The sequence below is a fragment of the Phalacrocorax carbo genome, unplaced genomic scaffold, assembly GCF_963921805.1.
Source record: "Phalacrocorax carbo unplaced genomic scaffold, bPhaCar2.1 SCAFFOLD_122, whole genome shotgun sequence".
NCBI lineage: Eukaryota > Metazoa > Chordata > Aves > Suliformes > Phalacrocoracidae > Phalacrocorax > Phalacrocorax carbo.
In genome coordinates this window covers 120,988-182,000 of record NW_026990424.1, presented here as the reverse complement: position 1 = coordinate 182,000, position 61,013 = coordinate 120,988, and the positions used below count along the sequence as shown (strand labels likewise).

Genomic DNA, 61,013 nt, shown 5'->3' with positions numbered 1-61,013 from the left:
GCACGCAGCGGCCCCCCCACCCAGCCCCCGCTCACCTCCTCCCTCGCTACACTCGCAGCCCGCTGACGCTCGGCCACAGCTCCGCTCCGCTCCGCCCTCGGCTCACACTGGCCCCCCGGAGCAGGGCACCACCCCTTTTCCAGGGAGGAGCCGGCACCGCCAGCCCCACTGCCCGCACCTGGGGCTCCTCCAGCCAGACCCCGCCCACAGCTGAGGCGCAGCAGCAACGGGGGGCCCCCTCCCCTCACCCCCACAGTGCACCACCTCCTCCCCCGGGCTCCATTCACAGCCCCCTTGCCCCACGCCAAGGGAGCGCAAACGCAGCCCTCAGGCCAAAGGAGAGGGCAGCTGTTGGTGCAGGCGCGCACGTAACAAGTCCCAGGAGCGATTCGTGGCTCAGGGTCCCCAACGCTCCCCCTGCCCCAAGGCCACCTCGGCCGCCGTTGCCGCAGCCGCACGGAGCTGGTGGTGGCTGGGATAGTGCTCATTTTCTCCACAGTAGCTAGGAAGGGATACGTTTTGGATTTATGCTCAAAACCCCGTTAATAATGTAGAGATGTTTTGGTTCTTGCTGAGCACTGCTTCCACAGTCAGGGCCTCTTCTGGTTCTCTCAGTGCCCCACCAGCAAGTAGGCTGGGACAGCTGGGAAAGCTTTCCCAGCTAACTGACCAAAGGGATATTCCATACCATTTGACATCATGCTCAGCACACGCAGCTGGGGGGAAGAAGGGGGAGTCCTTGGGGGGGGGGGGGGGCTACGGCATTTCTCTCCCTAAGTAACCATGACACATGACAGAGCCCTGCTTTCCCAGAGGTGGCTCAACACCTGCCCGCCGAAAAGGAGGAGTGAATTAATTCCTTGCTTTGCTTCCACGCACAGCTTTTGCTTTACCTATTAAACAGTCTTGATCTCAGCCCATGATTTTTCTCACTTTTACCCTTCCAGCTCTCTCCCCCAGCCCACTGAGGGTGGAGCGAGCAAGCAGCTCCCTGGTGCAGAGTTGCCAGCTGGGGCTAAACCACGGCACGCGCTTGTCCGCGTTTGGCAGGGAAGGGACCGTCCGTCGCCTGGCTCCTGGAGCGACGGGCTGCTGGGCAGAGGGGGAGGCCACCAAAGGTGAGGAGCAGGGCACAGGACAGTAGGAAGAGAGAAGAGAAGAGCGGCAGCCGGCTGGACGGGGGCGGGGGGGCGGTGTGTGCGTGTAGTGAGAAGGCACGAGGCAGGGAACAGGACGGCCAGAGAAGGACAGGGAGCCTGACGGAGGTGGAGATACAAGCAGCAGAGAGAGGGGAAGAGAGGCAGCAGAAAGAGGGGGGAAGAGCAGACACAGACCAACAAAGAAGGAAGAGGAGCAGGCTGGAGACGCACAAAGAACCTGGGGCAGGCAGCACGACAGCGAGGGAGGAAAGAAGAATAGGGGCAGGAAGCTGGACCGAGCGCGATGGAGACAGACAAGACAAGCGACAAGAACAGGGCAGAGAGGGAAGAATGAAGCCACGGGGACAGGGAGCCGAGACAGCCAACAACGGAGGGAAGGGGCCGGGGAGGGAACACCACAAAACAAACCATGGGGCTACGTGGTACAGAGCACGAGAAGGCAGAGAATTAAGAATTAGGGACAGGGAGCCAGAGAAACAACAACAAAAAAAAACACCCAAAACAAAGGGAGATGGGGAGCAAAAGGAATCGCAATGCGTACAGAAAGGAGAGAGAAACAATTCTAAAACAGGGTCACGGGGAAGCCAGAGACAGCAAGATGGAGAAAGGACAAAAGCTACAGGCTACAGGGCAGAGAGGGAAGAATTAATGAATAGACACAGAGAGCTGGGCAGAAAGAGATGGAGAAAGGCTGAAGATCACACGGCCAACAGGGAAGAGAGAAGAGAGGGAGGAATTTTCAAAACAGGGCAAGAAGCCAGAGAGAGGGAGAGAGGCGCAACAATAAAATGGGGACAGGCCACAGGGCGGCGAGGAGGGAATCGATGAATAAGAACAGGAGACCAAAGAGAACACAATGTAGAATGGAAAAAAAGGAACAGCGGCCTACAGGGAAGGAGGAATTAAAGATCAGGCACTGGGAGGCAGACAGAGACACATGAAGAAACAAGTAGGAAAAAAAAAAAAAAAAACACACAACGGCAATGGGCTACAAAGACAGACAGAGAGGGAAGAAATAAAACATAGCAGCAAGGAGCTGGACAGAGAGAGATGAGGACAAACAAATAGCACGGGTCTACGTGACAGAGAACGTGGAATTAGAACACAGAGAGGGGGAGCTGGACAGAGAGAGAGGGCCGAGAGAAAAATCTAGACGGGCTACGGCGGGCAGAGGCAGGAATTAAAACCTAGGGACAGGGAGCTGGACAGAGAGAGACAGAGATCACAGGGAACAGCGGCGGGTGCAGGAGAAGAACAGGAATTCAAGAATAGGGAAAGGGAGCTGGACAGAGAAGAACTCAGGCAGGCAAGTAACAGTAGCAGGGTACAGAGCAGAGCAGACGAACTAAAAAGCGCGGCGGAGCGTTGAGGCGAGGCAGACAGAGAGAGATTAAGAAAAAAGTCACGGGCTACGTGGCAAAGCAGGAGGAACTCAGAAACGGGGATGGCAACCAAGGGAGAGTGAGCTGGTGAAGGATAACGGGTATTCAAAGTGAGGGACGGGGAGCTGGGAAAAGCGAGGCAGAGAAAAACAGAATCACAGAGAGAATCACACAAAGCCAAAAAAGAAGAAACTGAACAACAGGAACAGGTGTAACCAAAGCGATGAAATCAACCAACCAGAGACGGTGTTCCATTACGGAACACGGAGCGTACGAATCAGCGCATCTGTCGATCTGCATTTTAGTCCCTAGGCGATCGTTAATGTCAGCAGAACAACAGACAACGTGCTTCTGTCAGAAAAGGATGACAAAACGCGGTTCGTGTAGCGCACTGAGAAAACTAGCCAAGACTGCCAAGATTAAGAGCCAAGAAGGTAAAAGGCAATTCTGGCAGGGGGAGATCGCGACCACCGACTCACGGACCACCACCGAGCCTGCGCAGCGATTTACATACGGAACGAGCCAGTTTGTACCGATCAGTAGACAGGACGATAATGAATATGTATGAATACGTAAAATTTTGATCTACAAATTCTACGGGAAAGGTGTGTGAGGTACGCACGCCAGGAGAAGCGATCCCCCGTGCATCTGGCGCCGTGAATAAAGAACGCCTGCTCTTTAATACTAAATCGGCGTTGAGGAGTTGTTTCCGATTTTACCGCGTTTTTCGGTAACACACGGAGTCAGACCAAGAGGGCCAGAGAAAGACAAATACCGACAGGCTACAGAACAGAGCAGGAGGAATAAAAAAATAAAAACGGAGCCAGAGCCAGGCAGAGAGAGGCGGAGAAAGAAAAAGTAGCCACAGGCTACAGGACAGAGAGAGGGAGGCCTGAAAAAGACGGGGAGGCAGGGAGCCACTCAGAGCGAGATGGAGAAAGAAGGGGCGGGGGGGGCGCCAAAAAAAAAAAAAAAAAAAATTTTGCAGCAGGTAAGGAAAGAGAGGGGGCCAGGGGGGGAGAGACAGGGAGGGCCCAGGACGCACAAGAGAGGCAACGGGGCCCCAGTGGCCCAGGACTCACCGCGACTCTCGCTCTCAGCGCTGCTGGCACAATTTAGCCGTTCAGATGCTTCTTTCCCCTCCTCTCCGCCCTGCCTCTTCTGCAGCTCCAGACTCTAGGCCGTTCTCCACCTAAAGAGGATACATGGGTGTCTTACCGCTCTTACGAGATGAGGCTTCCTAGGCACGTAGCCTAGCTCGCTCGTGCACTACACGCCCGTACCCAACTCCCGGTTACGCGTACAGACCCTGCGGTGCACGTTGGTGGCCTGGCCCGCTGCGGGCTACGAAGGGGGATCCTCCCTCCCTCACCTGCAGGGACAGGCTCTCTCTTGCCTGCGGCAGGAAGGCAGCTGGCAGCCAGAGCGCCTTCAGTTTCTTCTGCTTTACCTTTCGTTGGCGTCTCCAGCTTCAGCCGAGGCAGCTCCTGTCCACAGCCGGGAAGGGCTCTGTGTGTCCCTTTTCGCCCCCGCGCTGCGAGGATGGCAACACCGGGCAGAGAGAAGCCACGCAAGCCTGAGACGGCTGCAGTCAACGGCATCCCCGGGGGAAGGACAGACAACCACGTCCTCAGCACGGTCTCTGGGAGAGGGAAAGAAGAAACAGCGACCGTCATTACCGTCGATCGACCCTGGCCAAAGCCCCTCCTTGCGCAGGGGCTTCTGGACACACCGCCCCTTCCCCGCACTACTGCTAAGGGCCCCTGCGCCGAGGGGGAATCCAGTGCGCTCGAGGGCCGGCTCGCTGCCTTCACGACAGGGCCTGGGGGCGGCCAAGGGCTACGCAGCACGCTTCAGGGGAGGTGCCGGGGCTGGGGGCAGGCGCACGGGGCAAGGGGGGGGCCAGGGGAGGCTGAGCGGGAGCTCCGGTGAGCCGGGGAGGCGGCGGCCATCATCTGCGCCCTGGGCAGGGGGAAAAGGTCCTCCTCCTTTCCCTCTTCCCTTCTGTCAGCTCCCGGGGAACTCACCGCTTCTCGGGGAGCGGCCGCACCTGGAAGCCCCCAGAAATCAACACGAATCCAACCCCAAAAATACACCGCGCCTACCGTACGCGGCACGGCCGCCCGGCACCCGAGCGCCGGAACACCGCGCCTCCCGCCGCGCCCCGGCGAGCCACGTGACAGGGCCGGCAGCCACTGCGCCAGGACTACAGCTCCCGGCATGCTCTGCGCCACAACACGGCCGCCCGGCAGCCCCCCGCCGCAAGGACTACAGCTCCCGGCACGCTCTGCGCCACAACACGGCCGCCCGGCAGCCCCCCGCCGCAAGGACTACAGCTCCCGGCATGCTCTGCGCCACAACACGGCCGCCCGGCAGCCCCCCGCCGCAAGGACTACAGCTCCCGGCACGCTCTGCGCCACAACACGGCCGCCCGGCAGCCCCCCGCCGCAAGGACTACAGCTCCCGCCATGCTCTGCGCCACAACACGGCCGCCCGGCAGCCCCCCGCCGCAAGGACTACAGCTCCCGGCATGCTCTGCGCCACAACACGGCCGCCCGGCAGCCCCCCGCCGCAAGGACTACAGCTCCCGGCACGCTCTGCGCCACAACACGGCCGCCCGGCAGCCCCCCGCCACAAGGACTACAGCTCCCGGCACGCTCTGCGCCACAACATGGCCGCCCGCCCAGCCGCCACACGCACCACCACAGCTCCCGCCACGCCGCGAGCCCGCCCTCCCCGCTCTCTCACCCTGCGGGGCACCGTCCCTCCCGCCGATGCACCCGGAAGCCCCACCGAGCCCTCAGCACAGCCTCGCTCTCCCCACCGCCCGCTCCGACCCGCCGCTGCCCCGCCGCAGCCCTCCTCGGGGCTTGACCCGGCACGCAGCGGCCCCCCACCCAGCCCCCGCTCACCTCCTCCCTCGCTACACTCGCAGCCCGCTGACGCTCGGCCACAGCTCCGCTCCGCTCCGCCCTCGGCTCACACTGGCCCCCCGGAGCAGGGCACCACCCCTTTTCCAGGGAGGAGCCGGCACCGCCAGCCCCACTGCCCGCACCTGGGGCTCCTCCAGCCAGACCCCGCCCACAGCTGAGGCGCAGCAGCAACGGGGGGCCCCCTCCCCTCACCCCCACAGTGCACCACCTCCTCCCCCGGGCTCCATCACAGCCCCTTGCCCCACGCCAAGGGAGCGCAAACGCAGCCCTCAGGCCAAAGGAGAGGGCAGCTGTTGGTGCAGGCGCGCACGTAACAAGTCCCAGGAGCGATTCGTGGCTCAGGGTCCCCAACGCTCCCCCTGCCCCAAGGCCACCTCGGCCGCCGTTGCCGCAGCCGCACGGAGCTGGTGGTGGCTGGGATAGTGCTCATTTTCTCCACAGTAGCTAGGAAGGGATACGTTTTGGATTTATGCTCAAAACACCGTTAATAATGTAGAGATGTTTTGGTTCTTGCTGAGCACTGCTTCCACAGTCAGGGCCTCTTCTGGTTCTCTCAGTGCCCCACCAGCAAGTAGGCTGGGACAGCTGGGAAAGCTTTCCCAGCTAACTGACCAAAGGGATATTCCATACCATTTGACATCATGCTCAGCACACGCAGCTGGGGGAAGAAGGGGGAGTCCTTGGGGGGGGGGGGGGGGGGGGGCTACGGCATTTCTCTCCCTAAGTAACCATGACACATGACAGAGCCCTGCTTTCCCAGAGGTGGCTCAACACCTGCCCGCCGAAAAGGAGGAGTGAATTAATTCCTTGCTTTGCTTCCACGCACAGCTTTTGCTTTACCTATTAAACAGTCTTGATCTCAGCCCATGATTTTTCTCACTTTTACCCTTCCAGCTCTCTCCCCCAGCCCACTGAGGGTGGAGCGAGCAAGCAGCTCCCTGGTGCAGAGTTGCCAGCTGGGGCTAAACCACGGCACGCGCTTGTCCGCGTTTGGCAGGAAAGGGACCGTCCGTCGCCCGGCTCCTGGAGCGACGGGCTGCTGGACAGAGGGGGAGGCCACCAAAGGTGAGGAGCAGGGCACAGGACAGTAGGAAGAGAGAAGAGAAGAGAAGAGCAGCAGCCGGCTGGACGGGGGCGGGGGGGCGTGTGTGCGTGTAGTGAGAAGGCACGAGGCAGGGAACAGGACGGCCAGAGAAGGACAGGGAGCCTGACGGAGGTGGAGATACAAGCAGCAGAGAGAGGGGAAGAGAGGCAGCAGAAAGAGGGAAGAGCAGGACACAGACCAACAAAGAAGGAAGAGGAGCAGGCTGGAGACGCACAAAGAACCTGGGGCAGGCAGCACGACAGCGAGGGAGGAAAGAAGAATAGGGGCAGGAAGCTGGACCGAGCGCGATGGAGACAGACAAGACAAGCGACAAGAACAGGGCAGAAAGGGAAGAATGAAGCCACGGGGACAGGGAGCCGAGACAGCCAACAACGGAGGGAAGGGGCCGGGGAGGGAACACCACAAAACAAACCATGGGGCTACGTGGTACAGAGCACGAGAAGGCAGAGAATTAAGAATTAGGGACAGGGAGCCAGAGAAACAACAACAAAAAAAAACACCCAAAACAAAGGGAGATGGGGAGCAAAAGGAATCGCAATGCGTACAGAAAGGAGAGAGAAACAATTCTAAAACAGGGTCACGGGGAAGCCAGAGACAGCAAGATGGAGAAAGGACAAAAGCTACAGGCTACAGGGCAGAGAGGGAAGAATTAATGAATAGACACAGAGAGCTGGGCAGAAAGAGATGGAGAAAGGCTGAAGATCACACGGCCAACAGGGAAGAGAGAAGAGAGGGAGGAATTTTCAAAACAGGGGCAAGAAGCCAGAGAGAGGGAGAGAGGCGCAACAATAAAATGGGGACAAGCCACAGGGCGGCGAGGAGGGAATCGATGAATAAGAACAGGAGACCAAAGAGAACACAATGTAGAATGGAAAAAAGGAACAGCGGCCTACAGGGAAGGAGGAATTAAAGATCAGGCACTGGGAGGCAGACAGAGACACATGAAGAAACAAGTAGGAAAAAAAAAAAAAAAAAACACACAACGGCAATGGGCTACAAAGACAGACAGAGAGGGAAGAAATAAAACATAGCAGCAAGGAGCTGGACAGAGAGAGATGAGGACAAACAAATAGCACGGGTCTACGTGACAGAGAACGTGGAATTAGAACACAGAGAGGGGGAGCCGGACAGAGAGAGAGGCCGAGAGAAAAATCTAGACGGGCTACGGCGGGCAGAGGCAGGAATTAAAACCTAGGGACAGGGAGCTGGACAGAGAGAGACAGAGATCACAGGGAACAGCGGCGGGTGCAGGAAGAACAGGAATTCAAGAATAGGGAAAGGGAGCTGGACAGAGAAGAACTCAGGCAGGCAAGTAACAGTAGCAGGGTACAGAGCAGAGCAGACGAACTAAAAAGCGCGGCGGGAGCGTTGAGGCAGACAGAGAGAGATTAAGAAAAAAGTCACGGGCTACGTGGCAAAGCAGGAGGAACTCAGAAACGGGGATGGCAACCAAGGGAGAGTGAGCTGGTGAAGGATAACGGGTATTCAAAGTGAGGGACGGGGAGCTGGGAAAAGCGAGGCAGAGAAAAACAGAATCACAGAGAGAATCACACAAAGCCAAAAAAGAAGAAACTGAACAACAGGAACAGGTGTAACCAAAGCGATGAAATCAACCAACCAGAGACGGTGTTCCATTACGGGAACACGGAGCGTACGAATCAGCGCATCTGTCGATCTGCATTTTAGTCCCTAGGCGATCGTTAATGTCAGCAGAACAACAGACAACGTGCTTCTGTCAGAAAAGGATGACAAAACGCGGTTTCGTGTAGCGCACTGAGAAAACTAGCCAAGACTGCCAAGATTAAGAGCCAAGAAGGTAAAAGGCAATTCTGGCAGGGGGAGATCGCGACCACCGACTCACGGACCACCACCGAGCCTGCGCAGTGATTTACATACGGAACGAGCCAGTTTGTACCGATCAGTAGACAGGACGATAATGAATATGTATGAATACGTAAAATTTTGATCTACACATTCTACGGGAAAGGTGTGTGAGGTACGCACGCCAGGAGAAGCGATCCCCCGTGCATCTGGCGCCGTGAATAAAGAACGCCTGCTCTTTAATACTAAATCGGCGTTGAGGAGTTGTTTCCGATTTTACCGCGTTTTTCGGTAACACACGGAGTCAGACCAAGAGGGCCAGAGAAAGACAAAATACCGACAGGCTACAGAACAGAGCAGGAGGAATAAAAAAATAAAAACGGAGCCAGAGCCAGGCAGAGAGAGGCGGAGAAAGAAAAAGTAGCCACAGGCTACAGGACAGAGAGAGGGAGGCCTGAAAAGACGGGGAGGCAGGGAGCCACTCAGAGCGAGATGGAGAAAGAAGGGGCGGGGGGGGCGCCAAAAAAAAAAAAAAAAAAAATTTTGCAGCAGGTAAGGAAAGAGAGGGGGCCAGGGGGGAGAGACAGGGAGGGCCCAGGACGCACAAGAGAGGCAACGGGGCCCCAGTGGCCCAGGACTCACCGCGACTCTCGCTCTCAGCGCTGCTGGCACAATTTAGCCGTTCAGATGCTTCTTTCCCCTCCTCTCCGCCCTGCCTCTTCTGCAGCTCCAGACTCTAGGCCGTTCTCCACCTAAAGAGGATACATGGGTGTCTTACCGCTCTTACGAGATGAGGCTTCCTAGGCACGTAGCCTAGCTCGCTCGTGCACTACACGCCCGTACCCAACTCCCGGTTACGCGTACAGACCCTGCGGTGCACGTTGGTGGCCTGGCCCGCTGCGGGCTACGAAGGGGGATCCTCCCTCCCTCACCTGCAGGGACAGGCTCTCTCTTGCCTGCGGCAGGAAGGCAGCTGGCAGCCAGAGCGCCTTCAGTTTCTTCTGCTTTACCTTTCGTTGGCGTCTCCAGCTTCAGCCGAGGCAGCTCCTGTCCACAGCCGGGAAGGGCTCTGTGTGTCCCTTTTCGCCCCCGCGCTGCGAGGATGGCAACGCCGGGCAGAGAGAAGCCACGCAAGCCTGAGACGGCTGCAGTCAACGGCATCCCCGGGGGAAGGACAGACAACCACGTCCTCAGCACGGTCTCTGGGAGAGGGAAAGAAGAAACAGCGACCGTCATTACCGTCGATCGACCCTGGCCAAAGCCCCTCCTTGCGCAGGGGCTTCTGGACACACCGCCCCTTCCCCGCGCTACTGCTAAGGGCCCCTGCGCCGAGGGGGAATCCAGTGCGCTCGAGGGCCGGCTCGCTGCCTTCACGACAGGGCCTGGGGGCGGCCAAGGGCTACGCAGCACGCTTCAGGGGAGGTGCCGGGGCTGGGGGCAGGCGCACGGGGCAAGGGGGGGGCCAGGGGAGGCTGAGCGGGAGCTCCGGTGAGCCGGGGAGGCGGCGGCCATCGTCTGCGCCCTGGGCAGGGGGAAAAGGTCCTCCTCCTTTCCCTCTTCCCTTCTGTCAGCTCCCGGGGAACTCACCGCTTCTCGGGGAGCGGCCGCACCTGGAAGCCCCCAGAAATCAACACGAATCCAACCCCAAAAATACACCGCGCCTACCGTACGCGGCACGGCCGCCCGGCACCCGAGCGCCGGAACACCGCGCCTCCCGCCGCGCCCCGGCGAGCCACGTGACAGGGCCGGCAGCCACTGCGCCAGGACTACAGCTCCCGGCACGCTCTGCGCCACAACACGGCCGCCCGGCAGCCCCCCGCCGCAAGGACTACAGCTCCCGGCATGCTCTGCGCCACAACACGGCCGCCCGGCAGCCCCCCGCCGCAAGGACTACAGCTCCCGGCATGCTCTGCGCCACAACACGGCCGCCCGGCAGCCCCCCGCCGCAAGGACTACAGCTCCCGCCATGCTCTGCGCCACAACACGGCCGCCCGGCAGCCCCCCGCCGCAAGGACTACAGCTCCCGGCACGCTCTGCGCCACAACACGGCCGCCCGGCAGCCCCCCGCCACAAGGACTACAGCTCCCGGCACGCTCTGCGCCACAACATGGCCGCCCGCCCAGCCGCCACACGCACCACCACAGCTCCCGCCACGCCGCGAGCCCGCCCTCCCCGCTCTCTCACCCTGCGGGGCACCGTCCCTCCCGCCGATGCACCCGGAAGCCCCACCGAGCCCTCAGCACAGCCTCGCTCTCCCCACCGCCCGCTCCGACCCGCCGCTGCCCCGCCGCAGCCCTCCTCGGGGCTTGACCCGGCACGCAGCGGCCCCCCACCCAGCCCCCGCTCACCTCCTCCCTCGCTACACTCGCAGCCCGCTGACGCTCGGCCACAGCTCCGCTCCGCTCCGCCCTCGGCTCACACTGGCCCCCCGGAGCAGGGCACCACCCCTTTTCCAGGGAGGAGCCGGCACCGCCAGCCCCACTGCCCGCACCTGGGGCTCCTCCAGCCAGACCCCGCCCACAGCTGAGGCGCAGCAGCAACGGGGGGCCCCCTCCCCTCACCCCCACAGTGCACCACCTCCTCCCCCGGGCTCCATCACAGCCCCTTGCCCCACGCCAAGGGAGCGCAAACGCAGCCCTCAGGCCAAAGGAGAGGGCAGGTGTTTGTGCAGGCGCGCACGTAACAAGTCCCAGGAGCGATTCGTGGCTCAGGGTCCCCAACGCTCCCCCTGCCCCAAGGCCACCTCGGCCGCCGTTGCCGCAGCCGCACGGAGCTGGTGGTGGCTGGGATAGTGCTCATTTTCTCCACAGTAGCTAGGAAGGGATACGTTTTGGATTTATGCTCAAAACACCGTTAATAATGTAGAGATGTTTTGGTTCTTGCTGAGCACTGCTTCCACAGTCAGGGCCTCTTCTGGTTCTCTCAGTGCCCCACCAGCAAGTAGGCTGGGACAGCTGGGAAAGCTTTCCCAGCTAACTGACCAAAGGGATATTCCATACCATTTGACATCATGCTCAGCACACGCAGCTGGGGGAAGAAGGGGGAGTCCTTGGGGGGGGGGGGGGGGGGGGGGCTACGGCATTTCTCTCCCTAAGTAACCATGACACATGACAGAGCCCTGCTTTCCCAGAGGTGGCTCAACACCTGCCCGCCGAAAAGGAGGAGTGAATTAATTCCTTGCTTTGCTTCCACGCACAGCTTTTGCTTTACCTATTAAACAGTCTTGATCTCAGCCCATGATTTTTCTCACTTTTACCCTTCCAGCTCTCTCCCCCAGCCCACTGAGGGTGGAGCGAGCAAGCAGCTCCCTGGTGCAGAGTTGCCAGCTGGGGCTAAACCACGGCACGCGCTTGTCCGCGTTTGGCAGGAAAGGGACCGTCCGTCGCCCGGCTCCTGGAGCGACGGGCTGCTGGACAGAGGGGGAGGCCACCAAAGGTGAGGAGCAGGGCACAGGACAGTAGGAAGAGAGAAGAGAAGAGAAGAGCAGCAGCCGGCTGGACGGGGGCGGGGGGGCGTGTGTGCGTGTAGTGAGAAGGCACGAGGCAGGGAACAGGACGGCCAGAGAAGGACAGGGAGCCTGACGGAGGTGGAGATACAAGCAGCAGAGAGAGGGGAAGAGAGGCAGCAGAAAGAGGGAAGAGCAGGACACAGACCAACAAAGAAGGAAGAGGAGCAGGCTGGAGACGCACAAAGAACCTGGGGCAGGCAGCACGACAGCGAGGGAGGAAAGAAGAATAGGGGCAGGAAGCTGGACCGAGCGCGATGGAGACAGACAAGACAAGCGACAAGAACAGGGCAGAAAGGGAAGAATGAAGCCACGGGGACAGGGAGCCGAGACAGCCAACAACGGAGGGAAGGGGCCGGGGAGGGAACACCACAAAACAAACCATGGGGCTACGTGGTACAGAGCACGAGAAGGCAGAGAATTAAGAATTAGGGACAGGGAGCCAGAGAAACAACAACAAAAAAAAACACCCAAAACAAAGGGAGATGGGGAGCAAAAGGAATCGCAATGCGTACAGAAAGGAGAGAGAAACAATTCTAAAACAGGGTCACGGGGAAGCCAGAGACAGCAAGATGGAGAAAGGACAAAAGCTACAGGCTACAGGGCAGAGAGGGAAGAATTAATGAATAGACACAGAGAGCTGGGCAGAAAGAGATGGAGAAAGGCTGAAGATCACACGGCCAACAGGGAAGAGAGAAGAGAGGGAGGAATTTTCAAAACAGGGGCAAGAAGCCAGAGAGAGGGAGAGAGGCGCAACAATAAAATGGGGACAAGCCACAGGGCGGCGAGGAGGGAATCGATGAATAAGAACAGGAGACCAAAGAGAACACAATGTAGAATGGAAAAAAGGAACAGCGGCCTACAGGGAAGGAGGAATTAAAGATCAGGCACTGGGAGGCAGACAGAGACACATGAAGAAACAAGTAGGAAAAAAAAAAAAAAAAAACACACAACGGCAATGGGCTACAAAGACAGACAGAGAGGGAAGAAATAAAACATAGCAGCAAGGAGCTGGACAGAGAGAGATGAGGACAAACAAATAGCACGGGTCTACGTGACAGAGAACGTGGAATTAGAACACAGAGAGGGGGAGCCGGACAGAGAGAGAGGCCGAGAGAAAAATCTAGACGGGCTACGGCGGGCAGAGGCAGGAATTAAAACCTAGGGACAGGGAGCTGGACAGAGAGAGACAGAGATCACAGGGAACAGCGGCGGGTGCAGGAAGAACAGGAATTCAAGAATAGGGAAAGGGAGCTGGACAGAGAAGAACTCAGGCAGGCAAGTAACAGTAGCAGGGTACAGAGCAGAGCAGACGAACTAAAAAGCGCGGCGGGAGCGTTGAGGCAGACAGAGAGAGATTAAGAAAAAAGTCACGGGCTACGTGGCAAAGCAGGAGGAACTCAGAAACGGGGATGGCAACCAAGGGAGAGTGAGCTGGTGAAGGATAACGGGTATTCAAAGTGAGGGACGGGGAGCTGGGAAAAGCGAGGCAGAGAAAAACAGAATCACAGAGAGAATCACACAAAGCCAAAAAAGAAGAAACTGAACAACAGGAACAGGTGTAACCAAAGCGATGAAATCAACCAACCAGAGACGGTGTTCCATTACGGGAACACGGAGCGTACGAATCAGCGCATCTGTCGATCTGCATTTTAGTCCCTAGGCGATCGTTAATGTCAGCAGAACAACAGACAACGTGCTTCTGTCAGAAAAGGATGACAAAACGCGGTTTCGTGTAGCGCACTGAGAAAACTAGCCAAGACTGCCAAGATTAAGAGCCAAGAAGGTAAAAGGCAATTCTGGCAGGGGGAGATCGCGACCACCGACTCACGGACCACCACCGAGCCTGCGCAGTGATTTACATACGGAACGAGCCAGTTTGTACCGATCAGTAGACAGGACGATAATGAATATGTATGAATACGTAAAATTTTGATCTACACATTCTACGGGAAAGGTGTGTGAGGTACGCACGCCAGGAGAAGCGATCCCCCGTGCATCTGGCGCCGTGAATAAAGAACGCCTGCTCTTTAATACTAAATCGGCGTTGAGGAGTTGTTTCCGATTTTACCGCGTTTTTCGGTAACACACGGAGTCAGACCAAGAGGGCCAGAGAAAGACAAAATACCGACAGGCTACAGAACAGAGCAGGAGGAATAAAAAAATAAAAACGGAGCCAGAGCCAGGCAGAGAGAGGCGGAGAAAGAAAAAGTAGCCACAGGCTACAGGACAGAGAGAGGGAGGCCTGAAAAGACGGGGAGGCAGGGAGCCACTCAGAGCGAGATGGAGAAAGAAGGGGCGGGGGGGGCGCCAAAAAAAAAAAAAAAAAAAATTTTGCAGCAGGTAAGGAAAGAGAGGGGGCCAGGGGGGAGAGACAGGGAGGGCCCAGGACGCACAAGAGAGGCAACGGGGCCCCAGTGGCCCAGGACTCACCGCGACTCTCGCTCTCAGCGCTGCTGGCACAATTTAGCCGTTCAGATGCTTCTTTCCCCTCCTCTCCGCCCTGCCTCTTCTGCAGCTCCAGACTCTAGGCCGTTCTCCACCTAAAGAGGATACATGGGTGTCTTACCGCTCTTACGAGATGAGGCTTCCTAGGCACGTAGCCTAGCTCGCTCGTGCACTACACGCCCGTACCCAACTCCCGGTTACGCGTACAGACCCTGCGGTGCACGTTGGTGGCCTGGCCCGCTGCGGGCTACGAAGGGGGATCCTCCCTCCCTCACCTGCAGGGACAGGCTCTCTCTTGCCTGCGGCAGGAAGGCAGCTGGCAGCCAGAGCGCCTTCAGTTTCTTCTGCTTTACCTTTCGTTGGCGTCTCCAGCTTCAGCCGAGGCAGCTCCTGTCCACAGCCGGGAAGGGCTCTGTGTGTCCCTTTTCGCCCCCGCGCTGCGAGGATGGCAACGCCGGGCAGAGAGAAGCCACGCAAGCCTGAGACGGCTGCAGTCAACGGCATCCCCGGGGGAAGGACAGACAACCACGTCCTCAGCACGGTCTCTGGGAGAGGGAAAGAAGAAACAGCGACCGTCATTACCGTCGATCGACCCTGGCCAAAGCCCCTCCTTGCGCAGGGGCTTCTGGACACACCGCCCCTTCCCCGCGCTACTGCTAAGGGCCCCTGCGCCGAGGGGGAATCCAGTGCGCTCGAGGGCCGGCTCGCTGCCTTCACGACAGGGCCTGGGGGCGGCCAAGGGCTACGCAGCACGCTTCAGGGGAGGTGCCGGGGCTGGGGGCAGGCGCACGGGGCAAGGGGGGGCCAGGGGAGGCTGAGCGGGAGCTCCGGTGAGCCGGTGAGCCGGCGGCCATCATCTGCGCCCTGGGCAGGGGGAAAAGGTCCTCCTCCTTTCCCTCTTCCCTTCTGTCAGCTCCCGGGGAACTCACCGCTTCTCGGGGAGCGGCCGCACCTGGAAGCCCCCAGAAATCAACACGAATCCAACCCCAAAAATACACCGCGCCTACCGTACGCGGCACGGCCGCCCGGCACCCGAGCGCCGGAACACCGCGCCTCCCGCCGCGCCCCGGCGAGCCACGTGACAGGGCCGGCAGCCACTGCGCCAGGACTACAGCTCCCGGCATGCTCTGCGCCACAACACGGCCGCCCGGCAGCCCCCCGCCGCAAGGACTACAGCTCCCGGCATGCTCTGCGCCACAACACGGCCGCCCGGCAGCCCCCCGCCGCAAGGACTACAGCTCCCGGCACGCTCTGCGCCACAACACGGCCGCCCGGCAGCCCCCCGCCGCAAGGACTACAGCTCCCGGCATGCTCTGCGCCACAACACGGCCGCCCGGCAGCCCCCCGCCGCAAGGACTACAGCTCCCGGCACGCTCTGCGCCACAACACGGCCGCCCGGCAGCCCCCCGCCACAAGGACTACAGCTCCCGGCACGCTCTGCGCCACAACATGGCCGCCCGCCCAGCCGGCAGACGCACCACCACAGCTCCCGCCACGCCGCGAGCCCGCCCTCCCCGCTCTCTCACCCTGCGGGGCACCGTCCCTCCCGCCGATGCACCCGGAAGCCCCACCGAGCCCTCAGCACAGCCTCGCTCTCCCCACCGCCCGCTCCGACCCGCCGCTGCCCCGCCGCAGCCCTCCTCGGGGCTTGACCCGGCACGCAGCGGCCCCCCACCCAGCCCCCGCTCACCTCCTCCCTCGCTACACTCGCAGCCCGCTGACGCTCGGCCACAGCTCCGCTCCGCCCCGCCCTCGGCTCACACTGGCCCCCCGGAGCAGGGCACCACCCCTTTTCCAGGGAGGAGCCGGCACCGCCAGCCCCACTGCCCGCACCTGGGGCTCCTCCAGCCAGACCCCGCCCACAGCTGAGGCGCAGCAGCAACGGGGGGCCCCCTCCCCTCACCCCCACAGTGCACCACCTCCTCCCCCGGGCTCCATCACAGCCCCTTGCCCCACGCCAAGGGAGCGCAAACGCAGCCCTCAGGCCAAAGGAGAGGGCAGCTGTTGGTGCAGGCGCGCACGTAACAAGTCCCAGGAGCGATTCGTGGCTCAGGGTCCCCAACGCTCCCCCTGCCCCAAGGCCACCTCGGCCGCCGTTGCCGCAGCCGCACGGAGCTGGTGGTGGCTGGGATAGTGCTCATTTTCTCCACAGTAGCTAGGAAGGGATACGTTTTGGATTTATGCTCAAAACACCGTTAATAATGTAGAGATGTTTTGGTTCTTGCTGAGCACTGCTTCCACAGTCAGGGCCTCTTCTGGTTCTCTCAGTGCCCCACCAGCAAGTAGGCTGGGACAGCTGGGAAAGCTTTCCCAGCTAACTGACCAAAGGGATATTCCATACCATTTGACATCATGCTCAGCACACGCAGCTGGGGGAAGAAGGGGGAGTCCTTGGGGGGGGGGGGGGGGGCTACGGCATTTCTCTCCCTAAGTAACCATGACACATGACAGAGCCCTGCTTTCCCAGAGGTGGCTCAACACCTGCCCGCCGAAAAGGAGGAGTGAATTCATTCCTTGCTTTGCTTCCACGCACAGCTTTTGCTTTACCTATTAAACAGTCTTGATCTCAGCCCATGATTTTTCTCACTTTTACCCTTCCAGCTCTCTCCCCCAGCCCACTGAGGGTGGAGCGAGCAAGCAGCTCCCTGGTGCAGAGTTGCCAGCTGGGGCTAAACCACGGCACGCGCTTGTCCGCGTTTGGCAGGGAAGGGACCGTCCGTCGCCTGGCTCCTGGAGCGACAGGCTGCTGGGCAGAGGGGGAGGCCACCAAAGGTGAGGAGCAGGGCACAGGACAGTAGGAAGAGAGAAGAGAAGAGCGGCAGCCGGCTGGACGGGGGCGGGGGGGCGTGTGTGCGTGTAGTGAGAAGGCACGAGGCAGGGAACAGGACGGCCAGAGAAGGACAGGGAGCCTGACGGAGGTGGAGATACAAGCAGCAGAGAGAGGGGAAGAGAGGCAGCAGAAAGAGGGGGGAAGAGCAGGACACAGACCAACAAAGAAGGAAGAGGAGCAGGCTGGAGACGCACAAAGAACCTGGGGCAGGCAGCACGACAGCGAGGGAGGAAAGAAGAATAGGGGCAGGAAGCTGGACCGAGCGCGATGGAGACAGACAAGACAAGCGACAAGAACAGGGCAGAAAGGGAAGAATGAAGCCACGGGGACAGGGAGCCGAGACAGCCAACAACGGAGGGAAGGGGCCGGGGAGGGAACACCACAAAACAAACCATGGGGCTACGTGGTACAGAGCACGAGAAGGCAGAGAATTAAGAATTAGGGACAGGGAGCCAGAAAAACAACAAAAAAAACACCCAAAACAAAGGGCGATGGGGAGCAAAAGGAATCGCAATGCGTACAGAAAGGAGAGAGAAACAATTCTAAAACAGGGTCATGGGGAAGCCAGAGACAGCAAGATGGAGAAAGGACAAAAGCTACAGGCTACAGGGCAGAGAGGGAAGAATTAATGAATAGACACAGAGAGCTGGGCAGAAAGAGATGGAGAAAGGCTGAAGATCACACGGCCAACAGGGAAGAGAGAAGAGAGGGAGGAATTTTCAAAACAGGGGCAAGAAGCCAGAGAGAGGGAGAGAGGCGCAACAATAAAATGGGGACAGGCCACAGGGCGGCGAGGAGGGAATCGATGAATAAGAACAGGAGACCAAAGAGAACACAATGTAGAATGGAAAAAAGGAACAGCGGCCTACAGGGAAGGAGGAATTAAAGATCAGGCACTGGGAGGCAGACAGAGACACATGAAGAAACAAGTAGGAAAAAAAAAAAAAAAAAACACACAACGGCAATGGGCTACAAAGACAGACAGAGAGGGAAGAAATAAAACATAGCAGCAAGGAGCTGGACAGAGAGAGATGAGGACAAACAAATAGCACGGGTCTACGTGACAGAGAACGTGGAATTAGAACACAGAGAGGGGGAGCCGGACAGAGAGAGAGGCCGAGAGAAAAATCTAGACGGGCTACGGCGGGCAGAGGCAGGAATTAAAACCTAGGGACAGGGAGCTGGACAGAGAGAGACAGAGATCACAGGGAACAGCGGCGGGTGCAGGAAGAACAGGAATTCAAGAATAGGGAAAGGGAGCTGGACAGAGAAGAACTCAGGCAGGCAAGTAACAGTAGCAGGGTACAGAGCAGAGCAGACGAACTAAAAAGCGCGGCGGGAGCGTTGAGGCAGACAGAGAGAGATTAAGAAAAAAGTCACGGGCTACGTGGCAAAGCAGGAGGAACTCAGAAACGGGGATGGCAACCAAGGGAGAGTGAGCTGGTGAAGGATAACGGGTATTCAAAGTGAGGGACGGGGAGCTGGGAAAAGCGAGGCAGAGAAAAACAGAATCACAGAGAGAATCACACAAAGCCAAAAAAGAAGAAACTGAACAACAGGAACAGGTGTCACCAAAGCGATGAAATCAACCAACCAGAGACGGTGTTCCATTACGGGAACACGGAGCGTACGAATCAGCGCATCTGTCGATCTGCATTTTAGTCCCTAGGCGATCGTTAATGTCAGCAGAACAACAGACAACGTGCTTCTGTCAGAAAAGGATGACAAAACGCGGTTTCGTGTAGCGGACTGAGAAAACTAGCCAAGACTGCCAAGATTAAGAGCCAAGAAGGTAAAAGGCAATTCTGGCAGGGGGAGATCGCGACCACCGACTCACGGACCACCACCGAGCCTGCGCAGTGATTTACATACGGAACGAGCCAGTTTGTACCGATCAGTAGACAGGACGATAATGAATATGTATGAATACGTAAAATTTTGATCTACAAATTCTACGGGAAAGGTGTGTGAGGTACGCACGCCAGGAGGAGCGATCCCCCGTGCATCTGGCGCCGTGAATAAAGAACGCCTGCTCTTTAATACTAAATCGGCGTTGAGGAGTTGTTTCCGATTTTACCGCGTTTTTCGGTAACACACGGAGTCAGACCAAGAGGGCCAGAGAAAGACAAAATACCGACAGGCTACAGAACAGAGCAGGAGGAATAAAAAAATAAAAACGGAGCCAGAGCCAGGCAGAGAGAGGCGGAGAAAGAACAAGTAGCCACAGGCTACAGGACAGAGAGAGGGAGGCCTGAAAAGACGGGGAGGCAGGGAGCCACTCAGAGCGAGATGGAGAAAGAAGGGGCGGGGGGGCGCCAAAAAAAAAAAAAAAAAAAATTTTGCAGCAGGTAAGGAAAGAGAGGGGGCCAGGGGGGAGAGACAGGGAGGGCCCAGGACGCACAAGAGAGGCAACGGGGCCCCAGTGGCCCAGGACTCACCGCGACTCTCGCTCTCAGCGCTGCTGGCACAATTTAGCCGTTCAGATGCTTCTTTCCCCTCCTCTCCGCCCTGCCTCTTCTGCAGCTCCAGACTCTAGGCCGTTCTCCACCTAAAGAGGATACATGGGTGTCTTACCGCTCTTACGAGATGAGGCTTCCTAGGCACGTAGCCTAGCTCGCTCGTGCACTACACGCCCGTACCCAACTCCCGGTTACGCGTACAGACCCTGCGGTGCACGTTGGTGGCCTGGCCCGCTGCGGGCTACGAAGGGGGATCCTCCCTCCCTCACCTGCAGGGACAGGCTCTCTCTTGCCTGCGGCAGGAAGGCAGCTGGCAGCCAGAGCGCCTTCAGTTTCTTCTGCTTTACCTTTCGTTGGCGTCTCCAGCTTCAGCCGAGGCAGCTCCTGTCCACAGCCAGGAAGGGCTCTGTGTGTCCCTTTTCGCCCCCGCGCTGCGAGGATGGCAACACCGGGCAGAGAGAAGCCACGCAAGCCTGAGACGGCTGCAGTCAACGGCATCCCCGGGGGAAGGACAGACAACCACGTCCTCAGCACGGTCTCTGGGAGAGGGAAAGAAGAAACAGCGACCGTCATTACCGTCGATCGACCCTGGCCAAAGCCCCTCCTTGCGCAGGGGCTTCTGGACACACCGCCCCTTCCCCGCGCTACTGCTAAGGGCCCCTGCGCCGAGGGGGAATCCAGTGCGCTCGAGGGCCGGCTCGCTGCCTTCACGACAGGGCCTGGGGGCGGCCAAGGGCTACGCAGCACGCTTCAGGGGAGGTGCCGGGGCTGGGGGCAGGCGCACGGGGCAAGGGGGGGGCCAGGGGAGGCTGAGCGGGAGCTCCGGTGAGCCGGGGAGGCGGCGGCCATCATCTGCGCCCTGGGCAGGGGGAAAAGGTCCTCCTCCTTTCCCTCTTCCCTTCTGTCAGCTCCCGGGGAACTCACCGCTTCTCGGGGAGCGGCCGCACCTGGAAGCCCCCAGAAATCAACACGAATCCAACCCCAAAAATACACCGCGCCTACCGTACGCGGCACGGCCGCCCGGCACCCGAGCGCCGGAACACCGCGCCTCCCGCCGCGCCCCGGCGAGCCACGTGACAGGGCCGGCAGCCACTGCGCCAGGACTACAGCTCCCGGCATGCTCTGCGCCACAACACGGCCGCCCGGCAGCCCCCCGCCGCAAGGACTACAGCTCCCGGCATGCTCTGCGCCACAACACGGCCGCCCGGCAGCCCCCCGCCACAAGGACTACAGCTCCCGGCACGCTCTGCGCCACAACATGGCCGCCCGCCCAGCCGCCACACGCACCACCACAGCTCCCGCCACGCCGCGAGCCCGCCCTCCCCGCTCTCTCACCCTGCGGGGCACCGTCCCTCCCGCCGATGCACCCGGAAGCCCCACCGAGCCCTCAGCACAGCCTCGCTCTCCCCACCGCCCGCTCCGACCCGCCGCTGCCCCGCCGCAGCCCTCCTCGGGGCTTGACCCGGCACGCAGCGGCCCCCCACCCAGCCCCCGCTCACCTCCTCCCTCGCTACACTCGCAGCCCGCTGACGCTCGGCCACAGCTCCGCTCCGCCCCGCCCTCGGCTCACACTGGCCCCCCGGAGCAGGGCACCACCCCTTTTCCAGGGAGGAGCCGGCACCGCCAGCCCCACTGCCCGCACCTGGGGCTCCTCCAGCCAGACCCCGCCCACAGCTGAGGCGCAGCAGCAACGGGGGGCCCCCTCCCCTCACCCCCACAGTGCACCACCTCCTCCCCCGGGCTCCATCACAGCCCCTTGCCCCACGCCAAGGGAGCGCAAACGCAGCCCTCAGGCCAAAGGAGAGGGCAGCTGTTGGTGCAGGCGCGCACGTAACAAGTCCCAGGAGCGATTCGTGGCTCAGGGTCCCCAACGCTCCCCCTGCCCCAAGGCCACCTCGGCCGCCGTTGCCGCAGCCGCACGGAGCTGGTGGTGGCTGGGATAGTGCTCATTTTCTCCACAGTAGCTAGGAAGGGATACGTTTTGGATTTATGCTCAAAACCCCGTTAATAATGTAGAGATGTTTTGGTTCTTGCTGAGCACTGCTTCCACAGTCAGGGCCTCTTCTGGTTCTCTCAGTGCCCCACCAGCAAGTAGGCTGGGACAGCTGGGAAAGCTTTCCCAGCTAACTGACCAAAGGGATATTCCATACCATTTGACATCATGCTCAGCACACGCAGCTGGGGGAAGAAGGGGGAGTCCTTGGGGGGGGGGGGGGGGGGGGGCTACGGCATTTCTCTCCCTAAGTAACCATGACACATGACAGAGCCCTGCTTTCCCAGAGGTGGCTCAACACCTGCCCGCCGAAAAGGAGGAGTGAATTCATTCCTTGCTTTGCTTCCACGCACAGCTTTTGCTTTACCTATTAAACAGTCTTGATCTCAGCCCATGATTTTTCTCACTTTTACCCTTCCAGCTCTCTCCCCCAGCCCACTGAGGGTGGAGCGAGCAAGCAGCTCCCTGGTGCAGAGTTGCCAGCTGGGGCTAAACCACGGCACGCGCTTGTCCGCGTTTGGCAGGGAAGGGACCGTCCGTCGCCTGGCTCCTGGAGCGACAGGCTGCTGGGCAGAGGGGGAGGCCACCAAAGGTGAGGAGCAGGGCACAGGACAGTAGGAAGAGAGAAGAGAAGAGCGGCAGCCGGCTGGACGGGGGCGGGGGGGCGTGTGTGCGTGTAGTGAGAAGGCACGAGGCAGGGAACAGGACGGCCAGAGAAGGACAGGGAGCCTGACGGAGGTGGAGATACAAGCAGCAGAGAGAGGGGAAGAGAGGCAGCAGAAAGAGGGGGGAAGAGCAGGACACAGACCAACAAAGAAGGAAGAGGAGCAGGCTGGAGACGCACAAAGAACCTGGGGCAGGCAGCACGACAGCGAGGGAGGAAAGAAGAATAGGGGCAGGAAGCTGGACCGAGCGCGATGGAGACAGACAAGACAAGCGACAAGAACAGGGCAGAAAGGGAAGAATGAAGCCACGGGGACAGGGAGCCGAGACAGCCAACAACGGAGGGAAGGGGCCGGGGAGGGAACACCACAAAACAAACCATGGGGCTACGTGGTACAGAGCACGAGAAGGCAGAGAATTAAGAATTAGGGACAGGGAGCCAGAAAAACAACAAAAAAAACACCCAAAACAAAGGGCGATGGGGAGCAAAAGGAATCGCAATGCGTACAGAAAGGAGAGAGAAACAATTCTAAAACAGGGTCATGGGGAAGCCAGAGACAGCAAGATGGAGAAAGGACAAAAGCTACAGGCTACAGGGCAGAGAGGGAAGAATTAATGAATAGACACAGAGAGCTGGGCAGAAAGAGATGGAGAAAGGCTGAAGATCACACGGCCAACAGGGAAGAGAGAAGAGAGGGAGGAATTTTCAAAACAGGGGCAAGAAGCCAGAGAGAGGGAGAGAGGCGCAACAATAAAATGGGGACAGGCCACAGGGCGGCGAGGAGGGAATCGATGAATAAGAACAGGAGACCAAAGAGAACACAATGTAGAATGGAAAAAAGGAACAGCGGCCTACAGGGAAGGAGGAATTAAAGATCAGGCACTGGGAGGCAGACAGAGACACATGAAGAAACAAGTAGGAAAAAAAAAAAAAAAAAACACACAACGGCAATGGGCTACAAAGACAGACAGAGAGGGAAGAAATAAAACATAGCAGCAAGGAGCTGGACAGAGAGAGATGAGGACAAACAAATAGCACGGGTCTACGTGACAGAGAACGTGGAATTAGAACACAGAGAGGGGGAGCCGGACAGAGAGAGAGGCCGAGAGAAAAATCTAGACGGGCTACGGCGGGCAGAGGCAGGAATTAAAACCTAGGGACAGGGAGCTGGACAGAGAGAGACAGAGATCACAGGGAACAGCGGCGGGTGCAGGAAGAACAGGAATTCAAGAATAGGGAAAGGGAGCTGGACAGAGAAGAACTCAGGCAGGCAAGTAACAGTAGCAGGGTACAGAGCAGAGCAGACGAACTAAAAAGCGCGGCGGGAGCGTTGAGGCAGACAGAGAGAGATTAAGAAAAAAGTCACGGGCTACGTGGCAAAGCAGGAGGAACTCAGAAACGGGGATGGCAACCAAGGGAGAGTGAGCTGGTGAAGGATAACGGGTATTCAAAGTGAGGGACGGGGAGCTGGGAAAAGCGAGGCAGAGAAAAACAGAATCACAGAGAGAATCACACAAAGCCAAAAAAGAAGAAACTGAACAACAGGAACAGGTGTAACCAAAGCGATGAAGTCAACCAACCAGAGACGGTGTTCCATTACGGGAACACGGAGCGTACGAATCAGCGCATCTGTCGATCTGCATTTTAGTCCCTAGGCGATCGTTAATGTCAGCAGAACAACAGACAACGTGCTTCTGTCAGAAAAGGATGACAAAACGCGGTTTCGTGTAGCGGACTGAGAAAACTAGCCAAGACTGCCAAGATTAAGAGCCAAGAAGGTAAAAGGCAATTCTGGCAGGGGGAGATCGCGACCACCGACTCACGGACCACCACCGAGCCTGCGCAGTGATTTACATACGGAACGAGCCAGTTTGTACCGATCAGTAGACAGGACGATAATGAATATGTATGAATACGTAAAATTTTGATCTACAAATTCTACGGGAAAGGTGTGTGAGGTACGCACGCCAGGAGGAGCGATCCCCCGTGCATCTGGCGCCGTGAATAAAGAACGCCTGCTCTTTAATACTAAATCGGCGTTGAGGAGTTGTTTCCGATTTTACCGCGTTTTTCGGTAACACACGGAGTCAGACCAAGAGGGCCAGAGAAAGACAAAATACCGACAGGCTACAGAACAGAGCAGGAGGAATAAAAAAATAAAAACGGAGCCAGAGCCAGGCAGAGAGAGGCGGAGAAAGAACAAGTAGCCACAGGCTACAGGACAGAGAGAGGGAGGCCTGAAAAGACGGGGAGGCAGGGAGCCACTCAGAGCGAGATGGAGAAAGAAGGGGCGGGGGGGCGCCAAAAAAAAAAAAAAAAAAAATTTTGCAGCAGGTAAGGAAAGAGAGGGGGCCAGGGGGGAGAGACAGGGAGGGCCCAGGACGCACAAGAGAGGCAACGGGGCCCCAGTGGCCCAGGACTCACCGCGACTCTCGCTCTCAGCGCTGCTGGCACAATTTAGCCGTTCAGATGCTTCTTTCCCCTCCTCTCCGCCCTGCCTCTTCTGCAGCTCCAGACTCTAGGCCGTTCTCCACCTAAAGAGGATACATGGGTGTCTTACCGCTCTTACGAGATGAGGCTTCCTAGGCACGTAGCCTAGCTCGCTCGTGCACTACACGCCCGTACCCAACTCCCGGTTACGCGTACAGACCCTGCGGTGCACGTTGGTGGCCTGGCCCGCTGCGGGCTACGAAGGGGGATCCTCCCTCCCTCACCTGCAGGGACAGGCTCTCTCTTGCCTGCGGCAGGAAGGCAGCTGGCAGCCAGAGCGCCTTCAGTTTCTTCTGCTTTACCTTTCGTTGGCGTCTCCAGCTTCAGCCGAGGCAGCTCCTGTCCACAGCCAGGAAGGGCTCTGTGTGTCCCTTTTCGCCCCCGCGCTGCGAGGATGGCAACACCGGGCAGAGAGAAGCCACGCAAGCCTGAGACGGCTGCAGTCAACGGCATCCCCGGGGGAAGGACAGACAACCACGTCCTCAGCACGGTCTCTGGGAGAGGGAAAGAAGAAACAGCGACCGTCATTACCGTCGATCGACCCTGGCCAAAGCCCCTCCTTGCGCAGGGGCTTCTGGACACACCGCCCCTTCCCCGCGCTACTGCTAAGGGCCCCTGCGCCGAGGGGGAATCCAGTGCGCTCGAGGGCCGGCTCGCTGCCTTCACGACAGGGCCTGGGGGCGGCCAAGGGCTACGCAGCACGCTTCAGGGGAGGTGCCGGGGCTGGGGGCAGGCGCACGGGGCAAGGGGGGGGCCAGGGGAGGCTGAGCGGGAGCTCCGGTGAGCCGGGGAGGCGGCGGCCATCATCTGCGCCCTGGGCAGGGGGAAAAGGTCCTCCTCCTTTCCCTCTTCCCTTCTGTCAGCTCCCGGGGAACTCACCGCTTCTCGGGGAGCGGCCGCACCTGGAAGCCCCCAGAAATCAACACGAATCCAACCCCAAAAATACACCGCGCCTACCGTACGCGGCACGGCCGCCCGGCACCCGAGCGCCGGAACACCGCGCCTCCCGCCGCGCCCCGGCGAGCCACGTGACAGGGCCGGCAGCCACTGCGCCAGGACTACAGCTCCCGGCATGCTCTGCGCCACAACACGGCCGCCCGGCAGCCCCCCGCCGCAAGGACTACAGCTCCCGGCATGCTCTGCGCCACAACACGGCCGCCCGGCAGCCCCCCGCCACAAGGACTACAGCTCCCGGCACGCTCTGCGCCACAACATGGCCGCCCGCCCAGCCGCCACACGCACCACCACAGCTCCCGCCACGCCGCGAGCCCGCCCTCCCCGCTCTCTCACCCTGCGGGGCACCGTCCCTCCCGCCGATGCACCCGGAAGCCCCACCGAGCCCTCAGCACAGCCTCGCTCTCCCCACCGCCCGCTCCGACCCGCCGCTGCCCCGCCGCAGCCCTCCTCGGGGCTTGACCCGGCACGCAGCGGCCCCCCACCCAGCCCCCGCTCACCTCCTCCCTCGCTACACTCGCAGCCCGCTGACGCTCGGCCACAGCTCCGCTCCGCTCCGCCCTCGGCTCACACTGGCCCCCCGGAGCAGGGCACCACCCCTTTTCCAGGGAGGAGCCGGCACCGCCAGCCCCACTGCCCGCACCTGGGGCTCCTCCAGCCAGACCCCGCCCACAGCTGAGGCGCAGCAGCAACGGGGGGCCCCCTCCCCTCACCCCCACAGTGCACCACCTCCTCCCCCGGGCTCCATCACAGCCCCTTGCCCCACGCCAAGGGAGCGCAAACGCAGCCCTCAGGCCAAAGGAGAGGGCAGCTGTTGGTGCAGGCGCGCACGTAACAAGTCCCAGGAGCGATTCGTGGCTCAGGGTCCCCAACGCTCCCCCTGCCCCAAGGCCACCTCGGCCGCCGTTGCCGCAGCCGCACGGAGCTGGTGGTGGCTGGGATAGTGCTCATTTTCTCCACAGTAGCTAGGAAGGGATACGTTTTGGATTTATGCTCAAAACCCCGTTAATAATGTAGAGATGTTTTGGTTCTTGCTGAGCACTGCTTCCACAGTCAGGGCCTCTTCTGGTTCTCTCAGTGCCCCACCAGCAAGTAGGCTGGGACAGCTGGGAAAGCTTTCCCAGCTAACTGACCAAAGGGATATTCCATACCATTTGACATCATGCTCAGCACACGCAGCTGGGGGAAGAAGGGGGAGTCCTTGGGGCGGGGGGGGGGGGGGGGGGGGCTACGGCATTTCTCTCCCTAAGTAACCATGACACATGACAGAGCCCTGCTTTCCCAGAGGTGGCTCAACACCTGCCCGCCGAAAAGGAGGAGTGAATTAATTCCTTGCTTTGCTTCCACGCACAGCTTTTGCTTTACCTATTAAACAGTCTTGATCTCAGCCCATGATTTTTCTCACTTTTACCCTTCCAGCTCTCTCCCCCAGCCCACTGAGGGTGGAGCGAGCAAGCAGCTCCCTGGTGCAGAGTTGCCAGCTGGGGCTAAACCACGGCACGCGCTTGTCCGCGTTTGGCAGGAAAGGGACCGTCCGTCGCCTGGCTCCTGGAGCGACAGGCTGCTGGGCAGAGGGGGAGGCCACCAAAGGTGAGGAGCAGGGCACAGGACAGTAGGAAGAGAGAAGAGAAGAGCGGCAGCCAGCTGGACGGGGGCGGGGGGGCGTGTGTGCGTGTAGTGAGAAGGCACGAGGCAGGGAACAGGACGGCCAGAGAAGGACAGGGAGCCTGACGGAGGTGGAGATACAAGCAGCAGAGAGAGGGGAAGAGAGGCAGCAGAAAGAGGGGGGAAGAGCAGGACACAGACCAACAAAGAAGGAAGAGGAGCAGGCTGGAGACGCACAAAGAACCTGGGGCAGGCAGCACGACAGCGAGGGAGGAAAGAAGAATAGGGGCAGGAAGCTGGACCGAGCGCGATGGAGACAGACAAGACAAGCGACAAGAACAGGGCAGAGAGGGAAGAATGAAGCCACGGGGACAGGGAGCCGAGACAGCCAACAACGGAGGGAAGGGGCCGGGGAGGGAACACCACAAAACAAACCATGGGGCTACGTGGTACAGAGCACGAGAAGGCAGAGAATTAAGAATTAGGGACAGGGAGCCAGAGAAACAACAACAAAAAAAAAACACCCAAAACAAAGGGAGATGGGGAGCAAAAGGAATCGCAATGCGTACAGAAAGGAGAGAGAAACAATTCTAAAACAGGGTCACGGGGAAGCCAGAGACAGCAAGATGGAGAAAGGACAAAAGCTACAGGCTACAGGGCAGAGAGGGAAGAATTAATGAATAGACACAGAGAGCTGGGCAGAAAGAGATGGAGAAAGGCTGAAGATCACACGGCCAACAGGGAAGAGAGAAGAGAGGGAGGAATTTTCAAAACAGGGGCAAGAAGCCAGAGAGAGGGAGAGAGGCGCAACAATAAAATGGGGACAAGCCACAGGGCGGCGAGGAGGGAATCGATGAATAAGAACAGGAGACCAAAGAGAACACAATGTAGAATGGAAAAAAGGAACAGCGGCCTACAGGGAAGGAGGAATTAAAGATCAGGCACTGGGAGGCAGACAGAGACACATGAAGAAACAAGTAGGAAAAAAAAAAAAAAAAACACACAACGGCAATGGGCTACAAAGACAGACAGAGAGGGAAGAAATAAAACATAGCAGCAAGGAGCTGGACAGAGAGAGATGAGGACAAACAAACAGCACGGGTCTACGTGACAGAGAACGTGGAATTAGAACACAGAGAGGGGGAGCTGGACAGAGAGAGAGGCCGAGAGAAAAATCTAGACGGGCTACGGCGGGCAGAGGCAGGAATTAAAACCTAGGGACAGGGAGCTGGACAGAGAGAGACAGAGATCACAGGGAACAGCGGCGGGTGCAGGAAGAACAGGAATTCAAGAATAGGGAAAGGGAGCTGGACAGAGAAGAACTCAGGCAGGCAAGTAACAGTAGCAGGGTACAGAGCAGAGCAGACGAACTAAAAAGCGCGGCGGGAGCGTTGAGGCAGACAGAGAGAGATTAAGAAAAAAGTCACGGGCTACGTGGCAAAGCAGGAGGAACTCAGAAACGGGGATGGCAACCAAGGGAGAGTGAGCTGGTGAAGGATAACGGGTATTCAAAGTGAGGGACGGGGAGCTGGGAAAAGCGAGGCAGAGAAAAACAGAATCACAGAGAGAATCACACAAAGCCAAAAAAGAAGAAACTGAACAACAGGAACAGGTGTAACCAAAGCGATGAAATCAACCAACCAGAGACGGTGTTCCATTACGGGAACACGGAGCGTACGAATCAGCGCATCTGTCGATCTGCATTTTAGTCCCTAGGCGATCGTTAATGTCAGCAGAACAACAGACAACGTGCTTCTGTCAGAAAAGGATGACAAAACGCGGTTTCGTGTAGCGCACTGAGAAAACTAGCCAAGACTGCCAAGATTAAGAGCCAAGAAGGTAAAAGGCAATTCTGGCAGGGGGAGATCGCGACCACCGACTCACGGACCACCACCGAGCCTGCGCAGTGATTTACATACGGAACGAGCCAGTTTGTACCGATCAGTAGACAGGACGATAATGAATATGTATGAATACGTAAAATTTTGATCTACAAATTCTACGGGAAAGGTGTGTGAGGTACGCACGCCAGGAGAAGCGATCCCCCGTGCATCTGGCGCCGTGAATAAAGAACGCCTGCTCTTTAATACTAAATCGGCGTTGAGGAGTTGTTTCCGATTTTACCGCGTTTTTCGGTAACACACGGAGTCAGACCAAGAGGGCCAGAGAAAGACAAATACCGACAGGCTACAGAACAGAGCAGGAGGAATAAAAAAATAAAAACGGAGCCAGAGCCAGGCAGAGAGAGGCGGAGAAAGAAAAAGTAGCCACAGGCTACAGGACAGAGAGAGGGAGGCCTGAAAAGACGGGGAGGCAGGGAGCCACTCAGAGCGAGATGGAGAAAGAAGGGGCGGGGGGGGCGCCAAAAAAAAAAAAAAAAAATTTTGCAGCAGGTAAGGAAAGAGAGGGGGCCAGGGGGGAGAGACAGGGAGGGCCCAGGACGCACAAGAGAGGCAACGGGGCCCCAGTGGCCCAGGACTCACCGCGACTCTCGCTCTCAGCGCTGCTGGCACAATTTAGCCGTTCAGATGCTTCTTTCCCCTCCTCTCCGCCCTGCCTCTTCTGCAGCTCCAGACTCTAGGCCGTCCTCCACCTAAAGAGGATACATGGGTGTCTTACCGCTCTTACGAGATGAGGCTTCCTAGGCACGTAGCCTAGCTCGCTCGTGCACTACACGCCCGTACCCAACTCCCGGTTACGCGTACAGACCCTGCGGTGCACGTTGGTGGCCTGGCCCGCTGCGGGCTACGAAGGGGGATCCTCCCTCCCTCACCTGCAGGGACAGGCTCTCTCTTGCCTGCGGCAGGAAGGCAGCTGGCAGCCAGAGCGCCTTCAGTTTCTTCTGCTTTACCTTTCGTTGGCGTCTCCAGCTTCAGCCGAGGCAGCTCCTGTCCACAGCCGGGAAGGGCTCTGTGTGTCCCTTTTCGCCCCCGCGCTGCGAGGATGGCAACACCGGGCAGAGAGAAGCCACGCAAGCCTGAGACGGCTGCAGTCAACGGCATCCCCGGGGGAAGGACAGACAACCACGTCCTCAGCACGGTCTCTGGGAGAGGGAAAGAAGAAACAGCGACCGTCATTACCGTCGATCGACCCTGGCCAAAGCCCCTCCTTGCGCAGGGGCTTCTGGACACACCGCCCCTTCCCCGCGCTACTGCTAAGGGCCCCTGCGCCGAGGGGGAATCCAGTGCGCTCGAGGGCCGGCTCGCTGCCTTCACGACAGGGCCTGGGGGCGGCCAAGGGCTACGCAGCACGCTTCAGGGGAGGTGCCGGGGCTGGGGGCAGGCGCACGGGGCAAGGGGGGGGCCAGGGGAGGCTGAGCGGGAGCTCCGGTGAGCCGGGGAGGCGGCGGCCATCATCTGCGCCCTGGGCAGGGGGAAAAGGTCCTCCTCCTTTCCCTCTTCCCTTCTGTCAGCTCCCGGGGAACTCACCGCTTCTCGGGGAGCGGCCGCACCTGGAAGCCCCCAGAAATCAACACGAATCCAACCCCAAAAATACACCGCGCCTACCGTACGCGGCACGGCCGCCCGGCACCCGAGCGCCGGAACACCGCGCCTCCCGCCGCGCCCCGGCGAGCCACGTGACAGGGCCGGCAGCCACTGCGCCAGGACTACAGCTCCCGGCATGCTCTGCGCCACAACACGGCCGCCCGGCAGCCCCCCGCCGCAAGGACTACAGGCCACAACACGGCCGCCCGGCAGCCCCCCGCCGCAAGGACTACAGCTCCCGCCATGCTCTGCGCCACAACACGGCCGCCCCGGCAGCCCCCCGCCGCAAGGACTACAGCTCCCGGCATGCTCTGCGCCACAACACGGCCGCCCGGCAGCCCCCCGCCGCAAGGACTACAGCTCCCGGCACGCTCTGCGCCACAACACGGACCCGCCCGGCAGCCCCCCGCCACAAGGACTACAGCTCCCGGCACGCTCTGCGCCACAACATGGCCGCCCGCCCAGCCGGCAGACGCACCACCACAGCTCCCGCCACGCCGCGAGCCCGCCCTCCCCGCTCTCTCACCCTGCGGGGCACCGTCCCTCCCGCCGATGCACCCGGAAGCCACCACCGAGCCCTCAGCACAGCCTCGCTCTCCCCACCGCCCGCTCCGACCCGCCGCTTGCCCCGCCGCAGCCCTCCTCGGGGCTTGACCCGGCACGCAGCGGCCCCCCCACCCAGCCCCCGCTCCACCTCCTCCCTCGCTACACTCGCAGCCCGCTGACGCTCGGCCACAGCTCCGCTCCGCTCCGCCCTCGGCTCACACTGGCCCCCCGGAGCAGGGCACCACCCCTTTTCCAGGGAGGAGCCGGCACCGCCAGCCCCACTGCCCGCACCTGGGGCTCCTCCAGCCAGACCCCGCCCACAGCTGAGGCGCAGCAGCAACGGGGGGCCCCCTCCCCTCACCCCCACAGTGCACCACCTCCCTCCCCCGGGCTCCATCACAGCCCCTTGCCCCACGCCAAGGGAGCGCAAACGCAGCCCTCAGGCCAAAGGACGAGGGCAGCTGTTGGTGCAGGCGCGCACGTAACAAGTCCCAGGAGCGATTCGTGGCTCAGGGTCCCCAACGCTCCCCTGCCCCAAGGCCACCTCGGCCGCCGTTGCCGCAGCCGCACGGAGCTGGTGGTGGCTGGGATAGTGCTCATTTTCTCCACAGTAGCTAGGAAGGGATACGTTTTGGATTTATGCTCAAAACCCCGTTAATAATGTAGAGATGTTTTGGTTCTTGCTGAGCACTGCTTCCACAGTCAGGGGCCTCTTCTGGTTCTCTCAGTGCCCCACCAGCAAGTAGGCTGGGACAGCTGGGAAAGCTTTCCCAGCTAACTGACCAAAGGGATATTCCATACCATTTGACATCATGCTCAGCACACGCAGCTGGGGGAAGAAGGGGGAGTCCTTGGGGGGGGGGGGGGGGGGGGGGGGGGGGCTACGGCATTTCTCTCCCTAAGTAACCATGACACATGACAGAGCCCTGCTTTCCCAGAGGTGGCTCAACACCTGCCCGCCGAAAAGGAGGAGTGAATTAATTCCTTGCTTTGCTTCCACGCACAGCTTTTGCTTTACCTATTAAACAGTCTTGATCTCAGCCCATGATTTTTCTCACTTTTACCCTTCCAGCTCTCTCCCCCCAGCCCACTGAGGGTGGTGGAGCGAGCAAGCAGCTCCCTGGTGCAGAGTTGCCAGCTGGGGCTAAACCACGGCACGCGCTTGTCCGCGTTTGGCAGGAAAGGGACCGTCCGTCGCCTGGCTCCTGGAGCGACGGGCTGCTGGGCAGAGGGGGAGGCCACCAAAGGTGAGGAGCAGGGCACAGGACAGTAGGAAGAGAGAAGAGAAGAGAAGAGCGGCAGCCAGCTGGACGGGGGCGGGGGGGCGTGGTGTGCGTGTAGTGAGAAGGCACGAGGCAGGGAACAGGACGGCCAGAGAAGGACAGGGAGCCTGACGGAGGTGGAGATACAAGCAGCAGAGAGAGGGGAAGAGAGGCAGCAGAAAGAGGGAAGAGCAGGACACAGACCAACAAAGAAGGAAGAGGAGCAGGCTGGAGACGCACAAAGAACCTGGGGCAGGCAGCACGACAGCGAGGGAGGAAAGAAGAATAGGGGCAGGAAGCTGGACCGAGCGCGATGGAGACAGACAAGACAAGCGACAAGAACAGGGCAGAAAGGGAAGAATGAAGCCACGGGGACAGGGAGCCGAGACAGCCAACAACGGAGGGAAGGGGCCGGGGAGGGAACACCACAAAACAAACCATGGGGCTACGTGGTACAGAGCACGAGAAGGCAGAGAATTAAGAATTAGGGACAGGGAGCCAGAGAAACAACAACAAAAAAAAACACCCAAAACAAAGGGAGATGGGGAGCAAAAGGAATCGCAATGCGTACAGAAAGGAGAGAGAAACAATTCTAAAACAGGGTCACGGGGAAGCCAGAGACAGCAAGATGGAGAAAGGACAAAAGCTACAGGCTACAGGGCAGAGAGGGAAGAATTAATGAATAGACACAGAGAGCTGGGCAGAAAGAGATGGAGAAAGGCTGAAGATCACACGGCCAACAGGGAAGAGAGAAGAGAGGGAGGAATTTTCAAAACAGGGGCAAGAAGCCAGAGAGAGGGAGAGAGGCGCAACAATAAAATGGGGACAAGCCACAGGGCGGCGAGGAGGGAATCGATGAATAAGAACAGGAGACCAAAGAGAACACAATGTAGAATGGAAAAAAGGAACAGCGGCCTACAGGGAAGGAGGAATTAAAGATCAGGCACTGGGAGGCAGACAGAGACACATGAAGAAACAAGTAGGAAAAAAAAAAAAAAAAAACACACAACGGCAATGGGCTACAAAGACAGACAGAGAGGGAAGAAATAAAACATAGCAGCAAGGAGCTGGACAGAGAGAGATGAGGACAAACAAATAGCACGGGTCTACGTGACAGAGAACGTGGAATTAGAACACAGAGAGGGGGAGCCGGACAGAGAGAGAGGCCGAGAGAAAAATCTAGACGGGCTACGGCGGGCAGAGGCAGGAATTAAAACCTAGGGACAGGGAGCTGGACAGAGAGAGACAGAGATCACAGGGAACAGCGGCGGGTGCAGGAAGAACAGGAATTCAAGAATAGGGAAAGGGAGCTGGACAGAGAAGAACTCAGGCAGGCAAGTAACAGTAGCAGGGTACAGAGCAGAGCAGACGAACTAAAAAGCGCGGCGGGAGCGTTGAGGCAGACAGAGAGAGATTAAGAAAAAAGTCACGGGCTACGTGGCAAAGCAGGAGGAACTCAGAAACGGGGATGGCAACCAAGGGAGAGTGAGCTGGTGAAGGATAACGGGTATTCAAAGTGAGGGACGGGGAGCTGGGAAAAGCGAGGCAGAGAAAAACAGAATCACAGAGAGAATCACACAAAGCCAAAAAAGAAGAAACTGAACAACAGGAACAGGTGTAACCAAAGCGATGAAGTCAACCAACCAGAGACGGTGTTCCATTACGGGAACACGGAGCGTACGAATCAGCGCATCTGTCGATCTGCATTTTAGTCCCTAGGCGATCGTTAATGTCAGCAGAACAACAGACAACGTGCTTCTGTCAGAAAAGGATGACAAAACGCGGTTTCGTGTAGCGGACTGAGAAAACTAGCCAAGACTGCCAAGATTAAGAGCCAAGAAGGTAAAAGGCAATTCTGGCAGGGGGAGATCGCGACCACCGACTCACGGACCACCACCGAGCCTGCGCAGTGATTTACATACGGAACGAGCCAGTTTGTACCGATCAGTAGACAGGACGATAATGAATATGTATGAATACGTAAAATTTTGATCTACAAATTCTACGGGAAAGGTGTGTGAGGTACGCACGCCAGGAGGAGCGATCCCCCGTGCATCTGGCGCCGTGAATAAAGAACGCCTGCTCTTTAATACTAAATCGGCGTTGAGGAGTTGTTTCCGATTTTACCGCGTTTTTCGGTAACACACGGAGTCAGACCAAGAGGGCCAGAGAAAGACAAAATACCGACAGGCTACAGAACAGAGCAGGAGGAATAAAAAAATAAAAACGGAGCCAGAGCCAGGCAGAGAGAGGCGGAGAAAGAACAAGTAGCCACAGGCTACAGGACAGAGAGAGGGAGGCCTGAAAAGACGGGGAGGCAGGGAGCCACTCAGAGCGAGATGGAGAAAGAAGGGGCGGGGGGGCGCCAAAAAAAAAAAAAAAAAAATTTTGCAGCAGGTAAGGAAAGAGAGGGGGCCAGGGGGGAGAGACAGGGAGGGCCCAGGACGCACAAGAGAGGCAACGGGGCCCCAGTGGCCCAGGACTCACCGCGACTCTCGCTCTCAGCGCTGCTGGCACAATTTAGCCGTTCAGATGCTTCTTTCCCCTCCTCTCCGCCCTGCCTCTTCTGCAGCTCCAGACTCTAGGCCGTTCTCCACCTAAAGAGGATACATGGGTGTCTTACCGCTCTTACGAGATGAGGCTTCCTAGGCACGTAGCCTAGCTCGCTCGTGCACTACACGCCCGTACCCAACTCCCGGTTACGCGTACAGACCCTGCGGTGCACGTTGGTGGCCTGGCCCGCTGCGGGCTACGAAGGGGGATCCTCCCTCCCTCACCTGCAGGGACAGGCTCTCTCTTGCCTGCGGCAGGAAGGCAGCTGGCAGCCAGAGCGCCTTCAGTTTCTTCTGCTTTACCTTTCGTTGGCGTCTCCAGCTTCAGCCGAGGCAGCTCCTGTCCACAGCCGGGAAGGGCTCTGTGTGTCCCTTTTCGCCCCCGCGCTGCGAGGATGGCAACGCCGGGCAGAGAGAAGCCACGCAAGCCTGAGACGGCTGCAGTCAACGGCATCCCCGGGGGAAGGACAGACAACCACGTCCTCAGCACGGTCTCTGGGAGAGGGAAAGAAGAAACAGCGACCGTCATTACCGTCGATCGACCCTGGCCAAAGCCCCTCCTTGCGCAGGGGCTTCTGGACACACCGCCCCTTCCCCGCGCTACTGCTAAGGGCCCCTGCGCCGAGGGGGAATCCAGTGCGCTCGAGGGCCGGCTCGCTGCCTTCACGACAGGGCCTGGGGGCGGCCAAGGGCTACGCAGCACGCTTCAGGGGAGGTGCCGGGGCTGGGGGCAGGCGCACGGGGCAAGGGGGGGGCCAGGGGAGGCTGAGCGGGAGCTCCGGTGAGCCGGGGAGGCGGCGGCCATCATCTGCGCCCTGGGCAGGGGGAAAAGGTCCTCCTCCTTTCCCTCTTCCCTTCTGTCAGCTCCCGGGGAACTCACCGCTTCTCGGGGAGCGGCCGCACCTGGAAGCCCCCAGAAATCAACACGAATCCAACCCCAAAAATACACCGCGCCTACCGTACGCGGCACGGCCGCCCGGCACCCGAGCGCCGGAACACCGCGCCTCCCGCCGCGCCCCGGCGAGCCACGTGACAGGGCCGGCAGCCACTGCGCCAGGACTACAGCTCCCGGCACGCTCTGCGCCACAACACGGCCGCCCGGCAGCCCCCCGCCGCAAGGACTACAGCTCCCGGCATGCTCTGCGCCACAACACGGCCGCCCGGCAGCCCCCCGCCGCAAGGACTACAGCTCCCGGCATGCTCTGCGCCACAACACGGCCGCCCGGCAGCCCCCCGCCGCAAGGACTACAGCTCCCGGCACGCTCTGCGCCACAACGCGGCCGCCCGGCAGCCCCCCGCCACAAGGACTACAGCTCCCGGCACGCTCTGCGCCACAACGCGGCCGCCCGGCAGCCCCCCGCCACAAGGACTACAGCTCCCGGCATGCTCTGCGCCACAACATGGCCGCCCGCCCAGCCGCCACACGCACCACCACAGCTCCCGCCACGCCGCGAGCCCGCCCTCCCCGCTCTCTCACCCTGCGGGGCACCGACCCTCCCGCCGATGCACCCGGAAGCCCCACCGAGCCCTCAGCACAGCCTCGCTCTCCCCACCGCCCGCTCCGACCCGCCGCTGCCCCGCCGCAGCCCTCCTCGGGGCTTGACCCGGCACGCAGCGGCCCCCCACCCAGCCCCCGCTCACCTCCTCCCTCGCTACACTCGCAGCCCGCTGACGCTCGACCACAGCTCCGCTCCGCTCCGCCCTCGGCTCACACTGGCCCCCCGGAGCAGGGCACCACCCCTTTTCCAGGGAGGAGCCGGCACCGCCAGCCCCACTGCCCGCACCTGGGGCTCCTCCAGCCAGACCCCGCCCACAGCTGAGGCGCAGCAGCAACGGGGGGCCCCCTCCCCTCACCCCCACAGTGCACCACCTCCTCCCCCGGGCTCCATCACAGCCCCTTGCCCCACGCCAAGGGAGCGCAAACGCAGCCCTCAGGCCAAAGGAGAGGGCAGCTGTTGGTGCAGGCGCGCACGTAACAAGTCCCAGGAGCGATTCGTGGCTCAGGGTCCCCAACGCTCCCCCTGCCCCAAGGCCACCTCGGCCGCCGTTGCCGCAGCCGCACGGAGCTGGTGGTGGCTGGGATAGTGCTCATTTTCTCCACAGTAGCTAGGAAGGGATACGTTTTGGATTTATGCTCAAAACCCCGTTAATAATGTAGAGATGTTTTGGTTCTTGCTGAGCACTGCTTCCACAGTCAGGGCCTCTTCTGGTTCTCTCAGTGCCCCACCAGCAAGTAGGCTGGGACAGCTGGGAAAGCTTTCCCAGCTAACTGACCAAAGGGATATTCCATACCATTTGACATCATGCTCAGCACACGCAGCTGGGGGAAGAAGGGGGAGTCCTTGGGGGGGGGGGGGGGGGGGGGGGCTACGGCATTTCTCTCCCTAAGTAACCATGACACATGACAGAGCCCTGCTTTCCCAGAGGTGGCTCAACACCTGCCCGCCGAAAAGGAGGAGTGAATTAATTCCTTGCTTTGCTTCCACGCACAGCTTTTGCTTTACCTATTAAACAGTCTTGATCTCAGCCCATGATTTTTCTCACTTTTACCCTTCCAGCTCTCTCCCCCAGCCCACTGAGGGTGGAGCGAGCAAGCAGCTCCCTGGTGCAGAGTTGCCAGCTGGGGCTAAACCACGGCACGCGCTTGTCCGCGTTTGGCAGGAAAGGGACCGTCCGTCGCCTGGCTCCTGGAGCGACGGGCTGCTGGGCAGAGGGGGAGGCCACCAAAGGTGAGGAGCAGGGCACAGGACAGTAGGAAGAGAGAAGAGAAGAGAAGAGCAGCAGCCGGCTGGACGGGGGCGGGGGGGCGTGTGTGCGTGTAGTGAGAAGGCACGAGGCAGGGAACAGGACGGCCAGAGAAGGACAGGGAGCCTGACGGAGGTGGAGATACAAGCAGCAGAGAGAGGGGAAGAGAGGCAGCAGAAAGAGGGAAGAGCAGGACACAGACCAACAAAGAAGGAAGAGGAGCAGGCTGGAGACGCACAAAGAACCTGGGGCAGGCAGCACGACAGCGAGGGAGGAAAGAAGAATAGGGGCAGGAAGCTGGACCGAGCGCGATGGAGACAGACAAGACAAGCGACAAGAACAGGGCAGAAAGGGAAGAATGAAGCCACGGGGACAGGGAGCCGAGACAGCCAACAACGGAGGGAAGGGGCCGGGGAGGGAACACCACAAAACAAACCATGGGGCTACGTGGTACAGAGCACGAGAAGGCAGAGAATTAAGAATTAGGGACAGGGAGCCAGAGAAACAACAACAAAAAAAAACACCCAAAACAAAGGGAGATGGGGAGCAAAAGGAATCGCAATGCGTACAGAAAGGAGAGAGAAACAATTCTAAAACAGGGTCACGGGGAAGCCAGAGACAGCAAGATGGAGAAAGGACAAAAGCTACAGGCTACAGGGCAGAGAGGGAAGAATTAATGAATAGACACAGAGAGCTGGGCAGAAAGAGATGGAGAAAGGCTGAAGATCACACGGCCAACAGGGAAGAGAGAAGAGAGGGAGGAATTTTCAAAACAGGGGCAAGAAGCCAGAGAGAGGGAGAGAGGCGCAACAATAAAATGGGGACAAGCCACAGGGCGGCGAGGAGGGAATCGATGAATAAGAACAGGAGACCAAAGAGAACACAATGTAGAATGGAAAAAAGGAACAGCGGCCTACAGGGAAGGAGGAATTAAAGATCAGGCACTGGGAGGCAGACAGAGACACATGAAGAAACAAGTAGGAAAAAAAAAAAAAAAAAACACACAACGGCAATGGGCTACAAAGACAGACAGAGAGGGAAGAAATAAAACATAGCAGCAAGGAGCTGGACAGAGAGAGATGAGGACAAACAAATAGCACGGGTCTACGTGACAGAGAACGTGGAATTAGAACACAGAGAGGGGGAGCCGGACAGAGAGAGAGGCCGAGAGAAAAATCTAGACGGGCTACGGCGGGCAGAGGCAGGAATTAAAACCTAGGGACAGGGAGCTGGACAGAGAGAGACAGAGATCACAGGGAACAGCGGCGGGTGCAGGAAGAACAGGAATTCAAGAATAGGGAAAGGGAGCTGGACAGAGAAGAACTCAGGCAGGCAAGTAACAGTAGCAGGGTACAGAGCAGAGCAGACGAACTAAAAAGCGCGGCGGGAGCGTTGAGGCAGACAGAGAGAGATTAAGAAAAAAGTCACGGGCTACGTGGCAAAGCAGGAGGAACTCAGAAACGGGGATGGCAACCAAGGGAGAGTGAGCTGGTGAAGGATAACGGGTATTCAAAGTGAGGGACGGGGAGCTGGGAAAAGCGAGGCAGAGAAAAACAGAATCACAGAGAGAATCACACAAAGCCAAAAAAGAAGAAACTGAACAACAGGAACAGGTGTAACCAAAGCGATGAAGTCAACCAACCAGAGACGGTGTTCCATTACGGGAACACGGAGCGTACGAATCAGCGCATCTGTCGATCTGCATTTTAGTCCCTAGGCGATCGTTAATGTCAGCAGAACAACAGACAACGTGCTTCTGTCAGAAAAGGATGACAAAACGCGGTTTCGTGTAGCGGACTGAGAAAACTAGCCAAGACTGCCAAGATTAAGAGCCAAGAAGGTAAAAGGCAATTCTGGCAGGGGGAGATCGCGACCACCGACTCACGGACCACCACCGAGCCTGCGCAGTGATTTACATACGGAACGAGCCAGTTTGTACCGATCAGTAGACAGGACGATAATGAATATGTATGAATACGTAAAATTTTGATCTACAAATTCTACGGGAAAGGTGTGTGAGGTACGCACGCCAGGAGGAGCGATCCCCCGTGCATCTGGCGCCGTGAATAAAGAACGCCTGCTCTTTAATACTAAATCGGCGTTGAGGAGTTGTTTCCGATTTTACCGCGTTTTTCGGTAACACACGGAGTCAGACCAAGAGGGCCAGAGAAAGACAAAATACCGACAGGCTACAGAACAGAGCAGGAGGAATAAAAAAATAAAAACGGAGCCAGAGCCAGGCAGAGAGAGGCGGAGAAAGAACAAGTAGCCACAGGCTACAGGACAGAGAGAGGGAGGCCTGAAAAGACGGGGAGGCAGGGAGCCACTCAGAGCGAGATGGAGAAAGAAGGGGCGGGGGGGCGCCAAAAAAAAAAAAAAAAAAATTTTGCAGCAGGTAAGGAAAGAGAGGGGGCCAGGGGGGAGAGACAGGGAGGGCCCAGGACGCACAAGAGAGGCAACGGGGCCCCAGTGGCCCAGGACTCACCGCGACTCTCGCTCTCAGCGCTGCTGGCACAATTTAGCCGTTCAGATGCTTCTTTCCCCTCCTCTCCGCCCTGCCTCTTCTGCAGCTCCAGACTCTAGGCCGTTCTCCACCTAAAGAGGATACATGGGTGTCTTACCGCTCTTACGAGATGAGGCTTCCTAGGCACGTAGCCTAGCTCGCTCGTGCACTACACGCCCGTACCCAACTCCCGGTTACGCGTACAGACCCTGCGGTGCACGTTGGTGGCCTGGCCCGCTGCGGGCTACGAAGGGGGATCCTCCCTCCCTCACCTGCAGGGACAGGCTCTCTCTTGCCTGCGGCAGGAAGGCAGCTGGCAGCCAGAGCGCCTTCAGTTTCTTCTGCTTTACCTTTCGTTGGCGTCTCCAGCTTCAGCCGAGGCAGCTCCTGTCCACAGCCAGGAAGGGCTCTGTGTGTCCCTTTTCGCCCCCGCGCTGCGAGGATGGCAACGCCGGGCAGAGAGAAGCCACGCGAGCCTGAGACGGCTGCAGTCAACGGCATCCCCGGGGGAAGGACAGACAACCACGTCCTCAGCACGGTCTCTGGGAGAGGGAAAGAAGAAACAGCGACCGTCATTACCGTCGATCGACCCTGGCCAAAGCCCCTCCTTGCGCAGGGGCTTCTGGACACACCGCCCCTTCCCCGCGCTACTGCTAAGGGCCCCTGCGCCGAGGGGGAATCCAGTGCGCTCGAGGGCCGGCTCGCTGCCTTCACGACAGGGCCTGGGGGCGGCCAAGGGCTACGCAGCACGCTTCAGGGGAGGTGCCGGGGCTGGGGGCAGGCGCACGGGGCAAGGGGGGGGCCAGGGGAGGCTGAGCGGGAGCTCCGGTGAGCCGGGGAGGCGGCGGCCATCATCTGCGCCCTGGGCAGGGGGAAAAGGTCCTCCTCCTTTCCCTCTTCCCTTCTGTCAGCTCCCGGGGAACTCACCGCTTCTCGGGGAGCGGCCGCACCTGGAAGCCCCCAGAAATCAACACGAATCCAACCCCAAAAATACACCGCGCCTACCGTACGCGGCACGGCCGCCCGGCACCGGAGCGCCGGAACACCGCGCCTCCCGCCGCGCCCCGGCGAGCCACGTGACAGGGCCGGCAGCCACTGCGCCAGGACTACAGCTCCCGGCATGCTCTGCGCCACAACACGGCCGCCCGGCAGCCCCCCGCCGCAAGGACTACAGCTCCCGGCATGCTCTGCGCCACAACACGGCCGCCCGGCAGCCCCCCGCCACAAGGACTACAGCTCCCGGCACGCTCTGCGCCACAACATGGCCGCCCGCCCAGCCGCCACACGCACCACCACAGCTCCCGCCACGCCGCGAGCCCGCCCTCCCCGCTCTCTCACCCTGCGGGGCACCGTCCCTCCCGCCGATGCACCCGGAAGCCCCACCGAGCCCTCAGCACAGCCTCGCTCTCCCCACCGCCCGCTCCGACCCGCCGCTGCCCCGCCGCAGCCCTCCTCGGGGCTTGACCCGGCACGCAGCGGCCCCCCACCCAGCCCCCGCTCACCTCCTCCCTCGCTACACTCGCAGCCCGCTGACGCTCGGCCACAGCTCCGCTCCGCTCCGCCCTCGGCTCACACTGGCCCCCCGGAGCAGGGCACCACCCCTTTTCCAGGGAGGAGCCGGCACCGCCAGCCCCACTGCCCGCACCTGGGGCTCCTCCAGCCAGACCCCGCCCACAGCTGAGGCGCAGCAGCAACGGGGGGCCCCCTCCCCTCACCCCCACAGTGCACCACCTCCTCCCCCGGGCTCCATCACAGCCCCTTGCCCCACGCCAAGGGAGCGCAAACGCAGCCCTCAGGCCAAAGGAGAGGGCAGCTGTTGGTGCAGGCGCGCACGTAACAAGTCCCAGGAGCGATTCGTGGCTCAGGGTCCCCAACGCTCCCCCTGCCCCAAGGCCACCTCGGCCGCCGTTGCCGCAGCCGCACGGAGCTGGTGGTGGCTGGGATAGTGCTCATTTTCTCCACAGTAGCTAGGAAGGGATACGTTTTGGATTTATGCTCAAAACCCCGTTAATAATGTAGAGATGTTTTGGTTCTTGCTGAGCACTGCTTCCACAGTCAGGGCCTCTTCTGGTTCTCTCAGTGCCCCACCAGCAAGTAGGCTGGGACAGCTGGGAAAGCTTTCCCAGCTAACTGACCAAAGGGATATTCCATACCATTTGACATCATGCTCAGCACACGCAGCTGGGGGAAGAAGGGGGAGTCCTTGGGGCGGGGGGGGGGGGGGGGGGGGGCTACGGCATTTCTCTCCCTAAGTAACCATGACACATGACAGAGCCCTGCTTTCCCAGAGGTGGCTCAACACCTGCCCGCCGAAAAGGAGGAGTGAATTAATTCCTTGCTTTGCTTCCACGCACAGCTTTTGCTTTACCTATTAAACAGTCTTGATCTCAGCCCATGATTTTTCTCACTTTTACCCTTCCAGCTCTCTCCCCCAGCCCACTGAGGGTGGAGCGAGCAAGCAGCTCCCTGGTGCAGAGTTGCCAGCTGGGGCTAAACCACGGCACGCGCTTGTCCGCGTTTGGCAGGAAAGGGACCGTCCGTCGCCTGGCTCCTGGAGCGACAGGCTGCTGGGCAGAGGGGGAGGCCACCAAAGGTGAGGAGCAGGGCACAGGACAGTAGGAAGAGAGAAGAGAAGAGCGGCAGCCGGCTGGACGGGGGCGGGGGGGCGTGTGTGCGTGTAGTGAGAAGGCACGAGGCAGGGAACAGGACGGCCAGAGAAGGACAGGGAGCCTGACGGAGGTGGAGATACAAGCAGCAGAGAGAGGGGAAGAGAGGCAGCAGAAAGAGGGGGGAAGAGCAGGACACAGACCAACAAAGAAGGAAGAGGAGCAGGCTGGAGACGCACAAAGAACCTGGGGCAGGCAGCACGACAGCGAGGGAGGAAAGAAGAATAGGGGCAGGAAGCTGGACCGAGCGCGATGGAGACAGACAAGACAAGCGACAAGAACAGGGCAGAGAGGGAAGAATGAAGCCACGGGGACAGGGAGCCGAGACAGCCAACAACGGAGGGAAGGGGCCGGGGAGGGAACACCACAAAACAAACCATGGGGCTACGTGGTACAGAGCACGAGAAGGCAGAGAATTAAGAATTAGGGACAGGGAGCCAGAGAAACAACAACAAAAAAAAAACACCCAAAACAAAGGGAGATGGGGAGCAAAAGGAATCGCAATGCGTACAGAAAGGAGAGAGAAACAATTCTAAAACAGGGTCACGGGGAAGCCAGAGACAGCAAGATGGAGAAAGGACAAAAGCTACAGGCTACAGGGCAGAGAGGGAAGAATTAATGAATAGACACAGAGAGCTGGGCAGAAAGAGATGGAGAAAGGCTGAAGATCACACGGCCAACAGGGAAGAGAGAAGAGAGGGAGGAATTTTCAAAACAGGGGCAAGAAGCCAGAGAGAGGGAGAGAGGCGCAACAATAAAATGGGGACAGGCCACAGGGCGGCGAGGAGGGAATCGATGAATAAGAACAGGAGACCAAAGAGAACACAATGTAGAATGGAAAAAAGGAACAGCGGCCTACAGGGAAGGAGGAATTAAAGATCAGGCACTGGGAGGCAGACAGAGACACATGAAGAAACAAGTAGGAAAAAAAAAAAAAAAAAACACACAACGGCAATGGGCTACAAAGACAGACAGAGAGGGAAGAAATAAAACATAGCAGCAAGGAGCTGGACAGAGAGAGATGAGGACAAACAAACAGCACGGGTCTACGTGACAGAGAACGTGGAATTAGAACACAGAGAGGGGGAGCTGGACAGAGAGAGAGGCCGAGAGAAAAATCTAGACGGGCTACGGCGGGCAGAGGCAGGAATTAAAACCTAGGGACAGGGAGCTGGACAGAGAGAGACAGAGATCACAGGGAACAGCGGCGGGTGCAGGAAGAACAGGAATTCAAGAATAGGGAAAGGGAGCTGGACAGAGAAGAACTCAGGCAGGCAAGTAACAGTAGCAGGGTACAGAGCAGAGCAGACGAACTAAAAAGCGCGGCGGGAGCGTTGAGGCAGACAGAGAGAGATTAAGAAAAAAGTCACGGGCTACGTGGCAAAGCAGGAGGAACTCAGAAACGGGGATGGCAACCAAGGGAGAGTGAGCTGGTGAAGGATAACGGGTATTCAAAGTGAGGGACGGGGAGCTGGGAAAAGCGAGGCAGAGAAAAACAGAATCACAGAGAGAATCACACAAAGCCAAAAAAGAAGAAACTGAACAACAGGAACAGGTGTAACCAAAGCGATGAAATCAACCAACCAGAGACGGTGTTCCATTACGGGAACACGGAGCGTACGAATCAGCGCATCTGTCGATCTGCATTTTAGTCCCTAGGCGATCGTTAATGTCAGCAGAACAACAGACAACGTGCTTCTGTCAGAAAAGGATGACAAAACGCGGTTTCGTGTAGCGCACTGAGAAAACTAGCCAAGACTGCCAAGATTAAGAGCCAAGAAGGTAAAAGGCAATTCTGGCAGGGGGAGATCGCGACCACCGACTCACGGACCACCACCGAGCCTGCGCAGTGATTTACATACGGAACGAGCCAGTTTGTACCGATCAGTAGACAGGACGATAATGAATATGTATGAATACGTAAAATTTTGATCTACAAATTCTACGGGAAAGGTGTGTGAGGTACGCACGCCAGGAGAAGCGATCCCCCGTGCATCTGGCGCCGTGAATAAAGAACGCCTGCTCTTTAATACTAAATCGGCGTTGAGGAGTTGTTTCCGATTTTACCGCGTTTTTCGGTAACACACGGAGTCAGACCAAGAGGGCCAGAGAAAGACAAATACCGACAGGCTACAGAACAGAGCAGGAGGAATAAAAAAATAAAAACGGAGCCAGAGCCAGGCAGAGAGAGGCGGAGAAAGAAAAAGTAGCCACAGGCTACAGGACAGAGAGAGGGAGGCCTGAAAAGACGGGGAGGCAGGGAGCCACTCAGAGCGAGATGGAGAAAGAAGGGGCGGGGGGGGCGCCAAAAAAAAAAAAAAAAAAATTTTGCAGCAGGTAAGGAAAGAGAGGGGGCCAGGGGGGAGAGACAGGGAGGGCCCAGGACGCACAAGAGAGGCAACGGGGCCCCAGTGGCCCAGGACTCACCGCGACTCTCGCTCTCAGCGCTGCTGGCACAATTTAGCCGTTCAGATGCTTCTTTCCCCTCCTCTCCGCCCTGCCTCTTCTGCAGCTCCAGACTCTAGGCCGTCCTCCACCTAAAGAGGATACATGGGTGTCTTACCGCTCTTACGAGATGAGGCTTCCTAGGCACGTAGCCTAGCTCGCTCGTGCACTACACGCCCGTACCCAACTCCCGGTTACGCGTACAGACCCTGCGGTGCACGTTGGTGGCCTGGCCCGCTGCGGGCTACGAAGGGGGATCCTCCCTCCCTCACCTGCAGGGACAGGCTCTCTCTTGCCTGCGGCAGGAAGGCAGCTGGCAGCCAGAGCGCCTTCAGTTTCTTCTGCTTTACCTTTCGTTGGCGTCTCCAGCTTCAGCCGAGGCAGCTCCTGTCCACAGCCGGGAAGGGCTCTGTGTGTCCCTTTTCGCCCCCGCGCTGCGAGGATGGCAACGCCGGGCAGAGAGAAGCCACGCAAGCCTGAGACGGCCGCAGTCAACGGCATCCCCGGGGGAAGGACAGACAACCACGTCCTCAGCACGGTCTCTGGGAGAGGGAAAGAAGAAACAGCGACCGTCATTACCGTCGATCGACCCTGGCCAAAGCCCCTCCTTGCGCAGGGGCTTCTGGACACACCGCCCCTTCCCCGCGCTACTGCTAAGGGCCCCTGCGCCGAGGGGGAATCCAGTGCGCTCGAGGGCCGGCTCGCTGCCTTCACGACAGGGCCTGGGGGCGGCCAAGGGCTACGCAGCACGCTTCAGGGGAGGTGCCGGGGCTGGGGGCAGGCGCACGGGGCAAGGGGGGGGCCAGGGGAGGCTGAGCGGGAGCTCCGGTGAGCCGGGGAGGCGGCGGCCATCATCTGCGCCCTGGGCAGGGGGAAAAGGTCCTCCTCCTTTCCCTCTTCCCTTCTGTCAGCTCCCGGGGAACTCACCGCTTCTCGGGGAGCGGCCGCACCTGGAAGCCCCCAGAAATCAACACGAATCCAACCCCAAAAATACACCGCGCCTACCGTACGCGGCACGGCCGCCCGGCACCCGAGCGCCGGAACACCGCGCCTCCCGCCGCGCCCCGGCGAGCCACGTGACAGGGCCGGCAGCCACTGCGCCAGGACTACAGCTCCCGGCACGCTCTGCGCCACAACACGGCCGCCCGGCAGCCCCCCGCCGCAAGGACTACAGCTCCCGGCATGCTCTGCGCCACAACACGGCCGCCCGGCAGCCCCCCGCCGCAAGGACTACAGCTCCCGGCATGCTCTGCGCCACAACACGGCCGCCCGGCAGCCCCCCGCCGCAAGGACTACAGCTCCCGCCATGCTCTGCGCCACAACACGGCCGCCCGGCAGCCCCCCGCCGCAAGGACTACAGCTCCCGGCACGCTCTGCGCCACAACACGGCCGCCCGGCAGCCCCCCGCCACAAGGACTACAGCTCCCGGCACGCTCTGCGCCACAACATGGCCGCCCGCCCAGCCGCCACACGCACCACCACAGCTCCCGCCACGCCGCGAGCCCGCCCTCCCCGCTCTCTCACCCTGCGGGGCACCGACCCTCCCGCCGATGCACCCGGAAGCCCCACCGAGCCCTCAGCACAGCCTCGCTCTCCCCACCGCCCGCTCCGACCCGCCGCTGCCCCGCCGCAGCCCTCCTCGGGGCTTGACCCGGCACGCAGCGGCCCCCCACCCAGCCCCCGCTCACCTCCTCCCTCGCTACACTCGCAGCCCGCTGACGCTCGGCCACAGCTCCGCTCCGCCCCGCCCTCGGCTCACACTGGCCCCCCGGAGCAGGGCACCACCCCTTTTCCAGGGAGGAGCCGGCACCGCCAGCCCCACTGCCCGCACCTGGGGCTCCTCCAGCCAGACCCCGCCCACAGCTGAGGCGCAGCAGCAACGGGGGGCCCCCTCCCCTCACCCCCACAGTGCACCACCTCCTCCCCCGGGCTCCATCACAGCCCCTTGCCCCACGCCAAGGGAGCGCAAACGCAGCCCTCAGGCCAAAGGAGAGGGCAGCTGTTGGTGCAGGCGCGCACGTAACAAGTCCCAGGAGCGATTCGTGGCTCAGGGTCCCCAACGCTCCCCCTGCCCCAAGGCCACCTCGGCCGCCGTTGCCGCAGCCGCACGGAGCTGGTGGTGGCTGGGATAGTGCTCATTTTCTCCACAGTAGCTAGGAAGGGATACGTTTTGGATTTATGCTCAAAACCCCGTTAATAATGTAGAGATGTTTTGGTTCTTGCTGAGCACTGCTTCCACAGTCAGGGCCTCTTCTGGTTCTCTCAGTGCCCCACCAGCAAGTAGGCTGGGACAGCTGGGAAAGCTTTCCCAGCTAACTGACCAAAGGGATATTCCATACCATTTGACATCATGCTCAGCACACGCAGCTGGGGGAAGAAGGGGGAGTCCTTGGGGGGGGGGGGGGCTACGGCATTTCTCTCCCTAAGTAACCATGACACATGACAGAGCCCTGCTTTCCCAGAGGTGGCTCAACACCTGCCCGCCGAAAAGGAGGAGTGAATTAATTCCTTGCTTTGCTTCCACGCACAGCTTTTGCTTTACCTATTAAACAGTCTTGATCTCAGCCCATGATTTTTCTCACTTTTACCCTTCCAGCTCTCTCCCCCAGCCCACTGAGGGTGGAGCGAGCAAGCAGCTCCCTGGTGCAGAGTTGCCAGCTGGGGCTAAACCACGGCACGCGCTTGTCCGCGTTTGGCAGGGAAGGGACCGTCCGTCGCCTGGCTCCTGGAGCGACGGGCTGCTGGGCAGAGGGGGAGGCCACCAAAGGTGAGGAGCAGGGCACAGGACAGTAGGAAGAGAGAAGAGAAGAGCGGCAGCCGGCTGGACGGGGGCGGGGGGGCGTGTGTGCGTGTAGTGAGAAGGCACGAGGCAGGGAACAGGACGGCCAGAGAAGGACAGGGAGCCTGACGGAGGTGGAGATACAAGCAGCAGAGAGAGGGGAAGAGAGGCAGCAGAAAGAGGGGGGAAGAGCAGGACACAGACCAACAAAGAAGGAAGAGGAGCAGGCTGGAGACGCACAAAGAACCTGGGGCAGGCAGCACGACAGCGAGGGAGGAAAGAAGAATAGGGGCAGGAAGCTGGACCGAGCGCGATGGAGACAGACAAGACAAGCGACAAGAACAGGGCAGAGAGGGAAGAATGAAGCCACGGGGACAGGGAGCCGAGACAGCCAACAACGGAGGGAAGGGGCCGGGGAGGGAACACCACAAAACAAACCATGGGGCTACGTGGTACAGAGCACGAGAAGGCAGAGAATTAAGAATTAGGGACAGGGAGCCAGAGAAACAACAACAAAAAAAAAACACCCAAAACAAAGGGAGATGGGGAGCAAAAGGAATCGCAATGCGTACAGAAAGGAGAGAGAAACAATTCTAAAACAGGGTCACGGGGAAGCCAGAGACAGCAAGATGGAGAAAGGACAAAAGCTACAGGCTACAGGGCAGAGAGGGAAGAATTAATGAATAGACACAGAGAGCTGGGCAGAAAGAGATGGAGAAAGGCTGAAGATCACACGGCCAACAGGGAAGAGAGAAGAGAGGGAGGAATTTTCAAAACAGGGGCAAGAAGCCAGAGAGAGGGAGAGAGGCGCAACAATAAAATGGGGACAGGCCACAGGGCGGCGAGGAGGGAATCGATGAATAAGAACAGGAGACCAAAGAGAACACAATGTAGAATGGAAAAAAGGAACAGCGGCCTACAGGGAAGGAGGAATTAAAGATCAGGCACTGGGAGGCAGACAGAGACACATGAAGAAACAAGTAGGAAAAAAAAAAAAAAAAAACACACAACGGCAATGGGCTACAAAGACAGACAGAGAGGGAAGAAATAAAACATAGCAGCAAGGAGCTGGACAGAGAGAGATGAGGACAAACAAATAGCACGGGTCTACGTGACAGAGAACGTGGAATTAGAACACAGAGAGGGGGAGCTGGACAGAGAGAGAGGCCGAGAGAAAAATCTAGACGGGCTACGGCGGGCAGAGGCAGGAATTAAAACCTAGGGACAGGGAGCTGGACAGAGAGAGACAGAGATCACAGGGAACAGCGGCGGGTGCAGGAAGAACAGGAATTCAAGAATAGGGAAAGGGAGCTGGACAGAGAAGAACTCAGGCAGGCAAGTAACAGTAGCAGGGTACAGAGCAGAGCAGACGAACTAAAAAGCGCGGCGGGAGCGTTGAGGCAGACAGAGAGAGATTAAGAAAAAAGTCACGGGCTACGTGGCAAAGCAGGAGGAACTCAGAAACGGGGATGGCAACCAAGGGAGAGTGAGCTGGTGAAGGATAACGGGTATTCAAAGTGAGGGACGGGGAGCTGGGAAAAGCGAGGCAGAGAAAAACAGAATCACAGAGAGAATCACACAAAGCCAAAAAAGAAGAAACTGAACAACAGGAACAGGTGTAACCAAAGCGATGAAATCAACCAACCAGAGACGGTGTTCCATTACGGGAACACGGAGCGTACGAATCAGCGCATCTGTCGATCTGCATTTTAGTCCCTAGGCGATCGTTAATGTCAGCAGAACAACAGACAACGTGCTTCTGTCAGAAAAGGATGACAAAACGCGGTTTCGTGTAGCGCACTGAGAAAACTAGCCAAGACTGCCAAGATTAAGAGCCAAGAAGGTAAAAGGCAATTCTGGCAGGGGGAGATCGCGACCACCGACTCACGGACCACCACCGAGCCTGCGCAGTGATTTACATACGGAACGAGCCAGTTTGTACCGATCAGTAGACAGGACGATAATGAATATGTATGAATACGTAAAATTTTGATCTACAAATTCTACGGGAAAGGTGTGTGAGGTACGCACGCCAGGAGAAGCGATCCCCCGTGCATCTGGCGCCGTGAATAAAGAACGCCTGCTCTTTAATACTAAATCGGCGTTGAGGAGTTGTTTCCGATTTTACCGCGTTTTTCGGTAACACACGGAGTCAGACCAAGAGGGCCAGAGAAAGACAAATACCGACAGGCTACAGAACAGAGCAGGAGGAATAAAAAAATAAAAACGGAGCCAGAGCCAGGCAGAGAGAGGCGGAGAAAGAAAAAGTAGCCACAGGCTACAGGACAGAGAGAGGGAGGCCTGAAAAGACGGGGAGGCAGGGAGCCACTCAGAGCGAGATGGAGAAAGAAGGGGCGGGGGGGGCGCCAAAAAAAAAAAAAAAAAAATTTTGCAGCAGGTAAGGAAAGAGAGGGGGCCAGGGGGGAGAGACAGGGAGGGCCCAGGACGCACAAGAGAGGCAACGGGGCCCCAGTGGCCCAGGACTCACCGCGACTCTCGCTCTCAGCGCTGCTGGCACAATTTAGCCGTTCAGATGCTTCTTTCCCCTCCTCTCCGCCCTGCCTCTTCTGCAGCTCCAGACTCTAGGCCGTCCTCCACCTAAAGAGGATACATGGGTGTCTTACCGCTCTTACGAGATGAGGCTTCCTAGGCACGTAGCCTAGCTCGCTCGTGCACTACACGCCCGTACCCAACTCCCGGTTACGCGTACAGACCCTGCGGTGCACGTTGGTGGCCTGGCCCGCTGCGGGCTACGAAGGGGGATCCTCCCTCCCTCACCTGCAGGGACAGGCTCTCTCTTGCCTGCGGCAGGAAGGCAGCTGGCAGCCAGAGCGCCTTCAGTTTCTTCTGCTTTACCTTTCGTTGGCGTCTCCAGCTTCAGCCGAGGCAGCTCCTGTCCACAGCCGGGAAGGGCTCTGTGTGTCCCTTTTCGCCCCCGCGCTGCGAGGATGGCAACGCCGGGCAGAGAGAAGCCACGCAAGCCTGAGACGGCCGCAGTCAACGGCATCCCCGGGGGAAGGACAGACAACCACGTCCTCAGCACGGTCTCTGGGAGAGGGAAAGAAGAAACAGCGACCGTCATTACCGTCGATCGACCCTGGCCAAAGCCCCTCCTTGCGCAGGGGCTTCTGGACACACCGCCCCTTCCCCGCGCTACTGCTAAGGGCCCCTGCGCCGAGGGGGAATCCAGTGCGCTCGAGGGCCGGCTCGCTGCCTTCACGACAGGGCCTGGGGGCGGCCAAGGGCTACGCAGCACGCTTCAGGGGAGGTGCCGGGGCTGGGGGCAGGCGCACGGGGCAAGGGGGGGGCCAGGGGAGGCTGAGCGGGAGCTCCGGTGAGCCGGGGAGGCGGCGGCCATCATCTGCGCCCTGGGCAGGGGGAAAAGGTCCTCCTCCTTTCCCTCTTCCCTTCTGTCAGCTCCCGGGGAACTCACCGCTTCTCGGGGAGCGGCCGCACCTGGAAGCCCCCAGAAATCAACACGAATCCAACCCCAAAAATACACCGCGCCTACCGTACGCGGCACGGCCGCCCGGCACCCGAGCGCCGGAACACCGCGCCTCCCGCCGCGCCCCGGCGAGCCACGTGACAGGGCCGGCAGCCACTGCGCCAGGACTACAGCTCCCGGCACGCTCTGCGCCACAACACGGCCGCCCGGCAGCCCCCCGCCGCAAGGACTACAGCTCCCGGCATGCTCTGCGCCACAACACGGCCGCCCGGCAGCCCCCCGCCGCAAGGACTACAGCTCCCGGCATGCTCTGCGCCACAACACGGCCGCCCGGCAGCCCCCCGCCGCAAGGACTACAGCTCCCGCCATGCTCTGCGCCACAACACGGCCGCCCGGCAGCCCCCCGCCGCAAGGACTACAGCTCCCGGCACGCTCTGCGCCACAACACGGCCGCCCGGCAGCCCCCCGCCACAAGGACTACAGCTCCCGGCACGCTCTGCGCCACAACATGGCCGCCCGCCCAGCCGCCACACGCACCACCACAGCTCCCGCCACGCCGCGAGCCCGCCCTCCCCGCTCTCTCACCCTGCGGGGCACCGACCCTCCCGCCGATGCACCCGGAAGCCCCACCGAGCCCTCAGCACAGCCTCGCTCTCCCCACCGCCCGCTCCGACCCGCCGCTGCCCCGCCGCAGCCCTCCTCGGGGCTTGACCCGGCACGCAGCGGCCCCCCACCCAGCCCCCGCTCACCTCCTCCCTCGCTACACTCGCAGCCCGCTGACGCTCGGCCACAGCTCCGCTCCGCTCCGCCCTCGGCTCACACTGGCCCCCCGGAGCAGGGCACCACCCCTTTTCCAGGGAGGAGCCGGCACCGCCAGCCCCACTGCCCGCACCTGGGGCTCCTCCAGCCAGACCCCGCCCACAGCTGAGGCGCAGCAGCAACGGGGGGCCCCCTCCCCTCACCCCCACAGTGCACCACCTCCTCCCCCGGGCTCCATCACAGCCCCTTGCCCCACGCCAAGGGAGCGCAAACGCAGCCCTCAGGCCAAAGGAGAGGGCAGCTGTTGGTGCAGGCGCGCACGTAACAAGTCCCAGGAGCGATTCGTGGCTCAGGGTCCCCAACGCTCCCCCTGCCCCAAGGCCACCTCGGCCGCCGTTGCCGCAGCCGCACGGAGCTGGTGGTGGCTGGGATAGTGCTCATTTTCTCCACAGTAGCTAGGAAGGGATACGTTTTGGATTTATGCTCAAAACCCCGTTAATAATGTAGAGATGTTTTGGTTCTTGCTGAGCACTGCTTCCACAGTCAGGGCCTCTTCTGGTTCTCTCAGTGCCCCACCAGCAAGTAGGCTGGGACAGCTGGGAAAGCTTTCCCAGCTAACTGACCAAAGGGATATTCCATACCATTTGACATCATGCTCAGCACACGCAGCTGGGGGAAGAAGGGGGAGTCCTTGGGGGGGGGGGGGGCTACGGCATTTCTCTCCCTAAGTAACCATGACACATGACAGAGCCCTGCTTTCCCAGAGGTGGCTCAACACCTGCCCGCCGAAAAGGAGGAGTGAATTAATTCCTTGCTTTGCTTCCACGCACAGCTTTTGCTTTACCTATTAAACAGTCTTGATCTCAGCCCATGATTTTTCTCACTTTTACCCTTCCAGCTCTCTCCCCCAGCCCACTGAGGGTGGAGCGAGCAAGCAGCTCCCTGGTGCAGAGTTGCCAGCTGGGGCTAAACCACGGCACGCGCTTGTCCGCGTTTGGCAGGGAAGGGACCGTCCGTCGCCTGGCTCCTGGAGCGACGGGCTGCTGGGCAGAGGGGGAGGCCACCAAAGGTGAGGAGCAGGGCACAGGACAGTAGGAAGAGAGAAGAGAAGAGCGGCAGCCGGCTGGACGGGGGCGGGGGGGCGTGTGTGCGTGTAGTGAGAAGGCACGAGGCAGGGAACAGGACGGCCAGAGAAGGACAGGGAGCCTGACGGAGGTGGAGATACAAGCAGCAGAGAGAGGGGAAGAGAGGCAGCAGAAAGAGGGGGGAAGAGCAGGACACAGACCAACAAAGAAGGAAGAGGAGCAGGCTGGAGACGCACAAAGAACCTGGGGCAGGCAGCACGACAGCGAGGGAGGAAAGAAGAATAGGGGCAGGAAGCTGGACCGAGCGCGATGGAGACAGACAAGACAAGCGACAAGAACAGGGCAGAGAGGGAAGAATGAAGCCACGGGGACAGGGAGCCGAGACAGCCAACAACGGAGGGAAGGGGCCGGGGAGGGAACACCACAAAACAAACCATGGGGCTACGTGGTACAGAGCACGAGAAGGCAGAGAATTAAGAATTAGGGACAGGGAGCCAGAGAAACAACAACAAAAAAAAAACACCCAAAACAAAGGGAGATGGGGAGCAAAAGGAATCGCAATGCGTACAGAAAGGAGAGAGAAACAATTCTAAAACAGGGTCACGGGGAAGCCAGAGACAGCAAGATGGAGAAAGGACAAAAGCTACAGGCTACAGGGCAGAGAGGGAAGAATTAATGAATAGACACAGAGAGCTGGGCAGAAAGAGATGGAGAAAGGCTGAAGATCACACGGCCAACAGGGAAGAGAGAAGAGAGGGAGGAATTTTCAAAACAGGGGCAAGAAGCCAGAGAGAGGGAGAGAGGCGCAACAATAAAATGGGGACAGGCCACAGGGCGGCGAGGAGGGAATCGATGAATAAGAACAGGAGACCAAAGAGAACACAATGTAGAATGGAAAAAAGGAACAGCGGCCTACAGGGAAGGAGGAATTAAAGATCAGGCACTGGGAGGCAGACAGAGACACATGAAGAAACAAGTAGGAAAAAAAAAAAAAAAAAACACACAACGGCAATGGGCTACAAAGACAGACAGAGAGGGAAGAAATAAAACATAGCAGCAAGGAGCTGGACAGAGAGAGATGAGGACAAACAAATAGCACGGGTCTACGTGACAGAGAACGTGGAATTAGAACACAGAGAGGGGGAGCTGGACAGAGAGAGAGGCCGAGAGAAAAATCTAGACGGGCTACGGCGGGCAGAGGCAGGAATTAAAACCTAGGGACAGGGAGCTGGACAGAGAGAGACAGAGATCACAGGGAACAGCGGCGGGTGCAGGAAGAACAGGAATTCAAGAATAGGGAAAGGGAGCTGGACAGAGAAGAACTCAGGCAGGCAAGTAACAGTAGCAGGGTACAGAGCAGAGCAGACGAACTAAAAAGCGCGGCGGGAGCGTTGAGGCAGACAGAGAGAGATTAAGAAAAAAGTCACGGGCTACGTGGCAAAGCAGGAGGAACTCAGAAACGGGGATGGCAACCAAGGGAGAGTGAGCTGGTGAAGGATAACGGGTATTCAAAGTGAGGGACGGGGAGCTGGGAAAAGCGAGGCAGAGAAAAACAGAATCACAGAGAGAATCACACAAAGCCAAAAAAGAAGAAACTGAACAACAGGAACAGGTGTAACCAAAGCGATGAAATCAACCAACCAGAGACGGTGTTCCATTACGGGAACACGGAGCGTACGAATCAGCGCATCTGTCGATCTGCATTTTAGTCCCTAGGCGATCGTTAATGTCAGCAGAACAACAGACAACGTGCTTCTGTCAGAAAAGGATGACAAAACGCGGTTTCGTGTAGCGCACTGAGAAAACTAGCCAAGACTGCCAAGATTAAGAGCCAAGAAGGTAAAAGGCAATTCTGGCAGGGGGAGATCGCGACCACCGACTCACGGACCACCACCGAGCCTGCGCAGTGATTTACATACGGAACGAGCCAGTTTGTACCGATCAGTAGACAGGACGATAATGAATATGTATGAATACGTAAAATTTTGATCTACAAATTCTACGGGAAAGGTGTGTGAGGTACGCACGCCAGGAGAAGCGATCCCCCGTGCATCTGGCGCCGTGAATAAAGAACGCCTGCTCTTTAATACTAAATCGGCGTTGAGGAGTTGTTTCCGATTTTACCGCGTTTTTCGGTAACACACGGAGTCAGACCAAGAGGGCCAGAGAAAGACAAATACCGACAGGCTACAGAACAGAGCAGGAGGAATAAAAAAATAAAAACGGAGCCAGAGCCAGGCAGAGAGAGGCGGAGAAAGAAAAAGTAGCCACAGGCTACAGGACAGAGAGAGGGAGGCCTGAAAAGACGGGGAGGCAGGGAGCCACTCAGAGCGAGATGGAGAAAGAAGGGGCGGGGGGGGCGCCAAAAAAAAAAAAAAAAAAAATTTTGCAGCAGGTAAGGAAAGAGAGGGGGCCAGGGGGGAGAGACAGGGAGGGCCCAGGACGCACAAGAGAGGCAACGGGGCCCCAGTGGCCCAGGACTCACCGCGACTCTCGCTCTCAGCGCTGCTGGCACAATTTAGCCGTTCAGATGCTTCTTTCCCCTCCTCTCCGCCCTGCCTCTTCTGCAGCTCCAGACTCTAGGCCGTTCTCCACCTAAAGAGGATACATGGGTGTCTTACCGCTCTTACGAGATGAGGCTTCCTAGGCACGTAGCCTAGCTCGCTCGTGCACTACACGCCCGTACCCAACTCCCGGTTACGCGTACAGACCCTGCGGTGCACGTTGGTGGCCTGGCCCGCTGCGGGCTACGAAGGGGGATCCTCCCTCCCTCACCTGCAGGGACAGGCTCTCTCTTGCCTGCGGCAGGAAGGCAGCTGGCAGCCAGAGCGCCTTCAGTTTCTTCTGCTTTACCTTTCGTTGGCGTCTCCAGCTTCAGCCGAGGCAGCTCCTGTCCACAGCCGGGAAGGGCTCTGTGTGTCCCTTTTCGCCCCCGCGCTGCGAGGATGGCAACACCGGGCAGAGAGAAGCCACGCAAGCCTGAGACGGCTGCAGTCAACGGCATCCCCGGGGGAAGGACAGACAACCACGTCCTCAGCACGGTCTCTGGGAGAGGGAAAGAAGAAACAGCGACCGTCATTACCGTCGATCGACCCTGGCCAAAGCCCCTCCTTGCGCAGGGGCTTCTGGACACACCGCCCCTTCGCCGCGCTACTGCTAAGGGCCCCTGCGCCGAGGGGGAATCCAGTGCGCTCGAGGGCCGGCTCGCTGCCTTCACGACAGGGCCTGGGGGCGGCCAAGGGCTACGCAGCACGCTTCAGGGGAGGTGCCGGGGCTGGGGGCAGGCGCACGGGGCAAGGGGGGGGCCAGGGGAGGCTGAGCGGGAGCTCCGGTGAGCCGGGGAGGCGGCGGCCATCATCTGCGCCCTGGGCAGGGGGAAAAGGTCCTCCTCCTTTCCCTCTTCCCTTCTGTCAGCTCCCGGGGAACTCACCGCTTCTCGGGGAGCGGCCGCACCTGGAAGCCCCCAGAAATCAACACGAATCCAACCCCAAAAATACACCGCGCCTACCGTACGCGGCACGGCCGCCCGGCACCCGAGCGCCGGAACACCGCGCCTCCCGCCGCGCCCCGGCGAGCCACGTGACAGGGCCGGCAGCCACTGCGCCAGGACTACAGCTCCCGCCATGCTCTGCGCCACAACACGGCCACACGGCAGCCCCCCGCCGCAAGGACTACAGCTCCCGCCATGCTCTGCGCCACAACGCGGCCGCCCGGCAGCCCCCCGCCGCAAGGACTACAGCTCCCGGCACGCTCTGCGCCACAACACGGCCGCCCGGCAGCCCCCCGCCACAAGGACTACAGCTCCCGGCACGCTCTGCGCCACAACATGGCCGCCCGCCCAGCCGGCAGACGCACCACCACAGCTCCCGCCACGCCGCGAGCCCGCCCTCCCCGCTCTCTCACCCTGCGGGGCACCGACCCTCCCGCCGATGCACCCGGAAGCCCCACCGAGCCCTCAGCACAGCCTCGCTCTCCCCACCGCCCGCTCCGACCCGCCGCTGCCCCGCCGCAGCCCTCCTCGGGGCTTGACCCGGCACGCAGCGGCCCCCCACCCAGCCCCCGCTCACCTCCTCCCTCGCTACACTCGCAGCCCGCTGACGCTCGGCCACAGCTCCGCTCCGCTCCGCCCTCGGCTCACACTGGCCCCCCGGAGCAGGGCACCACCCCTTTTCCAGGGAGGAGCCGGCACCGCCAGCCCCACTGCCCGCACCTGGGGCTCCTCCAGCCAGACCCCGCCCACAGCTGAGGCGCAGCAGCAACGGGGGGCCCCCTCCCCTCACCCCCACAGTGCACCACCTCCTCCCCCGGGCTCCATCACAGCCCCTTGCCCCACGCCAAGGGAGCGCAAACGCAGCCCTCAGGCCAAAGGAGAGGGCAGCTGTTGGTGCAGGCGCGCACGTAACAAGTCCCAGGAGCGATTCGTGGCTCAGGGTCCCCAACGCTCCCCCTGCCCCAAGGCCACCTCGGCCGCCGTTGCCGCAGCCGCACGGAGCTGGTGGTGGCTGGGATAGTGCTCATTTTCTCCACAGTAGCTAGGAAGGGATACGTTTTGGATTTATGCTCAAAACCCCGTTAATAATGTAGAGATGTTTTGGTTCTTGCTGAGCACTGCTTCCACAGTCAGGGCCTCTTCTGGTTCTCTCAGTGCCCCACCAGCAAGTAGGCTGGGACAGCTGGGAAAGCTTTCCCAGCTAACTGACCAAAGGGATATTCCATACCATTTGACATCATGCTCAGCACACGCAGCTGGGGGAAGAAGGGGGAGTCCTTGGGGGGGGGGGGGGGGGGGGGCTACGGCATTTCTCTCCCTAAGTAACCATGACACATGACAGAGCCCTGCTTTCCCAGAGGTGGCTCAACACCTGCCCGCCGAAAAGGAGGAGTGAATTCATTCCTTGCTTTGCTTCCACGCACAGCTTTTGCTTTACCTATTAAACAGTCTTGATCTCAGCCCATGATTTTTCTCACTTTTACCCTTCCAGCTCTCTCCCCCAGCCCACTGAGGGTGGAGCGAGCAAGCAGCTCCCTGGTGCAGAGTTGCCAGCTGGGGCTAAACCACGGCACGCGCTTGTCCGCGTTTGGCAGGAAAGGGACCGTCCGTCGCCCGGCTCCTGGAGCGACGGGCTGCTGGACAGAGGGGGAGGCCACCAAAGGTGAGGAGCAGGGCACAGGACAGTAGGAAGAGAGAAGAGAAGAGAAGAGCAGCAGCCGGCTGGACGGGGGCGGGGGGGCGTGTGTGCGTGTAGTGAGAAGGCACGAGGCAGGGAACAGGACGGCCAGAGAAGGACAGGGAGCCTGACGGAGGTGGAGATACAAGCAGCAGAGAGAGGGGAAGAGAGGCAGCAGAAAGAGGGAAGAGCAGGACACAGACCAACAAAGAAGGAAGAGGAGCAGGCTGGAGACGCACAAAGAACCTGGGGCAGGCAGCACGACAGCGAGGGAGGAAAGAAGAATAGGGGCAGGAAGCTGGACCGAGCGCGATGGAGACAGACAAGACAAGCGACAAGAACAGGGCAGAAAGGGAAGAATGAAGCCACGGGGACAGGGAGCCGAGACAGCCAACAACGGAGGGAAGGGGCCGGGGAGGGAACACCACAAAACAAACCATGGGGCTACGTGGTACAGAGCACGAGAAGGCAGAGAATTAAGAATTAGGGACAGGGAGCCAGAGAAACAACAACAAAAAAAAACACCCAAAACAAAGGGAGATGGGGAGCAAAAGGAATCGCAATGCGTACAGAAAGGAGAGAGAAACAATTCTAAAACAGGGTCACGGGGAAGCCAGAGACAGCAAGATGGAGAAAGGACAAAAGCTACAGGCTACAGGGCAGAGAGGGAAGAATTAATGAATAGACACAGAGAGCTGGGCAGAAAGAGATGGAGAAAGGCTGAAGATCACACGGCCAACAGGGAAGAGAGAAGAGAGGGAGGAATTTTCAAAACAGGGGCAAGAAGCCAGAGAGAGGGAGAGAGGCGCAACAATAAAATGGGGACAAGCCACAGGGCGGCGAGGAGGGAATCGATGAATAAGAACAGGAGACCAAAGAGAACACAATGTAGAATGGAAAAAAGGAACAGCGGCCTACAGGGAAGGAGGAATTAAAGATCAGGCACTGGGAGGCAGACAGAGACACATGAAGAAACAAGTAGGAAAAAAAAAAAAAAAAAACACACAACGGCAATGGGCTACAAAGACAGACAGAGAGGGAAGAAATAAAACATAGCAGCAAGGAGCTGGACAGAGAGAGATGAGGACAAACAAATAGCACGGGTCTACGTGACAGAGAACGTGGAATTAGAACACAGAGAGGGGGAGCCGGACAGAGAGAGAGGCCGAGAGAAAAATCTAGACGGGCTACGGCGGGCAGAGGCAGGAATTAAAACCTAGGGACAGGGAGCTGGACAGAGAGAGACAGAGATCACAGGGAACAGCGGCGGGTGCAGGAAGAACAGGAATTCAAGAATAGGGAAAGGGAGCTGGACAGAGAAGAACTCAGGCAGGCAAGTAACAGTAGCAGGGTACAGAGCAGAGCAGACGAACTAAAAAGCGCGGCGGGAGCGTTGAGGCAGACAGAGAGAGATTAAGAAAAAAGTCACGGGCTACGTGGCAAAGCAGGAGGAACTCAGAAACGGGGATGGCAACCAAGGGAGAGTGAGCTGGTGAAGGATAACGGGTATTCAAAGTGAGGGACGGGGAGCTGGGAAAAGCGAGGCAGAGAAAAACAGAATCACAGAGAGAATCACACAAAGCCAAAAAAGAAGAAACTGAACAACAGGAACAGGTGTAACCAAAGCGATGAAATCAACCAACCAGAGACGGTGTTCCATTACGGGAACACGGAGCGTACGAATCAGCGCATCTGTCGATCTGCATTTTAGTCCCTAGGCGATCGTTAATGTCAGCAGAACAACAGACAACGTGCTTCTGTCAGAAAAGGATGACAAAACGCGGTTTCGTGTAGCGCACTGAGAAAACTAGCCAAGACTGCCAAGATTAAGAGCCAAGAAGGTAAAAGGCAATTCTGGCAGGGGGAGATCGCGACCACCGACTCACGGACCACCACCGAGCCTGCGCAGTGATTTACATACGGAACGAGCCAGTTTGTACCGATCAGTAGACAGGACGATAATGAATATGTATGAATACGTAAAATTTTGATCTACACATTCTACGGGAAAGGTGTGTGAGGTACGCACGCCAGGAGAAGCGATCCCCCGTGCATCTGGCGCCGTGAATAAAGAACGCCTGCTCTTTAATACTAAATCGGCGTTGAGGAGTTGTTTCCGATTTTACCGCGTTTTTCGGTAACACACGGAGTCAGACCAAGAGGGCCAGAGAAAGACAAAATACCGACAGGCTACAGAACAGAGCAGGAGGAATAAAAAAATAAA

General features: G+C 59.2%; 2 long non-coding RNA genes across 3 annotated transcripts; both read right to left on the bottom strand.

The window, feature by feature from the left end:
• Nucleotides 1-25,010: 25,010 nt before the first annotated feature.
• Nucleotides 25,011-30,282, bottom strand: LOC135311201 (uncharacterized). Its single transcript, XR_010371004.1, has 3 exons — nucleotides 30,201-30,282; nucleotides 29,833-29,942; nucleotides 25,011-25,284 (listed from the first exon to the last, which is right to left on the bottom strand). It is a non-coding gene; the product is annotated as an uncharacterized LOC135311201 (long non-coding RNA).
• Nucleotides 30,283-40,741: 10,459 nt separating this feature from the next.
• Nucleotides 40,742-56,203, bottom strand: LOC135311200 (uncharacterized). 2 transcript variants are annotated; one of them, XR_010371003.1, is made up of 7 exons: nucleotides 56,107-56,192; nucleotides 53,381-53,576; nucleotides 51,189-51,380; nucleotides 50,821-50,930; nucleotides 45,904-46,095; nucleotides 45,536-45,645; nucleotides 40,742-40,984 (listed from the first exon to the last, which is right to left on the bottom strand). It is a non-coding gene; the product is annotated as an uncharacterized LOC135311200 (long non-coding RNA). The 2 variants fall into 2 exon arrangements; XR_010371002.1 differs by lacking the exon at nucleotides 53,381-53,576 and having other exon boundaries at nucleotides 40,743-40,984; nucleotides 56,107-56,203.
• Nucleotides 56,204-61,013: the final 4,810 nt, after the last annotated feature.